The 72,089-nt window shown below is 36.6% G+C and overlaps 2 protein-coding genes and 1 long non-coding RNA gene across 6 annotated transcripts in view; 2 read left to right on the top strand and 1 right to left on the bottom strand.

Moving 5' to 3' along the window:
- Positions 1-14,643: 14,643 nt before the first annotated feature.
- LOC121981378 lies at positions 14,644-19,167 on the bottom strand. Its single transcript, XR_006111808.1, has 3 exons — positions 19,041-19,167; positions 18,843-18,974; positions 14,644-14,798 (listed from the first exon to the last, which is right to left on the bottom strand). It is a non-coding gene; the product is annotated as an uncharacterized LOC121981378 (long non-coding RNA).
- A 374-nt stretch (positions 19,168-19,541) lies between these two features.
- Positions 19,542-40,594, top strand: LOC121970158 (probable serine/threonine-protein kinase PBL11). Of its 4 annotated transcripts, XM_042520681.1 has the most exons (9): positions 19,542-19,836; positions 33,978-34,456; positions 34,808-35,215; positions 35,569-35,656; positions 38,053-38,336; positions 39,002-39,131; positions 39,331-39,464; positions 39,547-39,670; positions 39,857-40,594. In XM_042520681.1, exons 2-9 carry the CDS (start codon positions 34,451-34,453, stop codon positions 40,435-40,437), a joined length of 1,755 nt encoding a protein of 584 aa, XP_042376615.1. In that variant the 5' UTR covers positions 19,542-19,836; positions 33,978-34,450; the 3' UTR covers positions 40,438-40,594. The 4 variants fall into 4 exon arrangements, with proteins under 4 accessions (XP_042376615.1, XP_042376623.1, XP_042376632.1 ...); XM_042520689.1 differs by lacking the exon at positions 33,978-34,456 and having other exon boundaries at positions 19,543-19,836; XM_042520698.1 differs by lacking the exon at positions 19,542-19,836 and having other exon boundaries at positions 34,455-34,590.
- Positions 40,595-66,783: 26,189 nt separating this feature from the next.
- Positions 66,784-72,089, top strand: part of LOC121970150 (probable serine/threonine-protein kinase PBL18) — a 10,780-nt gene continuing 5,474 nt past the window's right edge. The window contains exons 1-4 of the mRNA XM_042520662.1: positions 66,784-67,080; positions 67,232-67,317; positions 68,881-69,288; positions 69,644-69,731. Of these exons, the coding sequence (XP_042376596.1) occupies positions 68,884-69,288; positions 69,644-69,731 (493 nt within the window). The 5' untranslated portion in view covers positions 66,784-67,080; positions 67,232-67,317; positions 68,881-68,883. The remainder of the gene's footprint in view (positions 67,081-67,231; positions 67,318-68,880; positions 69,289-69,643; positions 69,732-72,089) is intronic.

Here is a 72,089-nt window from a genome sequence, read left to right as displayed (position 1 = left end):
AACTGATTTAGAAGGTACTAAGTTCAGAATGTACACTGCTGTTTCCAGAGCGTATCCCCAAAACAAATTTGGTAATTCCGAGTAACTCATCATCGATCTAACCATCTCCATAAGAGTCCTATTCATTCGTTCGCCACACCATTCTGTTGGGGTGTGCAGACAGTTGGGATTGAATCCCGACCTCTGATAAGTAATTCCTAAACTCTCCTAAGAGGTATTCGCCACCACGATCAGACCATAGTGTCTTGATACTTTTACCTAGTCGTTTCTCCACATCAGCCTTGTATTCTTTGAACTTATCAAAGCACTCGGACTTGCGGCGCATTAGGTAAATATATCCGTATCTTGAATAATCATCTATGAAAGAGACAAAATATTCAAAACCACCTCTTGCCTGGACAGACATAGGACCACACAAATCAGAATGAACCAATTCTAACACTTCTTTGGCTCTATACCCCTTGGCCTTGAAAGGCCTCTTGGTCATTTTACCTTCCAAGCAAGATTCACAAGTTGGAAAATTTTCCAACTCTAATGAACTCAAAAGTCCATCGGTCATAAGCCTCTGAATCCTACTTAAGTTAATATGACCAAGCCTTAGATGCCAAAGATATGCTTGGTTCATTTCCGAAGGTTCTTTTCTCTTATTAGAGTTAGAAAATGAGTTATAAATTTCCATGTTTTGCTTTATGGGAGAAATTGGATTTAAAGTATACAAATTGCCAACTAATGCACCAGAACAGATAATCACTTTATTTCTCTTAATAATTACATCATTACTAAAAGAAACTGAATATCCATCCAAAAACAGTTTAGAAACTGAAATTAAATTTTTTCTAAAACTGGGTACATAAAGATAATTTCTTAAAACCAAATTTCTATTTCTATTAAAAGATAAGTAGACATCTCCCACTGCAACAGCCGCCACCTTAGTAGCATTGCCCATGTAGACAGTAATCTCTCCTTCAGATAGTCGTCGGGTTTCCTGGAACCCCTGCAAGGAATTACAGACATGATCAGTGGCTCCCGTATCTACATACCAGGTGCTGGTAGATAACACCGCTAAACATGTTTCAACAACTAGAGCATGAGATATACCTTTGTTGTTCTGATTCCTACGAGGACAGTCCGCCTTCCAATGCCCTGACTGCTTGCAGATGAAGCACTTGCCCTTCGGCTTCTTCATTCCTGCTTTGAGATTTATTCACTTTCTTTCTGAACCAACTTGTTTCTTCTTCTTCTTTCCTTTCGGTTTAGAAGTAGAACCATTTTCAACATAGTGAATATGAGAATGTTGACAAACCTTCTGCTGCCTGAAGTTCTGTCAGTAGTTTCGCCAATGAATATACCCTTTTGTTTATATTGTAATTCAGGCGGAATTGCTCAAAACTTCTAGGTAGTGTTTGGAGGATCATATCGATCTGGGTTTCCCCATCAATTTCTCCTCCAAGGATCTGTATTTCATTCAGATAAGTCATCATCTTTAGGATATGATCCCTCACAGGAGTACCCTCTTGCATGGTGGCTGTCATTATCTTTCTCATGACTTCTTGCCTAGAAGTCCGGTCCTGATGACCAAAGAGTTCCTTGAGATTGTTCATAATATCATAGGCTGTTGGTAAATCTTGATGCTGATGTTGCAATACATTTGACATTGAAGCCAAAATGTAACACCGCGCCATCTCATCTGCTTTTACTCATTTCCTATGATATTCAATCTCCTCTTGGGTAGATTCCCCAGTGAGTGCATCAGGATAAGGTTCAGTCAGTACAAACTTATAGCTTTCAGCAGTAAGAACAATGTCCAGATTCCTTTTCTAATCTATATAGTTAGGACCAGTAAGTCTATTTTGTTGTAGTATGATGGACAGTGGGTTGAAAGTCATCCTAAGAATCACAAATAACTTTTGGTCAGAACTCTAAATTTAGAATAATATTGATTCCTCAAACAATACTATTTTAAATTAACCAACACCTCAAAACACCGCGAATATTGTATGTCACGATAGTGTGGACGTATACAAATTCAACATTTGTAAAAGGAGGGTTTAACCCATTAATTTTACTATCTTGTCAACCTAACTTTTTGACAAATAAAATTAATAGTTGGTATCCTTTAGTCACACGAATAATAGCAGTGACTCCGATGGGGAGGATACTATTAAACGTGCCTAAGTGTATACCATTACTTAACACTAAGTCCATTAATAAGATTGTGCCCTTCCGATGGGGAAGATCACACGCTCTTAATTAACTTCCTATAGTCATCTAGAATGGAAGTTTGTTCTAATGATCCACAAACAAGCTCATCCAATATGGAGGAAGGCACTCAGAGCCAACGCGCAAGCTTGTTTGCATCACTTATAAACCTGTAATGGAGACAGTGAAATTTATTTAAAATCCCTCTCCCACTTAGTTATTTATAAATGAGGAATTTTAACTATGCTAGCCTACTAGACATGTATACTAACATGCACACACAGCACAATATAAAAGCAATAAATAGAAAATCTAATTTTCAACTATTATGGCTTTTATCTATGGTTGTCCTCCGTGTGTTGTCATCCCAAGCTGCTGCCATATTTGGCCACCACCACCAGGTCTAGCTGTCGCATCCATCTTGCTCCTTGTTCCGCTGCGCCTCTAGTCCTCAGAAGGTTCCACGCTTTGCAAGATTCGATCCGCGACATAAATAGAATTTTACAATTTTGATCCTATATTCCTCGAAGGAATGTACATGTAAACTAGATCGAACATAAAATAAAAATTTACATCCATCGATCCTATATTCCATAAAAGGAATGTACATGTAACTAGATCAAAAATAAAATCCTAATTAAAAACTAAATATAACTCCTGCTGTATTTTATAATACAATCATGCACACACATATAAATTGCCCTTGACATGTCCAAGGGTCCAATCACACACATAAAAAACTATAAGCCATAATAGTTGGATCCTGCATCCACAAAGTTAGCACATCCTACTATTAACCTGCTTAAATTATGTATGACATGTGCATAATTAAACTAATACCAAATACACAGAGGCAAAACCCTAGCTCTGATACCAATTGTTGGTTGCTACTCGAAAAATTTGTACAAAGGTCTGAACCTTTTCCTAGCTACCATGTGTTCTTTTAAATTAAATTTTGGATCGCCTGCGGAACTTAACACGTTTGATCCAAAACTTAATCTATTTGTTCTTTTAGGTTTTGACTTGGATCTCCTGCGGAACTTAACACGTTCGACCCAAGTCACCTTAAGTTATTAATTCCATTAAATATTAATTTCCATAATTGGTTCCCAGTACTGACGTGGCGAGGCACATGGCCTTCTTGGATATGGGAGCAACCACCACCGACTAGACAAAACCTTTTATAGAAAGCTAATATTTAATTTCCTAAAATAACTTTAGGTTAACCGAAAGGAACAATCAAATCACAAGGAAAAGAAAAAACAAAAGAACACAACATCGAAAAACATATTCGAAATCCTAGAATCGTAAGCCTCTTGTATTTGGTATTATTTCCAAAAATAATTAGTATGATGCGGAAAGAAAAATTACTAGTTATACCTTTTAGAAAGACCTCTTGATCTTCTACCATATTCCTCATCTAACCTCGGACGTTGTGTGGGCAACGATCTTCCGAGATGAGAAACCACCAAACACCTTCTTCTCCTCCTAGCTAGGTTCGGCCAAAACAAGAAAGCTTCACCAAGGAAGAAGAAAATCACCAACCAAGCTCCAAGGGATGCAAGCTTTCTCTCCTTCTTCTTCTTCTCCAAGTAGTATCCGGCCACCACAAGAGCTTCAAAGAAGATGAAGAATTCGGCCACCACAAAGAGGAAGAGAGAAAGAAAGGATGGCCGGCCACAACACCAAGGAAAAGAGGAAGAGAACAATAGAAGTTGTCACCCATGAAGGCACCCCTACCCCTTCTTTTATATTCCTTGGCTTTGGCAAATAAGGAAATTTATTTATAATAAAATTTCCTTAACTTTCCTTGACAACAATTAATTAATAAAAATTAAATAAATTTTCCTAATTAATTGTATGTGGCCGGCCACCTCATGTAGAGCAAATAGGATAATTTTAATCAACAATTAAAACTTCCTTATTTGTCTTTGGAAATTTTAAAAAAATAAAATTTCCTTTTAAAATCCCTTCATGGTTGATAAAAAGAAATTTCTATAATTTTAATTTTCAACATGTGAATAATTTTTCAAAGAGAAAATTAAAATATCTTTCCAATCTACAAATAAGGAAAGAGATCTAATCTCTTTCTTTTAATCTTTTGTAGATATTTTAAAGAGAGATATTTTAATTTTAATTCTCTGTAATAAATTATATCTTCCACATAATAAAATTTAAAATTAAAATTCTTTTTAATTTAATGGGGGTCGGCCACCTAAGCTTGGGTTCAAGCTAGGGCCGACCACCCATGAACCAAGGTTTGGCCGGCCCTAGCTTGAACCACAAGCTAGCTTGGCCGACCCCTTCTCATGGGTATGAAGGTGGGTTTAGGTGGGTATAGTACTCTATAAATAAGAGGCTACGATAGGGACCGAGAGGAGGAATTGGTTTTGGTCTCCAGATAAAATTAAGCATCCCGTGTTCGCCCCGAACACACAACTTAATTTTATCAATAATAATTCATTCCACTAGAGAACTATTATTGAACTACCGCACCAATCCCAAATTACATTTTTGGGCTCCTTCTTATTATGAGTGTGTTAGTCTCCCTGTGCTTAAGATGTCAAATGTCCACTAACTAAGTGAGTTACTGACAACTCATTTAATTAATATCTTAATCCAAGAATAATACCACTCAACCTTATCGTCATGTCGGACTAAATCCACCTGCAGGGTTTAACATGACAATCCTTATGAGCTCCTCTTGGGGACATTATCAACCTAGTATCTCTAGGACACAGTTTCCTTCTATAATCAATAACACACACTATAAGTGATATCATTTCCCAACTTATCGGGCTTATTGATTCATCGAACTAAATCTCACTCATTGATAAATTAAAGAAATAAATATCAAATATATGTGCTTGTTACTATATTAGGATTAAGAGCACACACTTCCATAATAACTGAGGTATTTGTTTCTTTATAAAGTCAGTATAAAAGAAACAACCTCAAATAGTCCTACTCAATACACTCTAAGTGTACTAGTGTAATTATATAGTCAAGATAAACTAATTCCTATTTACATTATGACCTTCCAATGGTTTGTTCCTTTCCATTTTGGTCATGAGCTACTGTTTATAATTTATAAGGTACTGATAACATCATCTTCTGTATGTGACACCACATACTATGTTATCTACAATATAAATTAATTGAACAACTACAACAAATGTAGATGATTTAACCAAATGTGATTCTTTATTCAAAATAAATGTTTACAAAAGCTTAGGCTTTCAGTATACACTCTAACATATTCTAAATCCAATAACTCTCACAAAGCAACAAATGAAAATTAATAACACATCCTCTAATTCTAATAAGAGGAAGGAACCTTCAGAAATGCACCAAATATATCTTTGGCATCTAAGGCTTGGACATATTAACTTGAGTAGGATTCAAAGACTAATAGCCGATGGACTCTTAGGTTCATTGGTGGTGGAAAACTTTTCAACCTGCGAATCTTGCTTGAAAGGAAAAAATGACCAATAGACCTTTTAAGGCCAAGGGGTATAGAGCAAAAGATGTGTTGGAATTGGTTCATTCTGATTTATGTGGACCTATGACTATCCAGGCAAGAGGTGATTTCGAATATTTTGTCTCTTTTATAGACGACTATTCGAGATATGGGTACATTTACCTGATGCGCCGCAAGTCTGAGTGCTTTGATAAGTTCAAAGAGTACAAGGCTGATGTGGAGAAATGTCATGGTAAAAGTATCAAGACACTACGGTCTGATTGTGGTGGTGAGTACCTCTCAGGAGAGTTTAGGAATTACTTATTAGAGGTTGGGATTCAATCCCAATTGTCTGCACCTGGTACACCCCAATAGAATGGTATGATAGAATGAAGGAATATGACTCTTATGGAAATGGTTAAATCGATGATGAGTTATTCAGAATTATCAAATTTGTTCTGGAGATATGCTTTAGAAACAGCAATGTACATTCTGAACTTGGTACCTTCTAAATCAGTACCCTCTACTCCCACATAATTGTGGAATGGGCATAAGCCTAGTCTGAGACATGTTCGGATTTGGGGTAGTCTGGCACATGTGCTGAAGGGAGATGCTGATAAGTTGGAATCTCGTACAGAAGTTCACTTGTTTGTAGGTTATCCTAAAGGAACGAAAGATGGTTTGTTTTATAGTCCTAAAGATCAAAAGGTCATTGTTAGCACTAATGTCGGATTTTTAGAAGAGGACTATGTAATAAACCACAAGCCCATGAGTGAAATTGTTCTGGAAGAAATGAAAGAGGACATGTCTACTTTAGTACCAACAGTGCAAGATGAAATATCACAAGAAACTGCAACACGTGTCACAAATGATGCACAACTACAAGCAGTACCTCGTCGTAGTGGGAGGGTTGTAAGACAACCTGAAAGATTCATATTTTTGGGAGTGTCTTCGGACTTGATCCCAGGTAAACATGAACCTGATCCTCGAACATATGACGAAGCACTCCAAGATAAAGATGAAGCATCATGACAAAGAGTAATGAATTCAAAAATAGAATCTATGTATTCTAACAAAGTCTGGGAGCTAGTAGAACCACCAAATAGTGTAAAAGCTATTGGATGTAAATGAGTCTAGAAAAGAAAAAGAGAGACAAATGGGAAGGTGGAAACCTTCAAAGCAAGGCTTGTTGCGAACGGGTATACTCAGAAAAAGGGAATCGATTATGAGGAAACCTTTTCGCCGGTAGTTATGCTTAAGTCTATCTGGATACTTTTATCTATTGCTGCTCATATGAATTATGAGATTTGGCAAATGGATGCCAAGACAGCTTTCCTTAATGGAAGTCTTGAAGAAAATATCCATATGAAGCAACCAGAGGGGTTTATTGCAAAGGGCAAAGAATATCTTGTATGTAAGCTCAATCGGTCTATTTATAGAGTGAAGCAAGCTTCAAGGTCTTGGAACATCCGGTTTAATGAAGTAATCCAGTCTTATGGATTTATTCAGTGTCTGGATGAGTCTTGTGTATACAAGAAGTGTGACGAAAATATGGTGGTATTTCTTGTACTATACGTAGATGACATTTTGTTAATTGACAACAATGTCAAAGTGTTGTCAGAAGTAAGGGTATGGTTATCCAAGCAATTCAATATGAAGAACTTGGGAGAATGCAGACATATTCTTGGGATCAAAGTAATAAGGGATCGCAAGAAAAGAATGTTGTGTTTATCCTAAGCTTCATATATCAATACTGTCCTAGCTCATTTTTGCATGCAAGACTCCAAGAAAGATTTTTTACCTTTTCGGCATGGAGTATTTTTATCTAAAGAGATGTCTCCTAAGACATCAAAAGAGATAGAGGAAATGAAGCCAGTTCCTTATGCTTCAGCTGTAGGAAGCCTAATGTATGTAATGTAATGCACGAGACCGGATATCTGTTTTACCGTGGGCATGGTTAGCAGATATCAAAGTAATCCAGGACAGGGACATTGGACTGCCATAAAACATATATTAAAGTACCTGAGAATGACTAGAGATTATATGCTAGTTTACCAAGTAGATGATTTGCTCTCTGTGGGTTACACGGATTCTGACTTCCAATCAGATAGGGACAATAGTAAGTCTACCTCAGGTTATGTGTTTACTTTAGGAGGAGGAGCCATAGCATGGAGGAGTGTTTAGCAGAAATGCGTTTCAGACTCCACCATGGAAGCTGAGTATGTGACAACCTCTGAGGCAACCAAAGAAGCTGTATGGCTCAGGAATTTCTTGGTTGACTTAGATGTGATTCCTGGTTTGTCGAAAATCATCACAATTTATTGTGATAATAGTGATGCAGTAGCAAACTCGAAGGAACCACGAGCCCATAGCGCAAGTACCACCTGATACGAGACATCGTAAAGCGAGGAGAAGTTGTTGTCACCAAGATTGCATCAGCAGATAACCTAGCAGATCCTTTCACTAAGGCCCTTTCGGTAAAAGCTTTTGATCGGCATATTGAGGGGATAGGAATCAGATGTATGACAACATTTATGGCAGCATAGTCTTTTAGTATAAGTGGGAGATTGTTAGAATGTATATTGAAAGTCTAGTTTTTTGTATAAACATTTATAAGAATCACATTGGTCAAATGTCTATATTTATATTAAGTGTAGTTGTCCATTTAATTTATATTATAGATAACATGGTGTGTGGTGTCACATAGAAGATCATGTTATCAGTTCCTTATAAATTATAAATAGTAGCTCACAACCAAGATGGAATGGGACAAACCATTGGAGTGGTTGTAGTGTAATTTGGTATTAGTTTATCTTGACTATAAAATTACACTAGTACACTATAAGTGTATTGAGCAGGACCATTTGAGGTAGTTTCTTTTTATACTGACTACATAAAAGAACAAAACCTCTGTTATTATGGAAGTGCGCACTCTTAATCATAATATAATAATAAGCACGTATACTTAATATTTATTTCTTTAATTTTTCAAAGGGTAAGATTTAGTTCGTTAAATCAATAGGCCAAATAAGTTGGGAAGTGATATTATTTATATGGTGTGTTTTTTATTATAGAATGAAACCGTGTCCTAGTAATCTAGGTTGGTGATGTCCCCTTGAGGAGCTCATAAGGATTGTCATGTAAACTCTACAGGTGGACTTAGTCCGACATGACAATAAGGTTGAGTGGTACTACTCTTGGAGCTAGATATTAATTAAGTGAATTGTCAGTAACTTATTTAATTAGTGGGCATTCGATATCTTAAATACAGGGAGACTAACACACTCATGATAAGAAAGAGCCCATATTGTAATATGGGATTGGTATAGTAGTGCAATAATAACTCTTTAATGGTATGAGTTATTATTGATGAACTTGAGTTGGGTGTTCGAGGAGAAGACGAGAAGCTCAAGCTCATTGGGAAACCAAAACTAATTCCTCCTCTCGGTCCCTGTTGTAACCTCTTATTTATAAAGTCTTATATCCACTTAAAGCCCAGCTTCTTACCCATCTTGATGTGGTCGGCCAAGCTAAGCTTGAAGCCCGAGCTAGGGCCAGCCAAGCCAAAGATTGGAGCCAAGTTGTGGCCGACCAAGCTTGGAGCCCAAGCTAGGTGGCCGACCACATAAAAATTAAAAGGGTATTTTAGATTTTAAAATCTTTCCTTTTGTGGAAGCCATGATTTTAAAAGAGAGTTTTTAAATTTTAAAATCTTTCCTTTTATAACTTTATACAAAGGATTAAAAGAGAGGTTTGATATCTTTCTTTATTTGTAGTTAAAAGAAAATTTTTAATTTTTGATAAAACTTTTCTTTTTTTATAACCATCCACATGTTTTTAAAAGAGAGATTTTAATTTATAAAATTTTCCTTTTATAACTAACAAGGGATTTAAAAGAGAAATTTTTTATTAAAAATTTCTTACCAGAAACAAATAAGGAAATTTTAATTTTATGTTTAAAACTTTCCTTATTTGGAGCACATGTGTATGGCCGACCATGACAAGCATTAAAAGGAAGTTTTAATTTTTGTTTTAAAACTTTCCTTTTTAGTAATTTGCAAGGAAAATAAGGAAGTTTTAATTATGTTTAAAACTTTTTTTTTGCTAAGACCAAGGATTATAAAAGAGATGGAGGGGGTGCCCTATGAGATAACACATCTTCTATTCTTCTCTTCCAATCCATTGGTGGCCGACCCTCTTCCTTTTCTCTTCTCCTTTTGTTTTCTTCCTTGGAGGCCGGCGACATCAAGTTTGGTGATCTCTTGGTGGCCGGTTGCTTGAAGGAGAAGAAGAAGAGAAGGAAGCTCTCTTGTCTAGCATCCCTTGGAGGTTAGTTGGTGGCCGAAACTTAGAAGCAAAGGAAGAAGCTTGGGTGGATTTCATCTTGGAAGATCGTCGCTCACACGACGTCCAAGAGAAGGAGAGGAATACAGCAAAAGATCAAGAGGTCTATAAGCTATAAAAGGTATAACTAGTTATTTGTTTCCGCATTATAACTAGTTCAACTTTTTGATAGATCTTGAAAAACTAAACACAAGAGGTTATCGGTTTTATGTTATTGTTTTGTTATCGATTTTATTTTTCGATTTCATGTTTCGATATTGTGCTTCTATTGAGGTCTCTGTAGTTAAACCTAGTTTACTGTAAGAAGTTAAATATCCGTTTTCTTTGAAAGACTTTGTCTAAGAAGTGATGGATGATCCCATACCCAAGAAGGCCTAGTGCCTCTTCATGTTTAACCTGGAAGCCAATTTTTGAAATAGATATTTAATTAACTTCTGTAAATGGTTTAACTTACGAAGAACACATCGGTTAAACTTGGAGTAAGAATGTTAAGTTTCGTTTCCAATCCAAGTTTAACTTCTGAAGGGAAATTTGGATTAATAATGTTAAGCATCATTTGCAATCCAAATTTAACTTCAATAGAACACATGTATAGCTAGGATAGTTCTATGCTTGTGCAAATTTTGTACAGGGGAACTAGAACGGTATTCCGAGTAGCAACCAACAGTTACCATATTAGGATCACTAATGTTCTTCTCAAATGATATTTTCCTAACTCTATCACTCCCACCATCCTTATTAAATTTGGCATTTTCTATCTCGAAAAATGATCTACTCAAGGGGTTGAATTATTTGAAACCTCTTAAGTTTCAAAGTATCTTACAAAATGACAGCTAATGGTTCTCGAGTCTAGATGCTTTACCTGTCCATAACTGATATGGAGTTTTTATTACCGCCTTACTAGGAACTCTGTTAAGTAAGTAAACCGCAGTCTTGAGTGTCTCACCCCACAAAGACTCTGGTATAAAAGAAAATACAATCATATTACTCACTATGTCTTTTAAGGTCAAATTTCATCGCTTTGTTACACCATTCTTCCGAGGGGTCCTAGACATGGTGTATTGGCCATGATTCTATTGCTCTCGTGTGAGATAGCTAGAGGGGGGTAAATAACCCTGAAATTAAGAATTGAAGCTTCTTTTGCTTTCGGAACTTAGCGAGGAACACACATTAGTTTAATTAGAAATAAAACACATAAAAAGAAAGTAAGCGACACAAAAGAATTTACTTGGTTACAACTACGGAGGTTGTTAATCTAAGGCGATGAAACCTCACTAAAATTCTCCTTCGATGTAGACAGAGAAGCCTCTTACATGAGTGAAAGCACAAACAAATTAAAATATAATTACGAATGAAGTACGAGTGTGTGTTGTCTAAACTACGAGGACCACTGCTCTATTTATAGCACATTGGTCGAACTAGCCATTTGCTGATGTGGCGGCTTTCGAGCGCCTAGACCTAGTACGGGCACTGGATGTGGTTGCCTAGATTCACTCTACAACGACTCTTCGTCAATGAAGTTATCGCTATCCTGGCGCCTAGATCCTTGCTGACGTGGCTGGCCTCCAGTCTAATTATCGTTGGGATGACTTGAATAGGCGCCCAAGCTTGTTCGAGCGTCCGAACCTGATCTGGGCACCTGGACAAGTCAACTTTGTGTTGACTTATCCGCTACTTCTCCAGTCACTTGAGTGATTCTTCGGCCATCTAGAATTGTGTTAGAATGTATACTAAAAGCCTAGCTTTTGGTATAAACATTTATCTAGAAATAAGAATCACATTGGTCAAATGTCTACATTTATGATAAATGTAGTTGTTCAATTAATATTGTAGATAACATGGTGTGTGGTGTCACACACAGAAGATCATGTTATCAGTACCTTATAAATTATAAATAGTAGCTCACGACCAAGATGGAAAGGAACAAACCATTGGAAGGTCGTAGTGTAATTAGGTATTAGTTTATCTTAACTATATAATTACACTAGTATAATTAGAGTGTATTGAGTAGGACCATTAGAGGTCGTTTCTTTTATACCGACTTTATAAAGGAACAAAGACCTCAGTTATTATGGAAGTGTGTGCTCTTAATCCCAATATAATAACAAGCACATATATTTGATATTTATTTCTTTAATTTATCAATGGGTGAGATTTAGTTCGATAAATCAATAAGCCCGATAAGTTGGGAAATGATATCACTTATAGTGTGTGTTGTTGATTATAGAAGGAAACTGTGTCCTAGTAATCTAGGTTGAGAATGTCCCCAAGAGGAGCTCATAAGGATTGTCATGTTAAACCCTGCAGGTAGACTTAGTCTGACATGACGATGAGGTTGAGTGGTACTACTCTTGGACTAAGATATTAATTAAATGAGTTGTCAGTAACTCACTTAATTAGTGGACATTCGACATCTTAAACACAGGATGACTAACACACTTATAATAAGAAGGAGCCCAAAAATGTAATTTGGGATTGGTGCGGTAGTTCAATAATAATTCTTTAGTGGAATAAATTATTATTGATGAAGTTAAGTTGTGTGTTCGGGGCGAACACGGGATGCTTAATTTCATCGGGAGACCAAAACCAATTCCTCCTCTCGGTCCCTATCGTAGCCTCTTGTATATAGAAATTTATACCCACCACATACCCACCTTCTTACCCATCCTATAGGGGTCGGCCAAGCTAGCTTGGAGACCAAGCTAGGGCCGGCCATGGTTTGGTTCATGGGTGAATTCATGTGGCCGACCCTAGCTTGAACTCAAGCTTAGGTGGTCGGCCCTATTAAAATAAAAAGGAATTTTAATTTTAAATTTTTTTTCTTATGTGGATAACATGATTTAAAAGAGAGTTTAAAAATTTAAATCTTTCCTTTTATAAGATTCTACAAAAGATTAAGAGAAGAGTTAAATCTCTTTCCTTATTTGTAGATTAAAAAGTTGATTTTAATTTTGGTAAAAACTTTCCTATTAATCATGTTTATTATTTAAAAGAAAGTTTAAAAATTAAAAATTCTCTTTTATTAGTTTCTACAAAAGATTAAAAAAAAGCTTTAATATCTTTCCTTATTTGTAGATTAAAAGATATTTTAATTTTTAGAGATAATTTTCTTTTTATCCACATGTTAAAAGAAATATTTTAATTTATAAAATTTCCTTTTTATTAACCAATCATGAAGGGAAAAATTATTGGAGAAATTTTTTATAAATTTCTGGAAGCAAATAAGGAAGTTTTAATTTGTGTTTAAAATTTTATTTGCTTGGAAATTTTATGGTGTGGCCGGCCATTGTAAATTGAAAAGAAAAATTATTTTTAATTAAATAAATTTTCCTTTTCAATGGCAAAAGAATTAAGGAAGTTTTTATTAAATTTTCCTTATTTGCCAAGACCAAGGATTATAAAAGAGGGGGTAGAGAAGGCTTCATGGTGAACAACTCTATTCTATTTTCTCCCTCTTTTTCTTCCTTGGTGTGGCCGGCCATCCTCTCCTCCTCTCTTCTCTTTGATGGCCGAATCTCATCCTTCTTGTGGAGATTCATATGGTGGCCGGATCAAGTTTAGAGAAGAAGAAGAAGAAGGAGAGAAAGAAAGTTTTGTTTCTAGCATCCCTTGGAGCATGGTGGTGGTGGCCGAACCTCTTCATCCTAGGAGAAGTTTTGATGGCCGAAACTCGTAAGGAAGAAGAAGGTGCTTGGTGGTTCTCATCTCGGAAGATCGTTGCCCACACAACGTCCGAGGTTAGAAGAGGAATACGGTAGAAGATCAAGAGGTCTTTCTAAAAGGTATAACTAGTATTTTTCCTTTCCGCATCATACTAGTTATTTTTGGAAATAATACCAAATACAAGAGGCATGAGATTCTAGTATTTCGAATTTGTTTTCGATGTTGTGTTCTTTTATTTTTTTTTCTTTTCCTTGTGATTTGATTGTTCTTTTCGGTTGACCTAAAGTTATTTAAGGAAATTAAATATTAACTTTCCTTAAAAGGCTTTGTCTAGTCGGTGGTGGTTGTTCCCATATCCAAGAAGGCCATGTGCCTCGCCACGTCAGTACTGGAAGCCAATTTTGGAAATTAATATTTGATGAAATTAATAACCTAGGTGATTTGGATCGAACGTGTTAAGTTCCGCAGGAGATCCGAGTCTAAACCTAAAAGAACAAATAGATTAAACTTTGGATCAAACGTGTTAAGTTCCGCGGGCGATCCAAGTTTAATTTAAAAGAACACATGGTGGCTAGGAAAAGGTTCAGACCTTTGTACAAAATTTTTGTACAGTGGAACCATTAGGTTTTCCGAGTAGCAACCAACAAGTTGAGCTCACTCGAACCCAACTTCGGCCTTTTCCTCGAGTAGACTTCCTTCTCGGCTTCTCGTCCCTCAGATGTGTCGAGCACGTTCTTCTTGTAACGCCCGCCCCCTCCTGCTAGGGGTAGAGGTTACTTACAAACATACATGCATATTAATCTATTTCTAAAGCAACGGAAGTATTTATTTATATATTCTTTTATAATTTTTATTTTTACTTTTCTTTTGAAACCAATAAACTAATTATCTAAACCTTTATAATCATATGAGCATGTTAAGCAACATTTTAAACTTAAAAGGACATGATATCAATTTCCAACATAAGCATGAATAGGTATTAAGAAATCATGCAACACATTAACATAAGATAGGCATAGTTCATATCGAGCATAAATTAGCATAAGCAGGTTTTTTCCTTAGCCAAGCCACTACCACACACATCTCTTGCCCCTCCCGCTGCTCCCTTAGTTTATCCATTCTTTACCTTTATCTGCGGTACAAGGAAAGTAGGCTATAAGCACACGGGCTTAGTAAGATCCTTTCCTACTCACAAAAACCATGTATCATAGCATAATAACATAAGCATATAGCATGGAGACATAATCATCAAAACATCATATCATGCAAAAGAGCATCATAATACATCATATCATATCATTCTCTATAAAAGCATCATGTCATATCATATCATATCATAAAAGAGCATCATGTCATATCATATCATATCATATCATATCATAAAAGTTTATGCAAGATGTCTTTCAAAAACATGTGTCATGTCATGTGCAAGATGTCTTTTAAAACAATATCATATAATACTTAAATGTAATCTCAACATGAGGGCCCGGCTATGTACCACATAACATAAATGCGCGCAATCCCTAGGACGGGGTAGCTAATCCCGAACCTACTAGGGATACTAGGTCCCTACTACATCTGTCGACCTAGGGGCGAACTAAGGAGCTCATCCCTTGGACACTAAGGTCCGGTACAAGCCATATAAAAAGTAAAGTAGCATGTCATATTTACTTATCATATCATGAAGAGTGCTCTTAGTCCCAACTAATAGGGAAGCGACTCTTAGGCCTTTACTTGTCATATCATAAGGAGTGCTCTTGGTCCCAACTAATAGGGAAGCATCTCCTAGGCCTTTACTTGTCGTATCATAAAGCATGTATACTTGAGCATATAGCCCATCATAAGAGTCATTATCATGCATGATTCATAGGAATACATAAATGAGCATATGACATATCATAGGGAAAACATAATTCATGCATGGAAAAGGAAATATTTTAACTAGCATCTCCTAATTCATATCATAGCATGTGAGACACATAATAAATCATAATTAGGTTTCTAACCCTAATTCCATGAAGTGGCCGAAACATGCAAGGTATAAATCTAGGTTACAAACAACATGGAAGCATGTGAACCCTAAACCAATTTCATATAATATATCATAAGGAACATGATGAGCATGTTTAGTTTAGGTTCTAAACCTCCTAGGTCCTTTAATCTAGTCATGGCCGAAACTTGCCAAGCATCAATCTAGGTTACAACAACATGAAAGCATGTGAACTATAAACCAATTTCATATCATATATCATAAGGAACATAATGAGCATGTTTAGTTTAGGTTCTAAGCTTCCTAGGTCCTTTAATCTTGTTGTGGCCGAAACTTGCCAAGCATCAATCTAGGTTACAACAACATGAAAGCATGTGAACCCTAAACCAATTTCATATCATATATCATAAGGAACATAATGAGCATGTTTAGTTTAGGTTCTAAGCTTCCTAGGTCCTTTAATCTTGTTGTGGCCGAAACTTGCCAAGCATCAATCTAGATTACAACAACATGAAAGCATGTGAACCCTAAACCAATTTCATATCATATTTCATAAGGAACATAATGAGCATGTTTAGTTTAGGTTCTAGGCTTCCTAGGTCCTTTAATATTGTTGTGGCCGAATGTTTAAGGAGCATGAAACTAAGTTTGAGCAACATACAAGCATAAGAATATCAAGCTAACTTCATATCATATCATAAGGAAAATCATGAGCATGTTAGATTTGATTTCTAAGTTTTCTTGGACCCTTAACCTCATCATGGCCGAACCCTAAGGTGGGATGCATCTAGGTTCCAAACAACAAGCAAGCATGAAAACACTAAGAAAGCTTCATACCATATCATAAGGAAAGTCATGAGCATGATAGGTTAAATTTTAAACTCTCCTAGGCCTTCATTTCTATCATGGTCGAAACCCTAAAACCCCTAAGTGGCATGGATTTAGGTTCCAAGTAACATACAAACATGAAAAACACTAAGAAATCTTCATACCATATCATAGGGAAAGTCATGAGCATGATAGATTAAATTTTAAACTCTCCTAGGCCTTCATTTCTATCATGGCCGAAACCTACTAGGCATAAATCTAGGTTACAAGCAACATAAAAACATTAGAATTCTAAACATAACTCATAACCTAAGTTACATATCACAAGGGACATCGTGAGCATGTTTAGTTAGGTCTTAAGCTTTTCTAGGTCTTCTTTTTATGCCTTGGCCGAAAGTTCAAAGAACATGAATCTAAGTTCTAAGCAACGTACAAGCATAAGAACACTAAACTAATCTCCTATCATAAGGTACATATATCATAAGAAACATAGTGAGCATGTTTAGTTTAGGTCTTAAGCTTTCTTAAGTTTTTCTTTGTAGTTTAGTGGCCGAAAGATTCATGAAGCAACCCTAGGTTTTTAAGAAATCTAAACTCATGGAAAAACACATGAACAACTTGTACCACAGATGAGGGGATACTTACATGCTCTTGCTTGGTTTTTTTCTTAAAGAAGGTACCCTTGTGAAGAGGAAGAAGAAAGCTTCTCCTTCTAGTTTTTTTTTCCCTTTTGCTTCTCTTGTTTGTAAGGAGTAGATCTTGAGGACTCCTTCTTGTGAATTAGTTTTCTTAGGGAGAAAACCTTAGCTTGGATTCGGAAATGGAAGAGGGAAGAGTTCTAGGTCTCGGTGAAGGAGGAAAAAGGAGAATGAAGGAGGAGGAAGAAGTAGCCAACCTTTCTTTCCCTTCTCTTCTTTCATTCCTATTTATTCTCAATGAGAAAAGAAGATGTCCCAATTCATCCTCTTGACTCCTCTATTCTCTCACCCTCTTCATTCCCACGAAAATAGAAAGAAGAAGAAAAAAGCAACTTGCCTTTTGTCTTTTGCTTGTTTCTTCTCTTAACCAAGAGGAAGAGGAGGAAAGCTACTTGACATTCTCTTGCTCCCTTACTTAATCATACTCTTACTTTTAACTATAATTCTTATTCTTTGCTAATCATATATCATTCATGGCTCTAGTGGTTATCATACCCATTTAGCTTTATCTATTGTGAGGGGTTCATGGTTCAAGCCTCAACTCCTCTCTTTTTATTTCTTTTTGGTTCTATTTCTCTTTTCCTTTTATTCTAGAAGAGAAAACCCATATGTATAGCTAAAATATTTTGTGAGTGTTACACTTCTGGTCCACCGGTGTACTCTTCCGCAGTACCTCATCCATCGGATACGCTGAGCCAGTCGACTCGCTTCCCATGCCATCTTTCTCGCTCGCTACATTTTCTGCTCGACTTTCTGTATTCTTAAGTCTCTACACACTTAGACACAATACATCAAATAATGTAAAACTTAATTTAACCCGGTTAATCACATCAAAACTCACCCTATCTCTTCCTTTTTGATGTAAATCAACCGAAGTTAAGTTAGTATTAAACCAAAAGAAAATAATTTGAACAAGTAAATGAAATATGCAATTATAACAAATTTTTTGCAATAAATAAACCTCTCCCTTAACTTAATCCCTATTTCTCCCCTTTTGATCACATCAAAAACAAAATAGGGAACATAAGAACAATAGTTTAGAAAAATATAGGAAATATTTCTAGGGTTACAAAATAGATACTACAAGAAAATTACTTATTCGCAGTGCGCTATTAACAATGCACATTAAAAGCACATCGTTTATAGTATTATTAACGGCGTGCATGTTGATGTGCATTATTAATAGTATAAATTGAAGAAAAAAAATTATGTCTAGGTATTAATGACACACTTTAAAAGAGCGTCATTAATACTATCTAATAACGGTATGCATGTTAACATGCACCGTAAATATTTAATAATAATGACGACATGTAGAAATATGCATGCTACAAATATTTTTATTTATTATCACAGTATATGATACACTACGAATAAAATTATAATAAAATAAGATCTTGATTGATAAATAAATGAATAAATAAATAAATAAATAAGTTACATAGAAAGTGCCAAATAGCAGGTTAAAAAAATTGTAACATTAAAAAATAAAACAAAACAAGTTAAACAAATGCAACATAAAAGAAACATAGCTAAGAAAACACATAAAAAATTCCAAGTTTATTTCTCTTGGTTAAAAAAATATGCAAAAAGAGAAGATTAAATAAAATAAATACGGAGCAGATTAAAAAAATATCAAATAGGTTAAAAACACACCGACCTATATTTCGTGTTTCATTTTCCCTCACCGTACTTACTATACCTCTCCGCAACATAGTTCTTTAGAATCCCTGTATTGGGAAGCCCGCAGAGCTTCAAAAACCCGCGTTATCAAGGTCGTCTTCCCCACGCCCTGCGAATCTAGAAACCGTGAAATCAACAGAAAGTAGAGAAACAACAGATTTGGTAAAACAATTACGGGAGGACCGGTGACAAGGAAGCATTTGCTGGCGGAAGGAGTAGCCGCCATGGATGCTGCTGTCGAAGTGTGGCTTCCTCTGCGCTCCGCTATCGGAAGAGTCCTCTCAACGATTTTCTTATTGGACCGTTATCTCAATCAATTGGGCTTTTCAGGCATCACATCACTTATTCAAGTTATTGGGCCACGTTCAAATTCAGCGTCGATTGGACGGTGTTGGATTATAATTGGAAAAAAATTTAAACACTAAAAAAAATACAGCTGGATAGAGGTGACCGGCGAATTCCATTGTTTACTTAGAATAGAATTTTTTTTTGTTTGAATGGTCAATTTAGTCCAATGATACCTATTTTTAATAACTGCAATCGTTTGGAGATTTTGACTTTCTCACTCTAAATCCTTATGCGCCTATACAAATTTAAAATTGAGTTTGACTGCTGATTATGATCAAGACTCTCTTCGATAATTAAAAATTGAGATTTGGAAGTACGTTTGGCAGTCGCGACTAAATCGTCGCGAGTCAGGAGCCGTGTACTTCTTGGATTTATTTAGTGGACAAGGATTTGTCGGGTGGCAACTGGAAGAACCTCGAAAAAAAATTGCAGATATTGACTTCATCTGGGTCGGCTGGTTCATCCCTATCAAGCTTGATCGGGGAAAGTGAATCCCCTACATTTATCTTTGTTGTTCAGGTTCTCGAATGGTTGAATCAGATAGAAACGGCGATTCTTAATTACTTCTGAACGACTTGTCCACCGGGTTCCCCAAGTTCTGTCAGTCCTGTGCCCTAGTTCAGGTATGAGGACCTACATACTTGTCACTCGTTTTTTTCAGCTTTCCCCCTTCTTCTAATTCATTCTTGCAACTTCCAAACTATCGGTTTATCTATTGACATGCAGATGCTTCATCTAATAAATAAGAAAAATAAGTTTTTTTTTTCAGAAAAAAAAAGCCTTTCCTATAATACTTCGAAACAACAGGAGGTAGATGCGCTTGGTAAAATTCAATTTTACTCTAATTTAGTTTGGCTTTATCTCGAGCATATCAAATCACTTAGTATATTCATCAGGATGTTGTCGGCCCATCTTGGATCATAAGATGATATTGACTTTTAAATCAGTATTAGGGGGTTTTTAACAGGCATTAGTTGAACCCATGGCTGATGTACTATTTGTTGATTTATTTTTGAAAACAGAAAAAGGTGAATCATAGTTCACCCTATTGAGATTTAGTTAGTGAGTAGGAAACAGTATTCAAACAGAGTTAATATAAAATTGCCATGTAATCAATATCCTGCTGATTGGGGGAAATCAAAAGGTCTACAATGCTTCCCAACAAAAAACCAATACAATTTGATATGTTTTGAGGGAATCCTGCAGTCCGACAAACCACAGTTGTAGAAAATGTTGCTAATGAGCTCAGACATCCTCTAGAACTGCCTTCTTTTTTCTAAAGATCATCATTTATTTTAGCCAGATGGAGCTTATCCAAGCTTGTGTGCATGTGTTGAAGGCTCATAACGAAGCATGTTCCAATATACAGAATAAGTCAGCCCAAAAATCAAAATCCAGCTTACTCTGACTGAAAGAGTTGGGAAACATTTGAATGAATCAACCATCCCTGTGTATCAAAGTCACAATGGTAATCAGGTGAGTGAGAGATTCATTAAAGCCAATGTAACATAAGACACACTCCATGCCAAGCTCCACTAAACCTTTTCTCTATAACACTATATTCGACTTTTCATGTGTGAGATCATCTATGTGATGATTCGCACCATTTTGGGTGTATATGACTTCCAGACCGAATGAGTAAAGAAAGTGCTTGTGCTGATAGCCTTTGAAGGACAAGAGGAATAGGTTGATCTAATGAAGAAACAGTGCTATCATCTGTATTGCTAGTGAATAGGGAAGCTGATTATAAGAGACCTTGAAATGAGGGAAAATTCCATTGGGTGGTGGTAGGAGAGGCCAAGTAGGAAACTATTAGAGGAGATGTTCCAAATCTTGACACTCTTGCTAGAACAAGCTAAATACAATTCAAGAAAGGTATAATGCAGCTAGCAGCATTGGAACCTGATATGGTCCCGAGTATAGGATCGAGTCACAGGTCGAGATCCGGATCCGTACTTGGTCATGCAACACGTAAGGGGGGAAGGGAGGAGGAAAAAGACTGGTCCTAGACAGAGTCCAAATCACTCAAGGAGGAAGACTCGTCCTAGACAGAGTCCTAATTGCTCAATTTTTCTCCCGTCCTTTATTAATAATGACACTCCTTATATAAGGAGTCAAACATGACAAGATTAGGAAATACCAATCATAAAGGAAAATAAGGAATCAAAAATAGAAAGCTAATTAGGCCATTATTTGTTTTCTACTATAGCAGTAGTTAAATTAGGCCATTATTTATTTTCTACTAATTAGGAAATAGCTAATTTATTTCTAATAGCTAATTATGTTGTAATTAATTTGCTTCCAACTATAGCAATGTTCAACAAAAGCGTCCACCTCGACGTCCACATCATCACTCCCCTCCTCGATACTGAGCTTGTCCTTAAGCTCGAAAGTGGGGTATAACGCCACTAATAGCATGAAGAGAAATTTTTGAATTCACTTCCCCCTCTTCCTCACCTTCCCTGTCATCATCAAGCACTTCAATCCAAAACAGGCGTTTACACTTGTGACCCGTGGAGTATGAATCATCACAGTTAAAACAAAAGCCCTTGGCTCTCCGTTTTGCCATCTCAGCGCGAGTCAGACGCTTTTAAAATGAAACAGGTGGAGTCTCCTTGCTGATGTCCGGGGTCTTGGTCTTCTCCAAAGGAGGGCCTCCAGTGCTGGTGTTGAGCTTGGTTGTGGTCCCGCCCCAATTCCTGCGCAGCAGCCCCCCACCTTGATGGAAGCACTGCTTCTGTTCTAGTGTCGTGGCCATATTCATTGCAATGCCTAGGTTTTCAGGCTTCTGCAGTTCGGTGTCGATACGAAGATCTTCAACTAGCCCTGAGTGAATAAGTCAACTTGTTGTTGTGGTCGGAGGTCTGAGGTCCGAGCGAGGTGAGATTGAAATTGGCGCTGGTAGTCTTCTACAGAGCCTGTCTGCTTCAGATTTGCTAGCTCTCCCAAAGGGTTGTTGCTTAGAGGCGGGCCAAAGCGGATATGACAGTGGTCTCTGAACTACTTCCAAGTCATCTCTAGCTCTTCTTGCTCTACCTGATCAAATCAAAGTTGGGCTTCCCCTACCAAGTGGAAGGCAGCAAGGCCAACCTTGTCAGCCTCTGTGGTCCTTTGGTTGGTAAAGAATTTTTTGCACCTTTTAACCCAGCTCAGCGGATCCCCTTCTCCAGAATAGGTGGGGAACTCCACCTTTGAGTATCGTGGAGTCATGGTTGTAACGCCCCGCCCCTCCTGCTAAGGCAACGGGGGTTACTTTGCGACACATACATACTTAACACAACGGAAGTCTTACTTAGAGAATTTAAAAACCTTTTTCTTACTTAAAAATCACAATAGACATAAAAGGTCCACATAGTATACTTATCATAAATTTTGGGTCTTAATACCAAACACATACTTAAAGTCATGGAGTCATAAAGTAAAAACATCAACATGGCAAATTTCTTATTAAATGAAAGCAGGTCATTTCTTTTAGCCAGTCCACTACCGCACACATCCTTCAAGCCCTCTTGCTGCTCCCCTAGTACATCCATTCCTTGTCTTTATCTGTGGTACAAGAAAGTAAGCTATGAGCACTCATGGCTTAGTAAGTTCCTTTCCTACTCACAAAAACCGTAAAGCATATATGATCACAAGTCATAAGGTATAAAGACAATTTCAACATATCAAGCAGCATATCATACATAACATAAAGTATCATGGCATAATAAACGTGATCATCAAGTGTATCCTGTCATAGCATAACATCATCATAAAAATCATGGCATAATCATAAAGCATAAGCAAGGTAAAGTCCTAAACATATATCATGCAACATATGCAACATGTCTTTGAAAACTTATACAATACATACTTAAACATAATCTCAACATGATTGGGATCCCGGCTTGTACCACATACATAAATGCGCGCGTCCTATGTAGGTCCAAGGTAGCAAGTCTTGAACCCTACAAGGCATACATACTAGGCTCGTTTCTTAGTCCATCGACCTAGGGGCACTTAGGAGCCCATCCCTAACGAGGCCCGTTTCTTAGTCCATCGACCCCGGGGTGCTTATGGAGCCCACCCTTGGTACAAGCCATACATAAAGTAAAGTAGCATGTCATATATATCGTAGTTCTTATTCTTACATGCATATCATGTTTCTTGACATATCATAAAACATGCATTTTTTTGGGCACACAGCACATACATGAATCATAGCATACATCATGAACTTATCACTTAGCATATCATAAAGCATGCATATTTGGGCACACAACACATGCATGAAACATAAGCTTGCATAATGAACATATCATTTTTATCATATACTAAAGTATGCATGATTGAGCACATAGCACATACATGGATCATAAGCATACATAAAGGAGCATATCACTTATCATAAAAAGACATAACCATTCATGGAATCGTTAAATACCATTTCATAATTCATTCATAGCATGTGAGGTACATCTAGGTCACTAAACTTATATGGCCGAAAGTCATGAATAGAGGCATGATCTCTAAACAACATACAAATATAAAATCTCATGATATCTTCACATACTAGCATATGAAAGGTTATAAGCATGTTAACCTAAATTTTTAAGCCCTCCTAGGTTTCTATTTCTTCATGGCCGAAACCTTACATGTAGAGCAAACAAGTTCTAAGTAACATGCAAACATGTAAACCTTAAACTCATATCATATCATATTTCATAAGGAACCACTTAAGCATATTTAGTTTGGTTTCTAAGTTCCTTAAGCTCCCAAACCTATCATGGCCGAACCCTAACATGTCTCCTTCTAGGTTACAAGTAGCATGGAAGTGTTGAACCTTAAGCCAATATCTTATACATTTTTCATGAGAAACAACATAAGCCTATTAGTTTTAAATTCCAAGCTTCCTAGACCCCTTAACTCAAGGTGGCCGAAACCTACAACTCATGGAATTAGGTTTATAATGGCATAAGAGCATGGTAACCACAACTACATTTCATAGCATATATCACAAGGCATCATAAGCATATATAAGTTGGGTTCTAAGTTTTCTCTAGGCTTTTAAACTTGTAGTGGCCGAAACATATAAATCATAGAACTAGGTTTTTTTTTTTTGTGACATAAGAGCATAGGAATCACAACTACATTTCATGGTACTTATCACAAAAAAGAACATCATGAACATTTGTAAGTTGGTTTCACATTTTTCTCTAGGCCTTTGTACTATTATTGGCCGAACCCTAATAAACATGTACTACATTTCTAGTGGCATAAGAGCATGGAACCATAACTATATATCATAGTACTTACCACAAGAAGCATCATGAACATATATAAGTTAGGTTCTAAGTTTTTTCCTAGTCCTTTAATTCCAATGTGGCCGAAACATGTGAGTTAGGTTTTTACTTTTCATATGGCCTAAAAGCATGGAAAAACCTTACACAATTTTCATGACATCATAACAAGGAGCAGCATGAATAAATTTTAGTTAAAAATCTACACCTACTAGCTTTAAAACTTAGTGTGGCCGAAAGTTACATGTACTCAAAATTCTATGCAACAAACAACCATAAAAACATCCACTAGTTTCATATTATTTTATCAAGAAAGTCATGAGCTTCCTAACCTTAGTTTAAATTTTCCTAGACTTCAAATCCCATCATAACCGAATCCTTATAAGCATGAAGTAGGATTTATAACTAACATACAATCATGGCATAAAACTTCATACCTTGTCTTAAGAAAAATCTTAGCATGCTTAGCCCTAAATTTAAAACTCTCTTAAGCCTTTTCTTCTTACATGGCCGAATAGTCATGGGCATGAAAATGGAGTTTCAATAATATACGAGTAAGAGAAAAAGTTAACAACATCATTATCATAGGTTACATAATTCAAGAATAAGGAACATGCTTAGTTTGAGTCTTAAACTTACCAAATCTTCTTGTTCATGCTTGGCCGAAAGTTTAAAACTTATGGATCTAAGTTTTCATCATTTATTCTAGCATGGAAACCTTAGATTAACCTTTTACATAAAATTCATATCACAAGAAAAATAGTAAGCATATCTAGTTACAATTTTCTTAAACTCCTCTTCTTCTTTTGGCCGAATTTTCTTAAGGCAAGTCCTAGGTTCTTAAGCGATCTAACTCCATGAAAAACCATACAAACTATTGTACCACAGGTGAGGGGAAGCTTACCTAGAAATCACTTGTTAATCTTTAAGAAATGGTACCCTTGGTGAAGAGGAAATAGGGAGCCTCTTCTTCTAGCACTCCTTTCGATTTCTCTTGCTTGGAAAGGCACACCTTGAAGGCTCCTTCTTGTAGTTTAGTTTTCTCTTAGGGAGAAACCTAAACTTGGTTTGTGGAGATGAGGGAGGAGGATGCTAGTCTCGGCAAGGGTGAGGGAGAAGGGAAAAAAAATGAAATCCTTTAGTTCCTTTCCCTTTTATGCTAAGTAGGTGGAAGTTACCAAAATGAACTTTGCTTCCCTTCCTCCTTAATTCATGCATGTATTTTCTTAATGAGAATATGTCTTCATTCCTTTCCCTAAATTCATCTCTTTACTTCCCTCTTAAACCCCACGAAAATAGAGAAGGAAAGGGAGAAAAACAACTTGTCTTTTGCTACTTTTCTTTCTTAACCAAGAGGTAAACAAGGGAAGAAAGCCACTTGATTTTCCCTTTGTTCCTTCACTAAATTTTAACTTTACTTTCAACTACAATTCCCATCATTTCCCTTTTACATATTATTCATTATCCTAGTGGTTAACATACATAAATTTTATTTCTATCCTTGGTGGGAGGTTCAAGGTTCAAACCTTCACCTCTTCTTTTTATTTTTCTTATTTCTTCTTTTCTTTGATTCTTCTTCTTTTATGTTCTAAAGCAAATAACACCCATATACTTATCTTATAATTTCTTTTTAGTGGGTGTTACAGTACCCCATACCTCATAGAAAGTTCGTCCTCGAACTTAAAATCGCTTCGTTAGGTAGTGCCGGACTTCCTGCTGTGTGCATCGGCTACCTTGTTTGCTTTACCAGGGTGATAAAAGATTTCGCAATCATAGTCCTTGACTATCTCGAGCCATCTGCGTTGTCTCATATTTAGGTCTTTCTGCGTGAAGAAATATTTCAGACTCTGGTGGTCTGTATAAATCCTGCACTGAGCCCCATATAGGTAATGCCTCCATGTCTTTAGAGCGAAGACCACCGCTGCTAGTTCTAAATCATGAACGGGGTAGTTCCTTTCATGTTCTTTGAGTTGTCTAGAGGCATAGGCAATGACTTTGTCATCTTGCATGAGTACAGCTCCGAGTCCTAAGAAGGAAGCATCGCTATACATATCAAAGTCCTTGTTGCTTTCCGGTAGAGTAAGAATCGGAGCACTAGTCAGCCTCCGTTTCAGTTCCGTAAAACTTTTCTCGCAGTCGTCCGTCCATTCATACTTTTTATTCTTCTTGGTGAGAACGGTCATCGGGGCTGCTATCTTGGAGAAGTCCTCTACAAACTTCCTGTAGTAGCCTGCCAGTCCAAGAAAACTTCTTACTTCACTGGCGTTCTTTGGCCTATTCCAGTTGCTTACTGCTTCAATCTTATTCGGATCTACCATTACTCCGTCCTTGGAGATAATATGACCCAAGAATGATATTCGATCGAGCCAGAACTCACATTTGGAGAATTTCACATATAGTCATTTTTCTCGAAGGATCTGCAATACCGTATTCAGGTGTTCGGCATGCTCTTCTTGGGTTCTCGAATAGATGAGAATATCGTCAATGAAGACAATCACAAATTTGTCGAGATACGCCATAAATACCCGATTCATCAAGTCCATGAACACAGCAAGAGCATTTGTCACTCCGAAGGGGATAACTACAAACTCATAATGCCCGTATCTTGTTCGAAAGGCTGTCTTTGGTATATCCTCTTGTTTCACTTTCACTTGATGATAGCCGGACCTTAAGTCAATCTTTGAGAAGACAGTTGCTCCCTTCAATTGGTCAAACAGATCATCGATCCGCGGAAGGGGGTATCTGTTCTTGATTGTCGCGTTGTTCAGTGCTCGGTAATCTATACACATTCGCATAGACCCCTCCTTCGTTTTCACAAACAGTACCGGAGCTCCCCATGGAGAGTGGCTAGGACGAATAAATCCTTTGTCGAGTAATTCTCGTAGCTGTTCTTGAAGTTCTTTCAACTCCGTCGGTGCCATTCGGTACGGTGCTTTGGAAATTGGTTTAGTACCCGGGACTAACTCAATCGTAAATTCTATTTCTCTGTCGGGTACTAATCCCGATAGTTCATCAGGAAACACTTCCGGATAGTTGGATACCACTCTGACATCTTCTAGTTTCTGACTTCCGGTTTGTCTTGTGTCAACCACTTGCGCTAGAAATCCATTACAACCTTCGTCTACCATGCTTCGTGTCGTTACCGCTGATAAGGATCTTTCAGTTTCTTTCCCAGATTCCCCAATAAATTCAAACATCGGTTCAGCTTCAGGTCGGAAGACTACCTTCTTATTACGGCACTCGATTGAGGCGTCGTACTTGCTCAAGAAGTCCATGCCCAGTATAATGTCGAAATCCCGCATGTCAAGTACTATCAAATTGCAGTAGAGTTCCCTGTCTGCGATTCGGATAGGTACGACCCGCAGCATTTGATCCGACAGCATAACTTCCCCGAATGGTAGGGTTGTTAAAAATGTACTATTTAGAGTTTGAGGTGGTATGTCTAATTTCTTTGTAAATGGTGTTGAGACGAACGAGTGTGTCGCCCCAGTATCAAATAATACTAAAGCATGCTGATTAAAAATAGGCAGCTGACCTGTAGAGGCGTTCGCCGCGTCTTCACTAGTAATCGCAAAAACCCTGGCATTCGTCGTTGCTGGCGGGGCTTCCAATCTCCCCTGGCTAATCGAAGTCCCTTCTATAGCAGTTTGCATATGGTGTAGTTGTGAAGGGGCACTCCTGTTCTGATTGTTCTGCTGGAATGGTGCCTGCAACGGAGTAGGGCAGTCTCTGGCCAAATGTCCTTCCTGTCCACAACTGTAGCATTTTCGTGTACCTTTGTGACACAATCCGGAATGCAGCTTTCCACAAATAGAACACTGGGGGTATCTCGGTTGCTTATTTACCGACCCACCTTTTGCATTGTCCCACTGCTTTCTTTTTCCGGTAGAAGTTCCTTTCCAGCCTGTTTTGGTATTCTGAGGTTTCTGTCCCTCGGCTCGTGTCTGTCCTTTATTCTCCTTCATTGCTTTCTGATAATGCTCCGTAATCAGTGCACTGCTGACTAATTCCTCTGTGGTCTGCGGCCTATTAACTCCGCCGGCCACGTTCAGTGCTATCTCGGGTCGAAGCATCTTCAGCATCAGTCTGACCCTTTCTCTCTCTGTACGCACTAATTCAGGACAAAGGCGTGCTAGACGGTTGAAGCGCTTTACTGCTTCGTTCACTGATAAGTCACCTTGCCGGAACTTCGGTAAACTCGTCGTAATGCCGGTTCGTCACTTGCGTATGGAAGAATTCTTCGAAGAACTCTGTCTCAAAGTCCGTCCAATTCATCAGATTAATTTGCCTCTTCGCTTTAACTCTTTCCCACCACATTCTCGCATCTCCGGAGAAGCAGAAAGATACACATTTGATCTTCTCTGATTCAGGCCAGTCCAAAAGTTCCACGGTGCTTTCTACTGTCTTGAACCAGGCCTGGGCATCCCACGGCTCACAAGTACCCGAGAACCACTGAATCAAATAGGTCTCCTGTCGAACCACTGGGGCAGGGGCTACCGGTGGTACCGGTGCAACTAATGGCACAACGGGCACTGCATTCTGAACTACTGGTGGGGTGGTAGGGGTTCCTTGTTGACCCATCAAAGTCGTGATCAACTGCTGTTGTTCCGTGATCTGGCGTTGAAGGTCGGTGACTACCTAAGTCAGATCTGGTGGAGTTACTGTCTCCTCTGCTCGGGTAGTACGTCTCCTAGCCATGCTTATCTTCATTAAACAGCAACTAATTATTGTTATCCCTATTCGCCGTCATAAGGTTATTACTATTCCTATCCTACCATCATGCATACCTATCCTAATTCAAAGTATAAGTAAACATGCAGAATATTAGAGCATTAAAAATTAAATTAACTAAATCAAAGAATAAGTAAACATGCAAAATATTAACACATTAACAAAAATTAAATTAACTAAATCAATGAATAAGTAAACAAGCATAATATTAAGACATTAACAAAAATTACATTAAACTAAATCAAAGAATAAGTAAACATGCATAATATTAAAACATATAAAACAAAATTTTACATTAAGCATATAAAATCTTACTTGGAGCGGCAGGATAGAGGCTTGACATGTGTGTAGTGGAAAGGCTAACCTCGCTCTGATGCCAAATTGTAACGCCCCGCCCGTCGTGCTAAGGCGACGGGGGTTACTTTGCGACACATACATACTTAACACAGCGGAAGTCTTACTTAGAGAATTTAAAAACCTTTTTCTTACTTAAAAATCACAATAGACATAAAAGGTCCACATAGTATACTTATCATAAATTTTGGGTCTTAATACCAAACACATACTTAAAGTCATGGAGTCATAAAGTAAAAAACATCAACATGGCAAATTTCTTATTAAATGAAAGCAGTCATTTCTTTTAGCCAGTCCACTACCGCACACATCCTTCAAGCCCTCCTGCTGCTCCCCTAGTACATCCATTCCTTGTCTTTATATGTGGTACAAGAAAGTAAGCTATGAGCACTCATGGCTCAGTAAGTTCCTTTCCTACTCACAAAAATCGTAAAGCATATATGATCACAAGTCATAAGGTATAAAGACAATTTCAACATATCAAGCAGCATATCATGGCATATCATACATAACATAAAGTATCATGGCATAATAAACGTGATCATCAAGTGTATCCTGTCATAGCATAACATCATCATAAAAATCATGGCATAATCATAAAGCATAAGCAAGGTAATGTCCTAAACATATATCATGCAACATATACAACATGTCTTTGAAAACTTATACAATACATACTTAAACATAATCTCAACATGATTGGGATCCCGGCTTGTACCACATACATAAATGCGCGCGTCCTATGTAGGTCCAAGGTAGCAAGTCTTGAACCCTACAAGGCATACATACTAGGCCCGTTTCTTAGTCCATCGACCTAGGGGCACTTAGGAGTCCATCCCTAACGAGGCCCGTTTCTTAGTCCATTGACCCCGGGGCGCTTATGGAGCTCACCCTTGGTACAAGCCATACATAAAGTAAAGTAGCATGTCATACATATCGTAGTTCTTATTCTTACATGCATATCATGTTTCTTGACATATCATAAAACATGCATTTTTTTGGGCACACAGCACATGCATGAATCATAGCATACATCATGAACTTATCACTTGGCATATCATAAAGCATGCATATTTGGGCACACAGCACATGCATGAAACATAAGCTTGCATAATGAACATATCATTTTTATCATATACTAAAGTATGCATGATTGAGCACATAGCACATACATGGATCATAAGCATACATAAAGGAGCATATCACTTATCATAAAAAGACATAACCATTCATGGAATCGTTAAATACCATTTCATAATTCATTCATAGCATGTGAGGTACATCTAGGTCACTAAACTTATATGGCCGAAAGTCATGAATAGAGGCATGATCTCTAAACAACATACAAATATAAAAATCTCATGATATCTTCACATATTAGCATATGAAAGGTCATAAGCATGTTAACCTAAATTTTTAAGCCCTCCTAGGTTTCTATTTCTTCATGGCCGAAACCTTACATGTAGAGCAAACAAGTTCTAAGTAACATGCAAACATGTAAACCTTAAACTCATATCATATCATATTTCATAAGGAACCACTTAAGCATATTTAGTTTGGTTTCTAAGTTCCTTAAGCTCCCAAACCTATCATGGCCGAACCCTAACATGTCTCCTTCTAGGTTACAAGTAGCATGGAAGTGTTGAACCTTAAGCCAATATCTTATACATTTTTCATGAGAAACAACATAAGCCTATTAGTTTTAAATTCCAAGCTTCCTAGACCCCTTAACTCAAGGTGGCCGAAACCTACAACTCATGGAATTAGGTTTATAATGGCATAAGAGCATGGTAACCACAACTACATTTCATAGCATATATCACAAGGCATCATAAGCATATATAAGTTGGGTTCTAAGTTTTCTCTAGGCTTTTAAACTTGTAGTGGCCGAAACATATAAATCATAGAACTAGGTTTTTTTTTTTTTTGTGACATAAGAGCATAGGAATCACAACTACATTTCATGGTACTTATCACAAAAAAGAACATCATGAACATTTGTAAGTTGGTTTCACATTTTTCTCTAGGCCTTTGTACTATTATTGGCCGAACCCTAATAAACATGTACTACATTTCTAGTGGCATAAGAGCATGGAACCATAACTATATATCATAGTACTTACCACAAGAAGCATCATGAACATATATAAGTTAGGTTTTAAGTTTTCCTAGTCCTTTAATTCCAATGTGGCCGAAACATGTGAGTTAGGTTTTTACTTTTCATATGGCCTAAAAGCATGGAAAAACCTTACACAATTTTCATGACATCATAACAAGGAGCAGCATGAATAAATTTTAGTTAAAAATCTACACCTACTAGCTTTAAAACTTAGTGTGGCCGAAAGTTACATGTACTCAAAATTCTATGCAACAAACAACCATAAAACATCCACTAGTTTCATATTATTTTATCAAGAAAATCATGAGCTTCCTAGCCTTAGTTTAAATTTTCCTAGACTTCAAATCCCATCATAACCGAATCCTTATAAGCATGAAGTAGGATTTATAACTAACATACAATCATGGCATAAAACTTCATACCTTGTCTTAAGAAAAATCTTAGCATGCTTAGCCCTAAATTTAAAACTCTCTTAAACCTTTTCTTCTTACATGGCCGAATAGTCATGGGCATGAAAATGGAGTTTCAATAATATACGAGTAAGAGAAAAAGTTAACAACATCATTATCATAGGTTACATAATTCAAGAATAAGGAACATGCTTAGTTTGAGTCTTAAACTTACCAAATCTTCTTGTTCATGCTTGGCCGAAAGTTTAAAACTTATGGATCTAAGTTTTCATCATTTATTCTAGCATGGAAACCTTAGATTAACCTTTTACATAAAATTCATATCACAAGAAAAATAGTAAGCATATCTAGTTACAATTTTCTTAAACTCCTCTTCTTCTTTTGGCCGAATTTTCTTAAGGCAAGTCCTAGGTTCTTAAGCGATCTAACTCCATGAAAAACCATACAAACTATTGTACCACAGGTGAGGGGAAGCTTACCTAGAAATCACTTGTTAATCTTTAAGAAATGGTACCCTTGGTGAAGAGGAAGTAGGGAGCCTCTTCTTCTAGCACTCCTTTCGATTTCTCTTGCTTGGAAAGGCACACCTTAAAGGATCCTTCTTGTAGTTTAGTTTTCTCTTAGGGAGAAACCTAAACTTGGCTTGTGGAGATGAGGGAGGAGGATGCTAGTCTCGGCAAGGGTGAGGGAGAAGGGAAAAAAAATGAAATCCTTTAGTTCCTTTCCCTTTTATGCTAAGTAGGTGGAAGTTACCAAAATGAACTTTGCTTCCCTTCCTCCTTAATTCATGCATGTATTTTCTTAATGAGAATATGTCTTCATTCCTTTCCCTAAATTCATCTCTTTACTTCCCTCTTAAACCCCACGAAAATAGAGAAGGAAAGGGAGAAAGACAACTTGTCTTTTGCTACTTTTCTTTCTTAACCAAGAGGTAAACAAGGGAAGAAAGCCACTTGATTTTCCCTTTGTTCCTTCACTAAATTTTAACTTTACTTTCAACTACAATTCCCATCATTTCCCTTTTACATATTATTCATTATCCTAGTGGTTAACATACATAAATTTTATTTCTATCCTTGGTGGGAGGTTCAAGGTTCAAACCTTCACCTCTTCTCTTTATTTCTCTTATTTCTTCTTTTCTTTGATTCTTCTTCTTTTATGTTCTAAAGCAAATAACACTCATATATTTATCTTATAATTTCTTTTTGGTGGGTGTTACAATGGTGCCGCTGGTTGGCAGTTCAGGTCTGACCTCTGAGCCTCTAGAAGGGTCATACTCTGCGCTGGTAGGGCTGTCTGTAGTGTGTTAAGGTCGTCGTCTAGCATCTTGAACAGTACGGGAAATCTCGGCAATCTGCTCCTCTAGTCCTTGCTGGCGGGAAATGATTTGCTCCATGAAAACTTGTTGTTGTGACATCAATCTTTCCATGAAGGCCTCGAGTTTGGATGTGATAGGATCCGTGTCACCCATGACCGGCTCTGATACCAAGTTGATATGATCCCGAGTATAGGATCGAGTTACAGGTCGAGATCTGGATCCGTACTTGGTCATGCAACACGTAAGGGGGGAAGGGAGGAGGAAAAAGGCTCGTCCTAAACAGAGTCCAAATCACTCAAGGGGGAGACTCGTCCTAGACAAAGTCCTAATTGCTCAATTTTTCTCCCTTCCTTTATTAATAATGACACTCCTTATATAAAGAGTCAAACATGACAAGATTAGGAAAGACCAACCATAAAGGAAAACAAGGAATCAAAAATAGAAAAGCTAATTTGGCCATTATTTGTTTCCTACTATAGCAATAGTTAAATTAGGCTATTATTTATTTTCTACTAATTAGGCAATAGCTAATTTATTTCTAATTGCTAATTAGGTAGTAATTAATTCGCTTCCAACTATAGCGATGTTCAACAAAGGCGTCCACCTCGGCGTCCACATCAGAACCATCTACCATGTCAGGATGCAAAACTATGTTCATTACTGATTCGATTTGGCCTTAAAGCACAGATGTTATGACCTGAAAGATGCCCCTCCATAAGACAGACCATCGGTAGTAATCTGCACCAGCGTTCAACATGTACAATTAAGTAGAAGATGCTACATCACTGCTTTCCTAAGAAGGGGTGAGAATAGCTTCCACCACCATTTTCAGGAGGATAGATTGGGAAAAATTCAGAATTCCCTAACCTCTCCAAGAATGACGAAGGTATACCTGATCCCAAGAAGCAAGAAATCTGGCTGCCGACAGCTTCACCTGCCCATGCTGCCAGTAGTTCTTACAAAGCTCCAATCCACTCAATCGAGGACCTAGGAAGCAGTAGGGGCACCTAAGCCTTGTAAGTCAGCATGGAGGTGAGTAAACTATCAACAAGCGTCAACCTTCATCCAAGCGATAAGAAAGCCCTTTGCCATGGGGCAGGTTTGCAAGCTATCTAACTGATAATCAGGCCCCAGTAGGCTCTCCCTGGTTTATTCAGACCCAACTGGTAAGTGGTAACCCAAGTCAGGAAGCTGAACAATTTGTTTTGGCCACACACACACACACACGACATGCCTAATTCCTTGGTGCTGCTTTGTTTTATTCAACATGCTTGGAAGCTCAACTTTTCAGAAGACATGCCTAATTCCTTGGTGCTGCTTTGTTTTATTCAACATGCTTGGAAGCTCAACTTTTATAGCTTATGTTTGAGATTTTATGTGCAGGCAATGGCGTTATCGGGGCTTGGGGATGCAGCTAATGTTGCACAGCTGACTGGCTTAGATGCTGTCAGCCTCATCCGCATGATAGCAAAGGCTGCCTCAACCGCCCGCAGCCACAAGAAAAATTGCCAGAAATTTGCACAGAAGCTGAAGTTGATTGGTAACCTATTGGAGCAGATCAGAATAACAGAGCTCAAGAAGCATCCTTCTACTAGAGAACCATTGGAGCTTTTGGAGGATGCACTGAGGAGGTCTTACATTCTTGTGCACAGTTGCCACGACTGCAATTATCTGTATCTGTTGGCCATGGGATGGAAAATTATTAAACAATTCAGGACTGCACAGTCTGAGATTACTGAATACTTGAACCTTATTCCACTCATAACTCTTGTGGATATCCAGAGAAGCCGAGTATGGATTTTCTGCTTTAGTTACTTTCTAAAATTTTCTAAATTTTACTCACCTAAGGTATGGTAAGCACATTTCGTGAAGGTGACAGGAGAAAGTGAATTTGTTTGTATAAAATTGATCCTTCTATCTGTAGAGTTTGAATTTTTTTCCAACTTCAAAAAATGGAACATCAATATAAAACAAATGCTTGAAACTTTACTAGATGTATGAACTGTATTGTGAAAAATGCTTGAAACATGTAAGTCTAATGCAATGATTTGTTATTTCATTAAATACCACATAATCTTAAATTGTCAATTTATTCCTTTGTCATTTTCTTGTTTTTCATTAGCTCTCATATTTTAGTTTCTCAGGAACAAACAAAAAGCATCAAGCTGGAACAATGTGTCAATAAATCGGATGAAGTAGACAAGAAGGTGCAAGATGCTTTATTTAATTCAGGTGATTTATGTATGAAGCAACCATACTTAAAAAATTTCTTTTATAATTTGTAGTTGAACAAGCATTTGAAGTATTTCAAGGCAAGCAATGTTATTTATCAATTGCTGTGAGATAGTTGGAAATTCATATTATGTAGGAGTTTTTTCCCTTGGGTTTTTGTAGTGAAAAGTTATTTAACCACCTCAAATATTGGGCCTAAATAAAAAGGCTGCAAGAGACACATAAAATGATGTTCTATGTTGATTTTGAAAAGTATAAAAAATGACATTTAACCTAATTGAGTTTGTACTCTGTAGCTACTTGTGTGGACTAGAAAAAATCACTAGCTAGTAAGTTTTATGTTTCAGTTTAATATAGGGACTAGGGTCATTCTTAAAGAAACATAAACCAAATTACCAATATCAACTAGTATTAGTAAGGTCAATGAGGATGTTTATCAAGCAAATTGGGTATAGTTGAGTAGCTCATTTAGAAATATCCAATTCATTATGAGGGTGGCTGAGCAAGTGGTGGCAGAGCTCCAAAATCCAAATTTGGACTACATATTTGCCAATGTGGACTTCAGCACTATCTTTGTTAACTTTGCATCAATTGCGAAACAAAATCCATTGTAATTGATCCAAATAGGTGGGATAAATACAGTTTGATGATGATGTAGGAACTAGTTTGAGATTTAGAGATCCATGAATGAGAGAAAGTTTCTTAGTTCAAGTTTATTGGTTCAATGAGCTTTGATCTTGCTAGTTTTTTTTCAAACCCATCTTCATTCTCACCTATGACCCTGTGCAACAATTTTCCTCAACACCTACTAAGTCAAAATCAACTACGGCATAAAAGATCCATATACAAGAATGTCAAATTGAATATTTTTAAATTTCCCATAATCATAAACCAATAATATTACAAGCATAATTTAATTTGAGTTTACGTGATAACATTAATTCAATATTAATATATATGATAACAATCTGATATCATGGATAGTATGATTATCTATTATTTGCAATTAATCTATTTGATCAATTTATATTAAAAAAATGCTTATATTAATAATAATTTGGTATTTAATGATACATAATATCATTTTAAAGAATTTATTTTATTATCTTTTCTAATCTCAGACTAAATTACTTGCATTAATCTTTCTCTTTTTAATATGTTTTCTGCCCATTCTGATTTCACTAATCCTATTGATGTGATAGAATCAGTAAAGATATTTTTGCCATTCAATCTCGACAATGATTTTGAAACCATAACCTTCTCAATATTATTATATTGACTGGAGCACCTATATTCAACTTTAGTTCTTATATGTGGGAAGAAAGGTGATATTTTCAGGATCTATATTCATATTATTATTATTTTAATATCTTGGGTGGATAGAATGAATGAAGTGGTGAGGGATCCTTTTGAAGATGTCTAACTCCAAATCTATTTATTTTATCACTAGAACAAAACCCATGTATAGAAGGTGACATCAACTGATGATATTGAATCCGTGTTATTTTCTTTTGGAAATCCTTTTTCTTGAAGTTTTCCCTCTCTCCTATTAGCTACCTCCACTATTCTTGTTTTCATGTCCTCTTTCATGTCTCCTCTTCCTCCTCTAACCTCATCTATATTTTATCCTTGTTAATAATATAATATAAAAGTTTCCCTTTTTTAACAACTTGAACTTTTGGGAATAGTAGTTAGCCAATCAATATTAAGCTGTTATCAGAGTAGAGTAGGAGGTCAAGGTTTAAATCCTATTTGTGTAAAAAAAAAAACTAAGCTGGAGATTTGGGGAATAGTGATTAGCTAATAAACATGTTTTGGAAATAATTACTAGCAAATCAACATTAACAGTCGTGCAGTACTTTTTGTTTGTCTTACTTAGGGTAAGACAGAAACATATGGCCATGTCAATCATGCAACATATTAATGCTCACCAAAAACATCTACCTACACCGCCAAACCTTGGGTTTGGGATTTCAGTTTTTGTTTTATGGAGATCTATGTTTGCACAGATGAATCAAGACTAATATATTAGAAAGATGGTTCTAGCTTTTCGATTAAGGATCCTATTGATAAGGCATATAGAAAACACCACTCATCTCCAACAATTTGATTGTATTGAATCATTGGGTTGTAAGTTAACTCAATTCGTTGGATCAGATATCATTTAAGACTGGATTCTGATATGAATCATCCATTGATTTGTATACATGCTTACAAGAACTTACTTTTAGGTGTGCACTTTCAACCACTTAATTTGCCATCCTGAGCGAGCAAAACAAGCATTGATACCATTTTGTAGCTCGCGGGGAAAATCCTATCCACTATTTATGCCTCAAGTGGTTATTCAAATATGAATTACAATAGTTCTTTGACCTAACATTTCAGTTCCCATGCAGGACTTTTACTTGCAACAACAGATAGACTTGCCATCGGTAATGCATTTCTTCGGAAATTCAAGTTCAAGGAATTGAGGAGTGCCACTATGAATTTCAGTGATGTTAACATTCTTGGATCTGGAGGATATGGGATTGTCTATAAGGGTTTGATTGATGATAGTTCCTTGAAAGGAGAGAGTTGTGGATCTTTATTCCTTAAGAAAAGAGCAAGTAATGCGTCTAAGATTACTGTTGCTGTCAAGAGACGAGTTGATACCTTTAAACATGGATCACGGCAGTTTGAGGTAGTTGCTGATACCTATTTTAGTGAATATATATTTTTTTTTACTTTAAGTGGATTTAGATACTATTTTGATTTAATTTGTTTTATTTAAGACTCTAGCTCTGTAGATCAACATTTGATTCATTGGACTGACTGGTATTGCAAATGCAGCAAATTCTTCTGTTAACTACTTGCTTATATCACAATTGACAAGTAGTTCAAACATGTACCTATTATTCGGATTCACAATTCACAAATGTTCATCTTATAATCTTCATATACTATATTCTACTTTACAAAGTGTTAAGTTATTTATATACTGATGAATTCGTGCATTCCAACAATAGAATTGGAAAATCAAACAGAATAATATCCACAGTTTTATATTCAATGATCCTGCTGAATTAGTGTGTCCCAACAGTAGAGATTGTAAAATCCAACTATATTTCATAGTTTTTTTGGGACAAATTTCCATCTATATTTTATCAAGTTCTGCCACATATTGATTCTTATTTAATTTGATCTTCAACAATGAGTTCTTTACTGTAATCAGTGTCAACTCTAGAAGTTAGATCACTTAATGGAGTATAGCTTTCATACTTCGTATGCTCTGTTGTTACTATCCATTGTTACATTCACTGCCTAAAATTTTTAAACGAGTTCTTTCCCCTCATGTTTCTTTTGCAGGCTGAGTTAAACTATCTAGGGCGCTTGCTACACCCTAATGTTGTCAAACTGTTGGGCTATTGCAAGGAGGAAAATAGTATTGTTTATGAGTTCATTCCTAAAGGGAGCTTAAAAGATCACCTATTTCAGAGTATCTTTTTTGAGATCCTTGATGCATTATATGCTATCTTTAACTAGATGAAGGAAACCAATGTTGTGGCTTAATGCAAATAATTACCTTCTTTCAGTTTTTGATAATTTTTCTGTGCCACGACATTAGAGATGCCAAATTTATATCTCTTGTCCTTGTCAGTTTCAATGACAAGTCACAACCTTTTCTACATGAGCAGGAACACGTTTCCAACCACTTCCTTGGAAGCTGAGAGTAAAGATAGCAGTTGGTGTCGCTCGAGGTCTCGCATACTTACACACAACTCATGTCATTCATAGGGATATAAAGGCTGCCAACATTCTTCTCGACTCTGTATGTATATATTTCTTTCTCGGACTTCTTGGATCCAATTCATTTTGGGTAATGCTTATTTCTGATGCATTTCCCCCCAAAGGACTTCAATCCAAAGCTATCAGATTTCGGGTTGGCTATGTATGGTCCGACTGAGAGGCAATCCTTTCTCTCACAAGATGTATGTGGCACCTACGGATATCTTGCTCCTGAATATCTTGCCGACGGTAATAATCATGATTACTGAAAAAGCCACTCCGCCCCATTGTCTTCCATATTCTCTCATGCCAATAGCATATTATTTATTCCTCCACTCTTGTTTATTGGGCTTTATACCAGTGCTCTGTATCTTCATGCAGAATACAACTTATGACTAATCACATTAGATACTTATCATTCTTATTGTACTTCAGGAAAAATGAACGAGAAGGTTGATGTGTATGGATTTGGAATCCTGTTGCTGGAATTGCTCTCCGGTAAGCAGGCGTATGAAATCCTCACAATCAAAAAGAGCTCCAAAGATGAATGTGAAACAAGTCAACATTTCTCAACACAAGAATGTGGAACAAGCAAAGAGATCACGGAAGATTTAAGCACAACTAAACAACAATGGTCTGAAAGTGTACTCCAAACAGCTTCGCCCAACTATGAAGAAGTTGTTGATTCATGTCTCTTAGATTATAAAACTCTGACTAGATTGATGGAGCCAGAACTCCGTGGACAATACCCATTAAAAGCAGCAGTTCTTGCAGTGCAGCTTGCCAAAAGCTGTGTTACCTGGGATCCTACTAGCCGACCTGCCATGCAACAAGTTATAGAGACGCTTGAGCAGATTCAAACTATCGACAGCCTTCCAGTCAATTTGGGTTCTGAAAAAATTTCTGATCCTTGTTCTTCCTTTTACGATGTTGATTTTTCGGTTTCTAGCACAGTGGTGCATGAGCCAGCTACTTTTGATGCGGATACAGAGTTATCCTTCTCGTCGTTGAAATGACAATGTTCTGTCAAAACTGAGATTTGGTGATCTGAAAAACATTTCGGCACATAGGAGATAAGATCTTAAATATATGCCTGTTTACTGTTACCTTTGTATATATGTAGGCTAATTTATTACATTTGAAGAACTGTTATACAAAGAATTTGTCTGCTGAGCTTTTGACTTGTGATCATAATGAGTAATCGTTGCAGTGGCTTATTTAGGTGTAGTTTGTAGTAATTACAAGATCAGCATGGCGTACCAATTCGGACATTTCTTTTAATACTCCTTATTTGTTCTTTTAACTTAACTCTAGGAATATTTATTTTGGTAGATTATAAATTCATCTTTGGAAAGTAAGTTTTAGTGAGTGAGATATTTTAGTATTTCTTATTTATCATTCACATAACTCATACAAATAAAAATGGAGCATTCATTGTATTCTCCATAAATCAAATTTTCTATGTGCTAAAAAGTTGATATTGATCTCTCTAAATGGTTTAGTATCGTCGGCTTCATGATTAAATATAGATAAATCTTGAAAAATTTGTCTAGTATCAACGGGATATTTCACGCCCGTTGAATCAAACCTTGCTCACACGTAAAAGCTCAATTGAATTCGTGAAAACAGATCTTCCCTTTAATTAATTTTTTCATATAAAAAATTTAAAACTATAAATGTAAGTTGTTGGATTATTCACTCTAACGTCATTTCCATTTTGTGCACCTGAAATTTAATTAGTTAATTATGACCCTTATCGGCCCAAATTAATTAAATTATGGAACTCTGTTAAACTAATTAGAGAAAAGGTGAAAGCTAGTGGCCCTATTCTCTTTGAAAGGAGAAAAATCATGAAATATTTTTTCTAGCACACTAATCCTGTATTCAGGGAAGGTCAAATATACAGCAAGATTTGTTAGCTCACTGACAATTACATATTAGAACAATCATCCATATAAATATCCAATTAATTTTAAAAGTGATTAATTCAATCTTATAAAAATGTTTTATTAATCATCAAAATAAATCAAGAAACGATAATTGAATATGATAAACTTCTCAACTTCATAAATAATTTAAACTTCTCAAATATAATATATCATGGATGAGATTAAAATCCTCGTCTACCCAATCATTTACTATTGCATCATAGTCCTGGAGCAACGTAACTTTATTTATGATATGCCAGTCGATGTGTCCAAATCAATTTCTTATCGGGTTTCTAAGTTCAAAACGCGTCCAAATTAATAATTAAAAAAATCAAATTATTTGGTAAGATAACGTAATTTTTTAATTTAAAAATAAGTTGCTTTTGAAGGATTTAAACGATAAAATTAATTAATTTCATTAATTTATCAAAACGCTCTATAAAATTGCTTGATGGATTGAAATTATCTTTATTAAATTCTTTTTTCTCTCTTTTCATTCAAACAACATGTACCAATTAAATTAAATAAGCATTTGTCCCCCCCAAAAGGATCAAACATTTGTTTAATTTGTAGATAAATGTATTTCAAAATTTTGAAAACTATAAATTGTTCGATTTTATTCTATCAATTAAATTATTTGTTGAAATATCGAATTAAATTGGTAGTCTTGTATTACAAAAAACAAAACAAAAATGGATCAAACTATATATCACAAAATAATTTGAAGAAATGATATCAATGATTCTAATTCATGTAAACTAAATTTGATATTTGTGGCAAAACTAACGGTAATTGGATCCCAACTTCCCCTTACCTAGCTTGGCAAGGTAAAACTTAAGCATCGACACAACCCAATATAATGCTTAGACATGTTACCCTCGACATAAAAATAAAAATGATAAATTTAGTTATTTTTATTGACTAGTTCTGAGATGATCGATTTGGCCATGAGAGTAAATTAGAAAGTGTTCATGGCGGATAGTGGAGAAGCCCAATATTCTTTACTTGCGCGTCTCATTTAGAGGAAAAATTCCTATAAATATACTATAATTGGGATTGAATTATAGATATTTAGGAGACAATTTAAATATCTTATCATAATATCATAATCACGAGACTACCCTACTTCAACATAGTTCATTTGGAAGTTGTCCATTTACAAATAAAACTTAGGTGAAAAAGATCTTTATCATCAGTTTTCTTTTTCTTTTTTTTCTTCGATGAATCGTTTTGATCAAAAATATTTCTTTAATTGTCGTAAAGTTCTATTTAATTTTCTTAGCAATGGTTTTAAATCTCAATAGTTGATAGATAACGTATGATCATTACGCTAGGGGGTGAATAGCGCTCACGATTTTTTTATATTTTTTAAGAAAATAATCTATCATAATAAATATGCAGTGGAAATAGAAAGTAAAAGCAAATAAAACTCTAACAAAATCAAGTTTTACTTAGTTCAGAGCCTATGATGACTTTTATTTCAAGACCCGCACGTGAGAGTATTTTCGTTGGACAATCACTAATCAATTGGAAAGTTACAGATGCAATTTGAATATGAGTATAGTGTTTGGGTAACTTGAACAATAAAAAATACCGACTACTTAGAAGATGACATCTTGAGCGTAGTCATCGTCGAAACAATGTTTGGGCTTCGTAGAGTCGTCAATTGAGCAGCGCGCAGGAGATAAACTTATTCGGATTGATGTGTTTGAGTTGCTCGTCAAAGCCTCCTTTTATAGCCGTGTCCGGGCTCCTGGATCCCCTCCTGGGCGCCTGGAGTGTGCTGACATAGCGAGCTCTCGTTGAAACTTCATTCTTGAAGTTTATCCATGTTCGGGCGTTTGGATCACCTCCAGGTGCCCGGACCTTCTTCGGGCACTTGGACCATTGACATGGATTGGCCAGTCAACGCGCTTCAACTTATCTTACGGATGACTTTTGCTAGTCTGGATGCCTGGAGCAACTCCGGGTGCTTGGACTGTTCGAGTGCCTGCCTGATGCTCCCTCGAAGGCCTTGACCCAGATGCCTAGAGCACGTGCGGGTACCTGGACCTGGTCCAGCGCCTGGACGAGCCTTTTTCAACATCTTCTTTCCTGCATGAGTGTTAGCATAAAAGTAAATATGGAAATAAAAATAGCAACTTATTTTATAGTATTCGGATTGTATGATCTTGACTTTAAGTTTTACTGAAATTTTAGGTCGGACTGATGCCTACTGTTCCCTCTATCGGGAATGCATTCTCACCTACTCATCTCAGGAGAGTTTACCTTTTATCAGACCGGTCCTCCAGACCGTCTGTACTTTTGCTTAGTATCCGAGACCTCAAGACTTTCGGCTGGACGTTCGAATTCCGACCCGTCCAATCTTCCGCCTAGTGTTTGCAACCCTTAGGACTTCCACCTAGTGCCCACTACCCTAGGATTTTATCCGACGTCCTTAATTTGTCAAGACTTTGCTTAATTCCCAGGACCCAGACTTCATTACCTTATCATAAGTAAGACTTTTCACTTACCTAATATCCACTAAGATTTCTTTATCTAGCTTTAACTAAAATTTTCATCTTATCTAAGATCATTTATTACTTTTCTTATATACTCAGTTAAATTTAATTTTACTAAATATCAAAACACAAAAGACTGATTAGGTGCTTTGAGCACCAACAGATAACAATCTACATCTCCATTAAGATTACTAAATTAAGCTTGATACATAATAAATGAAATTTAAAAAAGTCATCAAATATGTACCAACTAAAATTGTTAGTCGAGCTGCTCATTAAGCGAATGCCGCACAACTTGAATCAGGCGCCATCAATCATATGGTTCGTGCATCCGACAGCTGATGAGTAATGACATCGAGGTTCTTCACACAAATTCATATGAAAGAACATAATTTAACCATTGGAAATTACTTGTTGGACACAAATAATATGTTATCGGAGATATATAATATATTAGTCAAATTTAAATATTCGAATTAAATTCAAATGATCTGAGCTGATAATCTTAAGCTCCCAGCAGAGGCTGATTTTTACCAAATAATGAAGGTAGTCTGCACAATGTTGACAGATCAGGATGATCGGCCGAGCAGCACGAGCGGGCACAGTAGATCAGAAAGGTCGATCGAGCGGGCAGACAGACTGACCGAACGGACAGACAGGCCTGATGAGAGGCAGGCCACGCGATCTGGTGTCGAGCGGACAGACAGGTCTGGCGAAAGACAGACCAGCCGAGTAGACAAGTCTGGACAGGCAGGTCGGGCGAGGCAGACCGCCCGAGCAGACAAGTCGGGCTGTCCAGTCTCTGACTAGCCGACCGGACGAGCTGACAAACCGGGCGAAGATCTCAAGCGGACAAAGAAGTCTGTCGGTCGGACAAAGAGACCGACCGGGCGAGCTGACCGGGGCCTGCGAGTCGCAGTTTCCATGAAACAGATTCGCCCACCTCCGGCTATGCTTCGAGGCTTACAAGGGTCGTCTATTTCCCACGATACAACGACCGACCGTGAATCCGACCAAGCACTGGTGGTCACAACGAGCTGAGTGGTACGCGAATGCTACCACCGGCACTCCGCCGAGCAGGAGCTGCACGACAGAGGAGGAGGAAAAATGGAGAGCCTTTGCTTTGCTTGCTGTGTCTTCTCTGCCTATGATCGGAGCCTCCTTATATAGGAGCTCGGATCAATGACCATAGTTAATGATCTTAATGGTTATTATTAGTCGAGCAGTGAACCGGCCACCATTTCACTCATTATTACTCGGCCAATTTTATTCTGCATTAATCTCGAATTTAATGCATCTGTTTCACAGCAACAAAAGATCTACGTGGAAAAATGTTGGTTGTTCCACTTGGGCAAATTTTGCCCTGACCGGTCCGGCATTCGTGTGTGCAGGTCACACTCGTACACGAGTCAACTTGATTCAGTACAATCCGGACCCTGGATTTGCACCCCCCCTATGCACCCACACGTGAGAAAGAGTCTCTCCCCATGCATTTGTTCACATCCTCAATGTATGTGAATTAATATAAACTAACAAAAACGCCTTGAAACTTCCAATGTGAGACAAAGTCTCATTCACAATGGAGCCCCTTTCCTCTTCCATTTCTTCTCCATTCACTTATTCAACAATCCCCCACATGAATGGAGATAGCGTAAGTGATAGCATTCAGTAGTTGAGTCAAATATAGGATAGGTAGGTTTTACCTTTTGAACCTTCCCTTGTGAAGATTTAGTTGCTTACTGGCTGATAGTAGACACGATGTCCTTGAACTATACTGTCGTCTGTGTAAGCAGTGACAAATCTCACCCAAGACTCTCCCTAATATAACTCAGTTCTTATGAGTGTGTTCGTTCTTGGCCATAAACACGCTTGATTCTGTGAAAAACTCTAAGAATTGTGTCTCCAATTCTCTTCGAAGTGGCCCCACTTCTTTCTCATATAGGTGATTCCTCAAGAGTTGTCATCTACTCTTCTTGATCATTAAAAACCGATCAGCTTACCCTCGTCTAGTCACTGTTTCATTGGGTTATCCCCCACAGTGTGTCTAATCAGTGCAGATTAGTTGTCCCTTTGAACCTAGTTCTTGGGATCTCCAGTCAGCATAGGTTGGGTGTCCTTTGCACTGATCGCTGACAACGACATCAAGCTCATTCCCTGTGATGAGCTTGCAACTAACTCTCAATTTAACCCTTTGATTAACGGATCGGCTAGGTTATTCTTTGACTTCATATAGTCAACAGTGATAACTCTCGTAGAGAGTAGTTGTCTAATGGTATTATGTCTACGACGTATATATCTAGACTTACCATTATACAGATGGCTCTGTGCCCGACCAATTGTTGATTGACTATCGCAATGTATGCAAATTGCCGGCATAGGTTTCGGTCATCTATGAATATCTTCTAAGAATTGTCATAGTCATTCAACCTCTTCACCACATTTGTCAAGAGCTACAAACTCAGATTTCATTGTGGATCTAGTTATTACGGTTTGCTTAGAAGATTTCCAGGAAATGACTGCACTTGCTAGAGTGAATATGTATCCACTAGTAGACTTAGAGTCTTTTATATCAGATATCCAACTTGCATCGCTGTATCCTTCAATCATAGCAAGATATCTTGTATAGTGCAGTCCATATTCACGAGTATACCTCAAGTACCTCGTGTTGGTTGCTACTCGGAAAACCTAGAGGTTCCACTGTACAAAAATTTTGTACAAAGGTCTGAACCTTTTCCTAGCTACCATGTGTTCTTTTAAATTAAATTTTGGATCGCCTGCGGAACTTAACACGTTTGATCCAAAACTTAATCTATTTGTTCTTTTAGGTTTTGACTTGGATCTCCTGCGGAACTTAACACGTTCGACCCAAATCACCTTAAGTTATTAATTCCATTAAATATTAATTTCCATAATTGATTCCCAGTACTGACGTGGCGAGGCACATGGCCTTCTTGGATATGGGAGCAACCACCACCGACTAGACAAAACCTTTTATAGAAATCTAATATTTAATTTCCTAAAATAACTTTAGGTTAACCGAAAAGAACAATCAAATCACAAGGAAAAATAAAACAAAAGAACACAACTTCGAAAAACATATTCAAAATACTAGAATCGTAAGCCTCTTGTATTTGGTATTATTTCCAAAAATAACTAGTATGATGCGGAAAGAAAAAATACTAGTTATACCTTTTAGAAAGACCTCTTGATCTTCTACCGTATTCCTCTTCTAACCTCGGACGTTGTGTGGGCAACGATCTTCCGAGATGAGAATCCACCAAAGCACCTTCTTCTCCTTTCTTCAAGTTTCGGCCAAGCACAAAGCTTCCAAAAGATGAAGATCTTTTTCCACCAACCAAACTCCAAGGGATACAAGCTTTCTCTCCTTCTTCTTCTTCTCCAAGTAGTATCCGGCCACCACAAGAGCTCCAAGCAAATAGAGAAGGTTCGGCCACCACCAAGAGAAAGAGAGGTTGGCCGGCCACAACACCAAGGAAAGAAGGGAGAGAAATAATAGAGGTTATTCACCATGAAGCATTCTCTATCCCCTCTTTTATAATCCTTGGTCTTGGCAAATAAGGAAATTTAATTAAAAACTTCCTTAATTCTTTTGCCATGAAAAGGAAAATTTTATTTAATTAAAAACAATTTTCCTTTCCTCAATTTACATGGCCGGCCACACCAAAGCTACAAACAAGGAGAGTTTTAATTAATTAAAACTTCCTAATTTGTCTCCAGAAATTTATAAAATTTCTCCAATAATTTAATCCCTTCATGATTGGTTTATAAAAAGGAAATTTAATAAATTAAAATCTTTCTTTTAAACATGTGGATAAAAAGAAAGTTATCTCTAAAAATTAAAATCTCTTTTAATCTACAAATAAGGAAAGATATCAAATATTTTCTCAATCTTTTGTAGAAACTAATAAAAGAGAATTATTAATTTTTAAACTTTCTTTTAAATCATGAACATGGTTAAAAAGGAAAGTTTTCTTAAAATTTAAAATCCTCCTTTAATCAACAAATAAGGAAAGATTTCAAATTTTAAACTCTCTTTTAAACATGTAGATGATTTACAAATAAGGAAAGTTTTTACCAAAAATTAAAACCATCCTTTTAAACTACAAATAAGGAAAGAGATTAATCTCTTCTCTTAATCTTTTGTAGAAAACTATAAAAGGAAATTTTTAATTTTTAAACTCTCTTTTAAAATCATGATATCCACATAAGAAATAATTTTAATAAAAATCCTTTTTAATATTCTAGTGGTCGGCCACCTAAGCTTGGGACCCAAGCTTTGGCCGGCCACCTACATGGCTCATCCACTTGGTCTTGGCCGGCCCTAGCTTAGGTTCCAAGCTAGCTTGGCCGGCCCCATTGGATGGGTAAGAAGGTGGGTATAAATCTCTATATACTAGAGGCTACGATAGGGACCGAGAGGAGGAACTGATTTTGGTCTCCCGATGAAATTAAGCATCCCGTGTTCGCCCCGAACACACAACTAAATTTCAACAATAATAATTCATTCCACTAAAGAACTATTATTGAACTACCGCACCAATCCCAAATTACATTTTGGGCTCCTTCTTATTATGAGTGTGTTAGTCTCCCTGTGTTTAAGATAACAAATGTCCACTAATTAAGTAAGTTACTGACAACTCACTTAATTAATATCTAGCTCCAAGAGTAGTACCACTCAACTTCATCGTCATGTCGGACTAAGTCCACCTGCAGGGTTTAACATGACAATCCTTATGAGCTCCTCTTGGGGACATTCTCAACCTAGATTACTAGGACACCCTTCTATAGTCAACAACACACACTATAAGTGATATCATTTCCCAACTTATCGTGCTTATTGATTCATCGAACAAAATCTCACCCATTGATAAATTAAAGAAATAAATATCAAATATATGTGCTTGTTATTATATTAGGATTAAGAGCACACACTTCCATAATAACTGAGGTCTTTGTTTCTTTATAAAGTCAGTATAAAAGAAACGACCTCTAATGGTCCTACTCAATACACTCTAAGTGTACTAGTGTAATTATATAGTTAAGATAAACTAATACCTAATTACACTACGACCTTCCAATGGTTTGTTCCTTTCCATTATGGTCGTGAGCTACTGTTTATAATTTATAAGGTACTGATAACATGATCCTCTGTGTGTGACACCACACACCATGTTATCTACAATATAAATTAATTGAACAACTACATTTATCATAAATGTAGATATTTGACCAATGTGATTCTTATTTCTAGATAAATGTTTATACCAAAAGCTAGGCTTTTAGTATACACTCTAACACCTCGGTACTCTTGTTATCCCTTTACAGTGCTCAATACCAGGATTACTCGTGTATCTACTCAGTTTGCTTACTGCGTAGGCCAAGTCTGGTCGTGTACAACTCATCAAGTACATTAGACTTCCAATTACTCGAGAGTACTCTATTTGAGAGATACTTTTACCTCGATTTTTCGATAGATGTTGACTTGTATCTATCGACGTTCATGCCAACGCAGTATCACCCTTGGTGAATTTCTCAAGAATTTTTTCCACATAATGGGACTGACTAAGAACAAGTCCTTCTGTTGTTCTAAGAATTTGGATTCCTAGAATCACATCAGCTAGGCCTATGTCTTTCATATCAAATCTTGAACTCAACATACCTTTTGTAGATTTTATTATCTTATCATTACTTCCAATGATAAGTATATCATCTACATAGAGGCACAAGATAACATAGTCACTCTCTGTGACTCTCATGTAGACACATTTATCACATTTATTGATCTTGAATCCACATTCCTTCATGGCATTATCAAATTTCTCATGTCACTGCTTTGATGCTTGTTTTAAGCCATATACTGACTTCACCAATCTACAGACCTTGTTTTTCTGTCCTGGCACAGAAAACCCTTCATGTTGGTCCATGTAGATTTCCTCTTCTAAATATCCATTCAGAAAGGTTGTCTTTACATCCATTTGATGTATTTCGAGATTCCATAGAGCGGCAATAGCAACAATACTCTAATGAAAGTTATTCTCGACACCGGAGAGTATGTATCAAAGTAATCAAGGCCTTCTCGTTGTCGGTATCCTTTGATTACCAATCTGGCCTTGTATTTATCGATTGTGCCATCTGATTTCATTTTCTTCTTGAAGATCCACTTGCAACCTAGTGGTTTACTTCCTGGAGGAAGATCCACGAGTTCCCAAGTGTGATTTTGCAAGATAGATTCTATCTTAGATGCAATTGTCTCTCTCCAGTGAGGTCTATCAAACGAGTTTACTGCTTCTGAGTAACTCCGGGGCTCACTTTCCAACATGAAAGTGATAAAATCTGATCCGTAGGATTTTTCTACCCTAGCTCTTTGTTGGTTGCTACTCGGAAAACCTAGAGGTTCCACTGTACAAAAATTTTGTACAAAGGTCTGAACCTTTTCCTAGCTACCATGTGTTCTTTTAAATTAAATTTTGGATCGCCTGCGGAACTTAACACGTTTGATCCAAAACTTAATCTATTTGTTCTTTTAGGTTTTGACTTGGATCTCCTGCGGAACTTAACACGTTCGACCCAAATCACCTTAAGTTATTAATTCCATTAAATATTAATTTCCATAATTGGTTCCCAGTACTGACGTGGCGAGGCACATGGCCTTCTTGGATATGGGAGCAACCACCACCGACTAGACAAAACCTTTTATGGAAAGCTAATATTTAATTTCCTAAAATAACTTTAGGTTAACCGAAAAGAACAATCAAATCACAAGGAAAAGAAAAACAAAATAACACTATATCGAAAACAAATTCGAAACTCTAGAATCGTATGCCTCTTGTATTTAGTATTATTTCCAAAAATAACTAGTATGATGCGGAAAGAAAAAAATACTAGTTATACCTTTTAGAAAAATCTCTTGATCTTCTACCGTATTCCTCTTCTAACCTCGGACGTTGTGTGGGCAACGATCTTCCGAGATGAGAAACCACCAAAGCACCTTCTCCTTTCTTCAAATTTCGGCCAAGCACAAAGCTTCCAAAAGATGAAGATCTTTTCCACCAACCAAGCTCCAAGAGATGTAGGCTTTCTCTCCTTCTTCCTCAAGCTAGATCCGGCCACCAATTAAAACTCCATAAGCATGAAGAGGTTCGGCCACAAAGAGAAGAAGAAGAGAAGAAGGAAGGGCCGGCCACACCACCAAGGAAAAGAGGGAGAAAAATAGAATAGATTCGTTAGCCTTGAAGCATCCTCTACCCCCTCTTTTATAATTCTTGATCTTGGCAAATAAGGAAATTTTAATAAAAACTTCCTTAATTCTTTTGCCATTGAAAAGGAAAATTTATTTAATTAAAAATAATTTTCTTTCTCAATTTTATAATGGCCGGCCACACCAAGAAATCTCCAAGCAAATAAAATTTTAAACACCAATTAAAACTTCCTTATTTGCTTCCGGAAATTTATAAAAATTTCTCAATAATTTTTATCCCTTCATAATTGGTTTATAAAAAGGAAATTTAATAAATTAAAATCTTTCTTTTAAACATGTGGATAAAAAGAAAGTTATCTCTATAAATTAAAATCTCTTTTAATCTACAAATAAGGAAAGATATTAAATCTTTTCTTAATCTTTTGTAGAAACTTATAAAAGAGAATATTTAATTTTAAACTCTCTTTTAAATCATGAACATGATTAAAAAGGAAAGTTTTCTTAAAATTTAAAATCCACCTTTTAATTAACAAATAAGGAAAGATTTCAAATTTTAAACTCTCTTTTAAACATGTAGATGATTTACAAATAAGGAAAGTTTTTACCAAAAATTAAAACCATCCTTTTAATCTACAAATAAGGAAAGAGATTAATCTCTTCTCTTAATCTTGTGTAGAAAGCTATAAAAGAAATTTTTAATTTTTTTAAAACTCTCTTTTAAAACCATGATATCCACATAAGAAATAATTTTAATAAAAAATCCTTTTTAATATTCTAGTGACCGGCCACCTAAGCTTGGGACCCAAGCTTTGGCCGGCCACCTACATGACTCATCCACTTGATCTTGGCCGGCCCTAGCTTGGGTTCCAAGCTAGCTTGGCCGACCCCATTGGATGGGTAAGAAGGTGGGTATGCGGTGGGTATAAATCTCTATATACTAGAGGCTACGATAGGGACCGAGAGGAGGAATTGGTTTTGGTCTCCCGATGAAATTAAGCATCCCGTGTTCGCCCCGAACACACAACTTAATTTCATCAATAATAATTCATTCCACTAAAGAACTATTATTGAACTACCGCACCAATCCCAAATTACATTTTGGGCTCCTTCTTATTATGAGTGTGTTAGTCTCCCTGTGTTTAAGATAACAAATGTCCACTAATTAAGTAAGTTACTGACAACTCACTTAATTAATATCTAGCTCCAAGAGTAGTACCACTCAACTTCATCGTCATGTCGGACTAAGTCCACCTGCAGGTTTAACATGACAATCCTTATGAGCTCCTCTTGGGGACATTTTCAACCTAGATTACTAGGACACAGTTTCCTTCTATAATCAATAACACACACTATAAGTGATATCATTTCCCAACTTATCGGGCTTATTGATTCATCGAACTAAATCTCACCCATTGATAAATTAAAGAAATAAATATCAAATATATGTGCTTGTTATTATATTAGGATTAAGAGCACACACTTCCATAATAACTGAGGTCTTTGTCCCTTTATAAAGTCAGTATAAAAGAAACGACCTCTAATGGTCCTACTCAATACACTCTTAGTGTACTAGTGTAATTATATAGTTAAGATAAACTAACACCTAATTACACTACGACTTTCCAATGGTTTGTTCCTTTCCATCATGGTCGTGAGCTACTGTTTATAATTTATAAGGTACTGATAACATGATCTTCTGTGTGTGACACCACACACCATATTATCTACAATATAAATTAATTGAACAACTACATTTATTACAAATGTAGACATTTGACCAATGTGATTCTTATTTCTAGATAAATGTTTATACCAAAAGCTAGGCTTTTAGTATACACTCTAACAATCTCCCACTTATACTAAAAGACTAAGCTTCCATATTTGCTGCCATACATCTGATTCCCATGCCTTTCAAAAAACTCTTGCCTTAAGGACCTTAGGTTATCATCTGATGCAATCTAGGCGGTAACAACTTCTGCTCGTTATACAATTTCTCGTATTGGGTAGTACTTACGCTCTATTGTGTTTACTTGCCTTATAGACTCATGGTTTCTTCGAGTTTGTTACTGCACCATTATTATTACAATAAATTATAATAATCTTTGGACAAACTAGAAATCATATCTAAGTCTATCTTGAGGTAATTAAGTCATTCAGCTTTTATGGCTACCTCAGAGGCTTGCCATATACTCAGCTTCTATGGTGGAGTCCAGAAAAACACCTATGCTTATCACTCTTCCATAGTTATGACTTTTCCTTCTAAAGTAAACACAAAACCCCGAGGTCGACTTATTATTGTCCCTATCCGATTGGAAGTCAAAATCCGTGTAACCCACAGGGACCAAATTAACTGCCTTGTAAGCTAGCATATAATCTCTAGCGCCTCTAAGGTACTTTAATATATGCTTTACTGCAGTCCAATGTCCTTGTCTAGGGTTACTTTGATATCTGTTAACTATGCCCTTGGCAAAATAGATTTCTGATCTCGTGCATAGCATACATTAGGTTGTCTAACTGCCGAAGCATAAAGAACTGCCTACATGTCCTCAATCTCCTTTGATGTCATTGGAGACATCTCTTTAGATAAAGACACTCCGTGCTTAAAAGGTAAGAAACCATTCTAGGAGTTTTGCATGCTTAAAACGAGCAAGGATTTTTCCGATGTATCAAGCTTGGGATAAGTAAAATATATTTTTTCTTGTGATCCCTTATTATTTTGATCTCAAAAATATATACATTCTCCCAAGTCCTTTATATCGAATTATTTGGACAGCCATATCCTTACTTCTGACAACATTTTGATATTGTTTCCAACTACCAAAATTGTTATCTACGTATAGTACAAGAAATACCACCACATTTCCATCACACCTTTTGTATACACAAGACTTATCCGTTTACTCAATAAATCCATAGGTCTGGATTACTTTGATAAACTGGATGTTCCAAGACCTTGAAGCTTTGCATCAGTCCATAGACTGATTGAGCTTACACACAAGATGCTCTTAGCCCTTTGCAATGAACCCTTCTGGTTGATGAACCCTTCTGGTTGCTTTATATGGATGCTTTCTTCAAGACTTCCATTAAGGAATGTTGTCTTGACATCCACTTACCAAATAGATAAAAGAATCCAGATAGACTTAAGCATGGCTACCAGTGAAAAAGTTTCCTTTTTCATCTTGCCTTGCTTTGAAAGTTTCTACCTTCCTGTCTATCCCTCTTTTCCTATTATAGACCTTTTTATACCCAAAGGCTTTTACACCATTTGGTGGTTCTACAAGCTTCCAGATTTTATTAGAATACATATATTCTAATTCTGTTATTCATTATTCTTTGCCAAGATATTGCATCTTTATCTTGGAGTGCTTCGTTATATGTCCGGAGATCAGGTTCATGTCCTCCAGGGATCGAGTCCAAAAACTCTCCCAAAACATGAATCTTTTTAGGTTGCCTAACAACCCTCCCACTACGACAAGGCACTTTTCTGCAATTGTGTATCATTTGTGATACGTGTTGCAGTTTCCTTGTGGTATCTCATCTTGTACAATTGGTACTAGATTAGACATGTCTTTTATTATTTCCTTGAGAATAAATTTTCTTATGGGCACATGGTTTATTACATAGTCCTTTTCTAAAAATCGGTCATTGATGCTAACAATGACCTTCTGATTTTTAAGACTATAAACCTACTTTCATTTCTCTAGGATATCCCACAAACAAGTGAATTCCTATCCAACTTATCATTGTCTCTCTTCAGCATATGTGCTGGACTACCCGAATCCGAATATGCTTTAAGATAGGCTTACGCCTATTCAACAATTCTATATGAGTAGAGAGTTCTGACTTTGGAAGATACTATATTCACTTCCGTTTCCAGAGTATATCCTTAAAATGATTTTGGTAATAACTCATCAATCTACTTATTTCCATAAGAGTCCTATACCTTCCTTTTTCTACACCATTCTGTTGGGGTGTACCAGGTGCAGTTAGTTGGGATTGAATCCCTTCTTCTGATAAGTGACTTCTAAATTCTCCCAAGAGGTAATTGCCACTACGATCTCACCGTAGTATCTTGATACTTTTACTTTAACGTTTCTCCGCATCAGCCTTGTACTCTTTGAACTAATCAAAGCACTTAGTCTTGCGGCACATTAAGTAAATGTATTTGTATCTTGAATAGTTGTCTATAAAATAGATGAAATATTCGATACTACCTCTTGTCTGGATAGTCATAGGATCACACAAATCAAAATGAAACAATTCCAACATATCTTTGGCTCCATACCCCTTAGACTTAAAAGCTTCTTGGTTTTTATTCCTTCCAAGTAAGACTCGTAGGTTGGAAAGATCTCTACTACCAATGAACCCAAAAGTTCATCAGCTACCAATGAATCCTTCTCAAGTTAATATAACCTAGCCTTAGATGCCAAAGATATAATTGGTTCATTTCCGAAGGTTGCTTTCTCTTAAAGTTAGAAGATTTCCATTTATTGCATCGTGGGAGTTATTGGATTATAAATTGTCAACCAACATACCAGAATAGATAACTTTCCTATTTTTCTTGATAACATCTTTGTTATCAAAATAGACACAATATCTATTCTATAATAGTTTAGAAACTGAAATCAGGTTCTTTCTAAACTTAGTATGTAAAGACAATTTCTAATAATCCATATTTTATTCATATTAGAGAATAAACCTCTCCCACTGCAACAGCTGCTACTTTTGCAGTAGTGCCCATGTGGACGGTGTTTTTATTTTCATTTAGTTGTCGGGTTTCCTGGAACCCTGCAATGAATTGCGGACATGATTAATGGCATATGTATCTACACTCCAGGTTCTGGTAGATAACACCACTAAACATGTTTCAACTAATGAATTAAATACACCTATATTGTTCTTAGTTCTAAGAAGACAGTTTACCTTAATGTCCAAGTCCTATTTCCAATCATTACAATTGGGATTACTAAGTCTTTCTTATAGTATGACTACTAGGGGATTGACAAACATTTTAAATCCTAAGAATTATAAAAATACTTGGTCAAGATCAACTCCTTAAAAATCTCCATGAATTTTGTATGCCACGATAGTGTGGACGTATACAAAATCGAAGAGGAGATTTTATTCATTAATTTTATTATCTCGTCAACTTTACTTTATGACGAATAAAATTAATAGTTGATCTGTCTTTGATCAAATATTTGGTCAAAAACTTATGAATTTAAAAAATATTGATTCCTCAAACAATATTATTTAAATTCACCAACACCTCAAACACCGTGAATTTTGCATGCCACGTTAGTGTGGACATATACAAATTCAACATTTGTAAAAGGAGGGTTTTAACCCATTAATTTTATTATCTTGTCAACCTAACTTTTTGACAAATAAAATTAATAGTTGGTATCATTTGGTCACACAAATAATAGCAGTGACTCCGATGGGGAGGATACTATTAGATGTGTCTAAGTGTATACCATTACTTAACACTAAGTCCATTAATAAGATTATGCCCCTTCCGTTGGGGAAGATCACACGCTCTTAATTAACTTCCTATAGTCATCCAAAAATGGAAGTCTGTTCTAGTGATCCACAAACAAGCTCATCCATTATGGAGGAAGGTACTCAGAGCCAACGCGCAAGCTTGTTTGCATCACTTACAAACCAGTAATGGAGACCATGGGATTTACTTAAAAATCCCTCTCCCACTTAGTTATTTATAAATGAGGAATTTTAACTATGCTAGCCTACTAAATATGTAAACTAACATGCACACACAGCACAATATAAAAGCAATAAATAGAAAATCTAATTTTCAACTATTATGACTTTTATCTCTTGTTGTCCTCCGTGTGTTGTCATCCCAAGCTGCTGCCATATTTGGCCACCGGGTCTAGCTGTCGCATCCATCTTGCCCCTAGTTCCGTTACGCCTCTGGTCCTTAGAAGGTTCCACGCTTTGCAAGATTCGATCCGCGACATAAATAGAATTTTACATTTTGATCCTATATTCCTCGAAGGAATGTACATGTAAACTAGATCGAACATAAAATAAAATTTACATCCATCGATCCTATATTCCATAAAAGGAATGTACATGTAACTAGATCAAAAATAAAATCCTAATAAAACTAAATACAGCTCCTGTTGTATTTTATAATACAATCATGCACACACAATAAAATGCCCTTGACATGTCCAAGGGTCCAATCACACACATAATAACTATAAGCCATAATAATTGGATCCTGCATCCACAAAGTTAGCACAACCTACTATTAACCTGCCTAAATTATGTATGACATGTGCATAATTAAACTAATACCAAATACACAGAGGCAAAACCCTAGCTCTGATATCAATTGTTGGTTGCTACTCGAAAAACCTAGAGGTTCCACTGTACAAAAATTTTGTACAAAGGTCTGAACCTTTTCCTAGCTACCATGTGTTCTTTTAAATTAAATTTTGGATCGCCTGCGGAACTTAACACGTTTGATCCAAAACTTAATCTATTTGTTCTTTTAGGTTTTGACTTGGATCTCCTGCGGAACTTAACACGTTCGACCCAAATCACCTTAAGTTATTAATTCCATTAAATATTAATTTCCATAATTGGTTCCCAGTACTGACGTGGCGAGGCACATGGCTTTCTTGGATATGGGAGCAACCACCACCGACTAGACAAAACCTTTTATGGAAAGCTAATATTTAATTTCCTAAAATAACTTTAGGTTAACCGAAAAGAACAATCAAATCACAAGGAAAAGAAAAACAAAAGAACACTATATCGAAAACAAATTCGAAACTCTAGAATCGTATGCCTCTTGTATTTAGTATTATTTCCAAAAATAACTAGTATGATGCGGAAAGAAAAAAATACTAGTTATACCTTTTAGAAAAACCTCTTGATCTTCTACCGTATTCCTCTTCTAACCTCGGACGTTGTGTGGGCAACGATCTTCCGAGATGAGAAACCACCAAAGCACCTTCTCCTTTCTTCAAATTTCGGCCAAGCACAAAGCTTCCAAAAGATGAAGATCTTTTCCACCAACCAAGCTCCAAGAGATGTAGGCTTTCTCTCCTTCTTCCTCAAGCTAGATCCGGCCACCAATTAAAACTCCATAAGCATGAAGAGGTTCGGCCACAAAGAGAAGAAGAAGAGAAGAAGGAAGGGCCGGCCACACCACCAAGGAAAAGAGGGAGAAAAATAGAATAGATTCGTTAGCCTTGAAGCATCCTCTACCCCCTCTTTTATAATCCTTGATCTTGGCAAATAAGGAAATTTTAATAAAAACTTCCTTAATTCTTTTGCCATTGAAAAGGAAAATTTATTTAATTAAAAATAATTTTCTTTCTCAATTTTATAATGGTCGGCCACACCAAGAAATCTCCAAGCAGATAAAATTTTAAACACCAATTAAAACTTCCTTATTTGCTTCCGGAAATTTATAAAAATTTCTCAATAATTTTTATCCCTTCATAATTGGTTTATAAAAAGGAAATTTAATAAATTAAAATCTTTCTTTTAAACATGTGGATAAAAAGAAAGTTATCTCTATAAATTAAAATCTCTTTTAATCTACAAATAAGGAAAGATATCAAATCTTTTCTTAATCTTTTGTAGAAACTTATAAAAGAGAATATTTAATTTTAAACTCTCTTTTAAATCATGAACATGATTAAAAAGGAAAGTTTTCTTAAAATTTAAAATCCACCTTTTAATCAACAAATAAGGAAAGATTTCAAATTTTAAACTCTCTTTTAAACATGTAGATGATTTACAAATAAGGAAAGTTTTTATCAAAAATTAAAACCATCCTTTTAATATACAAATAAGGAAAGAGATTAATCTCTTCTCTTAATCTTTTGTAGAAAGCTATAAAAGGAAATTTTTAATTTTTAAACTCTCTTTTAAAATCATGATATCCACATAAGAAATAATTTTAATAAAAATCCTTTTAATATTCTAGTGGCCGGCCACCTAAGCTTGGGACCCAAGCTTTGGCCGGCCACCTACATGACTCATCCACTTGATCTTGGCCGGCCCTAGCTTGGGTTCCAAGCTAGCTTGGCCGACCCCATTGGATGGGTAAGAAGGTGGGTATGCGGTGGGTATAAATCTCTATATACTAGAGGCTACGATAGGGACCGAGAGGAGGAATTGGTTTTGGTCTCCCGATGAAATTAAGCATCCCGTGTTCGCCCCGAACACACAACTTAATTTCATCAATAATAATTCATTCCACTAAAGAACTATTATTGAACTACCGCACCAATCCCAAATTATATTTTGGGCTCCTTCTTATTATGAGTGTGTTAGTCTCCTTGTGTTTAAGATAACAAATGTCCACTAATTAAGTAAGTTACTGACAACTCACTTAATTAATATCTAGCTCCAAGAGTAGTACCACTCAACTTCATCGTCATGTCGGACTAAGTCCACCTGCAAGGTTTAACATGACAATCCTTATGAGCTCCTCTTGGGGACATTTTCAACCTAGATTACTAGGACACAGTTTCCTTCTATAATCAATAACACACACTATAAGTGATATCATTTCCCAACTTATCGGGCTTATTGATTCATCGAACTAAATCTCACCCATTGATAAATTAAAGAAATAAATATCAAATATATGTGCTTGTTATTATATTAGGATTAAGAGCACACACTTCCATAATAACTGAGGTCTTTGTCCCTTTATAAAGTCAGTATAAAAGAAACGACCTCTAATGGTCCTACTCAATACACTCTTAGTGTACTAGTGTAATTATATAGTTAAGATAAACTAACACCTAATTACACTACGACTTTCCAATGGTTTGTTCCTTTCCATCATGGTCGTGAGCTACTGTTTATAATTTATAAGGTACTGATAACATGATCTTCTGTGTGTGACACCACACACCATATTATCTACAATATAAATTAATTGAACAACTACATTTATTACAAATGTAGACATTTGACCAATGTGATTCTTATTTCTAGATAAATGTTTATACCAAAAGCTAGGCTTTTAGTATACACTCTAACACTCTTTTACTCCGTCTAAGCTCAATCTCAACTGGTTCATCATCATCATCTTCTTTTTCGCCTTGTGTTTCATTTGCCCGTTTTGAGGAGCTAGCATCCTCTCAGGTCTTATATGGAAACATATGTTCGAAGAACGAGGCATTTCTCGATTTGATTATCGAGTTCTTTTGTATCTCCGGTATGTGTGACTCATACATACAAAATCGATAAGCATTGCTATTATGTGCATATCCAATAAATATGTAATCAACAGTCTTTGATCCTATCTTATCCTATTTAACCCTTTTCGGATCAAACACCAACACTTTGGCAAGACACCCCCACATTCGTAAATATTTGTTGGACGGTTGTCTTCCATTCCACGACTCATAAGGGCTCTTATCTATTTTCTTTCGGAGCACCTTATTTAAAAGATAATTAGCTGTTAACACAGCTTCCCCCCACATGGACTCTGGCAATCCAGAGCCAATAGAAGAGCATTCATCATCTCTGTTAGAGTTCGATTCTTTCGCTTAGCAACTCCATTTTGCTAAGGAGTATAAGGAGCTGTTGTTTCGTGTCTGATCCCATGTTCAACACACAACTCAGCAAACGGTGATACATATTCACCGCCTCGGTCACTTCAAACTACCTTAATCTTTCTATTAAACTGGTTTTCAACCTCATTCTTATAGAGAGCAAATTTCTCTATAGCTTCATCCTTACTTTTGAGAAGATACACATAACAGTATTTTGTGTTATCATCTACAAAAGTGATGAAGTATTTATTACCATCACGTGTTGGCGTACCTTTTAGGTCGCACACATCAGTGTGGATTAGGTCAAGTGGTTCGTTACTTCTTTTAATATGTTGAAAGGATGACCTTGTCATTTTCACTTCAACACAAATCTCACACTTGTGTTTTGGGTCAAGGTGGAATGTAGGTATGCTTTGCATGTTTATTAATCTACGCAACACATCGTAGTTAACATGTCCTAGTCTACCATGCCACAAACTTGAAGACTCAAGCATATAAGTGGAAGAGCTTTCAATTTTATTTATCTTAGGCATAATCACCATTATATTGAGCTTAAATAGCCCATCAGATACATAGTCCCTTCCTACAAACACTCCATTCTTGGACAATACAACTATGTCCGACTCAAAGACAATGTGAAAGTCATGCTTACTTAACAGTGATCCGGATACTAGATTTTTTCGAATCTCCGGAACATACAACACATTATTTAGAGTGAGATCCTTGCCCGAGATCATCTTCGGCACTACCTTTCCTTGACCCATGATGTCCGAGGTTGCTAAGTTCCCCATGAATAGTTTGTCTCCAGTGACTTCTTCGAAGTTGTGGAGCAGGTCCTTGTTGCAGCACACATGTCTGGTGGCTCCAGTATCGATCCACCATTGCCGCGGGTTTAAACCGATCAGGTTCAACTCAGAGACCACAACACAAAGGTCATCCATTTCTGGTCTCTCGTTTAGGTTGGCCTCTTGCTTCTTCTTCGGCTTTCTGCACTCCGAAGATTTGTGACCCTCTTTATCACAGTTGAAGCACTTCCCAGAGAACTTCTTTTTGCTGATGCCTCCTCCAGGTCCCATCTTGGAAGATTTGGGGTTCTTCCGTTTCAAGCTTTGACCATACTCGACGACATTGGCTTTCACAGTAGCCTGAGAGAATAGTTTTCTCTTCGAACTCTTGTTGTCTTCTTCGATGCGAAGTCGAACAATAAGTTCTTTCACATTCATCTCCTTCCTCTTGTGCTTCAGGTAGTTCTTGAAGTCCTTCCAGCCGGGAGGCAGCTTTTCAATGATAGTAGCCACTTGGAAGGTTTCACTCAGAACCATCCCTTCTGAGTGGATCTCATGCAAGATCACCTGAAGCTTCTGGACTTGACTGATCACCGTCTTGGAGTCAACCATCTTGTAGTCCAGGATTCAGCCCACAATGAACTTCTTTGCCCCTGCATCCTCCGTCTTGTATTTCTTGTCCAGGGACTCCCACAGTTCCTTAGCCGTTCTCTTCATACTATATACAACGTACAACGAGTCGGTAAGGCAGTTGAGGATATAGTTTCGACAAAGAAACTCAGAATGAGTCCATGCCTTCACTGTACTGATGGTTTACGCATCAGCATCCTCATCACGCTTGGGAGGGTCCTCAGTCAAGAACCGAGCCAAATTGAGCATGGTCAGGTAGAAGAGCATCTTCTACTGCCACCTCTTGAAGTTCAGTCCACTGAACTTCTCTGGCTTTTCCCCATGACTGATTGACATAGTTCTAATCGGGGCGGAGGGGGCCTGCACGTGTTGAGTATGTTGCACCTCAACATTTTGTTCCGTGGCCATCTCAACAGAAGCGAATCTGTTTCAAGATTGTTGGACACAAACAATCTGTTGTCGGAGATATACAGGGTATTAGCCGAATTTAAATACTCAAATTAAATTTAACTTACAGCTGAGATGACCTGACCTGATAATCTCAGGCTGCCAGCAGTGGCTGGTTTTTGTCAAGTGATGAAGGCAGTCTGCACAGTGTTGACAAATTGGGTTGATCGGCCGAGCATCACGAGTGGGAGTAGCATATCAGAAAGGTCGACCGAGCGGGCAGCCGGGCAAAGATCTCGAGCAGGCAGAGAAGTCTGTCGGTCGGACAAAGGGACCGACTGGGCGATCCGATTGTGTTTCAAGGCTTACAAGAGTCGTCTGTTTCCCAGGATACAATGACCGATCGTGAATCTGATCAAGCACTGGTGGCCACGGCGAGCTAAGTGGTACCCGAATGCTACCATCGGCACTCCGTCGAGCAGGAACTGCATGACAGAGGAGGAAAAATGGAGAGCCTTTGCTTGCTGTGTCTTCCTGCCTATGACAGGAATCTGTTTCAAGACTGTTGGACACAAACAATCTGTTGTCGGATATATACAGGGTATTAGCCGAATTTAAATACTCGAATTAAATTCAACTTACAACTGAGATGACTTGAGCTGATAATCTCAGGCTGCCAGCAAGGGCTGGTTTTTGTCAAGTGATGAAGGCAGTCTGCACAGTGTTGACAAATTGGGTTGATCGGTCGAGCATCACGAGCGGGCGCAGCAGATCAGAAAGGCCGACCGAGCGGGCAGTCGTGCAAAGATCTCGAGCAGGCAAAGAAGTCTGTCGGTCTGACAAAGAGACCGACAGGGCGATCCGACTGTGCTTCAAGGCTTACAAGGGTCGTCTGTTTCCTAGGATACAATGACCAATCATGAATCCGATCAAGCACTGGTGGCCACGGCGAGCTAAGTGGTACCCGAATGCTACCATCGGCACTCCGTCGAGCAGGAACTGCACGACAGAGGAGGAGGAAAAATGGAGAGCCTTTGCTTGCTGTGTCTTCTTTGACTATGATCGGAGCCTCCTTGGGCAAATTTTGCCCCGACCGGTCCAGCATTCATGTGCGCAAGTCGCGCTCGCACACGCGTCAACTTGGTTCAATGCAATCCGGGCCTTGAATTTGCACCCTCCTTGCGCACCCACGCGTGAGAGAGAGTCTCTCCCCATGCATTTGTTCACATCCTCAATGTATGTAAATCAATATAAACCAACAAAAATGCCTTGAAACTTCCAATGTGGGACTAAAGTCCCATTCACAATGGAGTTTGTTTCCTCTTTCATTTCTTCTCCATTCACTTATTCAACATCACTTACTTAAATATGGAGAAAATTACATTTTTAGTCCTGTAACTTACGTTTTTTTCAATTTTAATCCTATTATGTGTCAGTTTACATTTTTAATCCTGTAACTTGTAATATTTTCTAATTTCAGTCATTTTTCTTCTAAAATTGAAAATTTTCAACGGAAAATGATGAGTTGTAAATTGAATTTGGGGATTTTGATTTTTTTTAACCCATGTGCTTTTTATATTCCAACCACAAACTAGACATTTTTCGTTGAAAAATTTCAATTTTAGAGGAAAAATGACTGAAATTGGAAAATATTACAAGTTACAGGACTAAGAACGTAAATTAACTCATAACAGGACTAAAATTGAAAAAGATGCAAGTTACAGGACTGAAAATATAATTTTCTCCTTAAATATAATACTGTAGATAGGAATGGAGCTAAGGATATTAGTTTAGTACAGATAAATTATAACTGCTGGTGATGGACACATTGCATTGGCCGCCTCCCTTTGTCCAATTCCGATAATACACCTGATAGTAGGTTGAAACTCTCCGCTCCACAAGTCACACTAGGACCTACTCAAGGCATAGACTATTAAGACCTATGCCTAGGACCCTTATTATATTGGGGTCCATTAAATTATATATATATATAATATTAATTTAGATATTAAATATTTAAAATTATAACTAAAATAAATAGATTTATTTCATCGATAATTTTAATTTTTTACTAGTTAAATTATATTTGATCAATAATTTTTAATTTTTAAATTTAACCAATAATTTTTTATTTTTTTATAGATTAAAGTTAAATTTGATCGTTTTTATTTTTTCACTCGTATTAGATTTGATTGATAATTTTAAATTTTTAATATTAAAATTAGATTTGGTTGGTAATTTTTTTTATTTTTAATTAAAATTTGACTCGTAAATTTTAATTTTTCACTGATAAAAATTTAATTTAATAATTAAAATTAAGTCTCGTTAATAAATTAAAAATGTTATACTCAAAAGCATATTTAACGTTATACTATTACTCTTAAAATTTTTTTTTTCGTTCTCTCTGCTCTTTTATTATCATTTTTTTATCATTATTTTTAATTTTTAGATTTAACCAATAACTTTTTATTTTTTATAGATTAAAGTTAAATTTGATCGTTTAAAATTAAGTCTCTTAATAAATTTAAAATGTTATACTCAAAAGTATATTTAACGTTGTACTATTATTTCTCTCTAAATTTTATTTTTCTTTCTCTCTATTTTTTTATTATCATTTTTTTACCATTATTATGTTTCATTATTATCATTTTTTTTTACCATTATTATTATGTCCTTACTCTTCGACGAGTTATTATACACACTTTTTTTTAAAATAATTTGTCGTCAATATTTACTAGCTAAATATTTTTGACTAAATAAATTTAATTGATGATTTATCCAAGTTAAAATTGATAAAAGACAGCTTAGTTCACAAAAGTCCTATCAATGTGGGATTTTAATGAAAGATATATTGTACATAGTATCTATATCTACTAGACTATTGCTCAAACCTATTACATCTAGGTTACACAATAATATTTTTTATCATTGCGTCATGACTTATTTTCATCGAAGTTAAAATTAATTGATATTTTTTTAAAAAAATAACAATTAAAATGTATATAATAGTATTATAATAATTTATTAATTTATTAATAATTTATTATATAAATAATCATGAGCAATGTATATAATTATCTTTTTAAATTTTACTAATAAAATTAAATATCTCTAATAATATTTTTAATATTTATTTTTTAAAAATATTTAAACCTTTAATTTTTTTTTCAACTTAGGATTTCCAGAATAATTTAGACGGCCCTGAGTCACAGCGTCATTATCTGATGGGGGCAACGATGAAGTTCATGAATCAAACATTTATAATCAGTTATTAAGTCTAATTCAAAATAGATTTTATAAGAATAAAAAGATTATCGTGACCATCTATTTTAGGAAATTAAAATTATCGTTGATTAAGCTTTCTTTGTTATTGCATGGGGCAGAGGAAGTAGACGCGTAGCTTCCTACGGAGTACGAACTGTGAAAGCCACAACAAGGACGGGGTGTGTGCATAAATGAAGTTTAATTAGAAATACTTTTTTTTTTTTATTAGCTAGGTATTAAATTTTTTTTTTTAGGGCAGCGTGCTGGCTCCTAACCATAGGTGCCTTGATTTGGTCCTTTTAGATAGATGTAGTGATTAGTGCATGAAAAATTGTCATCATGAGATTTGAGGTTAGGGATGACAATTTTAACTAAATCTGATGGAAGATTCGATATCGACCCGAATGGAGGAGGGTATGGAGGGATTATCAATATCCGATACCCGATCCGAATACTCGATTAAATAATATATATGTACATATATTAAAGAAAAATTTCTTTTTTCAAAATCAATTTACTATTTTTTTTTGTTAATATTAGGAAGAGATTATATAAATGTTTAATCTATTTTTTTAATTATATATATATATTTTAGTAGATTGTTAATTTTAATATATTTTTGTTGAATGATAATAGTTGGATAGAAAGAAAAAAAATTATAACTATAGAATATATCCAATCATTTAATGGGTATGGGTATACCCATCGGAGATCCTATTCCTGATGAGTATGGGACGGAGGATATAGAATCCCACCCGAACTCGACCCATTGTCATCCCTATTTGAGGTTCGAATCTCGATAAAATTGAGGTAAATATTTCTCTTGTATGTTCGTCACTATTCTAAAAATTAGTAATCTTCCGTGATTTATCCGGAACATTGAGGATGAACGTATTTATTTTTTTTGTCACCCTGATTTGATATGAAAGACTCTTTATCTAAATTTTGCTCCTTAATACTATGGATAAAGAAATAAAATGACTATTGATGACACTCTTAAAACATATAGAAATTTGTTGGTTTGTTGTTCTTATTTAAAGTGGTAGATGGGGACAAAGATAGCAGTCGGTATTGCATTTTACATCATCAAACGCTGGGATACAAAGACTGCCAACATTTACCTTTTGAGGCTTTCTTGGATCCAGATTCACTTGGCCAGTCCACATGTTTCGGAATTTGAAGCACTGTCCCTTCTTAGAACTTGACGACGACGACGACCGGAATTATAGTGACGGTAGGAGCGATTTTGGAAGTGCGTCAGGTAGTCGCGACTGGGGCATCCTAAATCGTTCTTGAGAATGCAGATTTTGACTTCAACTAAGTCGGCTTGTTCAGCCCTAGACTTTCAAAGATGATGTCAGTCCCTGTGGAAACTGGACTTGATAGGGACGGTATTTCTTCAACTAAGTCGTCCATTCCTCTAGTGATGCCAATAGCTTTCATTTGATATACCTGTTTCCATTGGAGGGGAAGATGTAAGTTTTGTAGATCTGACTTTGAATCAGGGAAAGCGAGTCCCCTACGTTTCTCTTTGTTATTCAGGTTCTCGAATGGTTGAATCAGATACAAATGGCCATTCTTAATTACTTCTGAACGATTTGTCCACCGGGTTCCCCAATTTCTGTCAGGTATGAGAAACTACATACTCGTCACTCGTTTTATTCAGCCTCCCCCCTTCTTCTAATTCTCTCTTGCAACTTCCAAACTTTCTGTTTATCTATTGACATGCAGATGCTTCATCTAATAAATAAGAAAACTAAGTGTTTTTTTTTTCAGAAAAAAAAAGTCTTTCCTATAATACTTGGAAACAACAGGAGGTAGATGCTTGGTAAAATTCAATTTTATTTAATAGTTTGCTTGGTCTCGAGCATATCAAATCATATAGTATGTTTATATGTATGTATGTACTCATCAGGATGTTGTCGGCCCATCTTGGATCATAAGATGATGTTGACTTTTAAATCAGTATTAGGGTTTTTTTAACAGGCATCAGGTCAACCCATGGCTGATGCAATATTTGTTGATTTATTTTTGAAAGCAGAAAAGGGAGAATCATAGTTCACCGTATTGAGATTCATTAAAGCCAATATAACATAAGACATACTCCATTCCAAGCTCCACTAAACCTTTCCTCTATTACACTATATTCAACTTTTCATTTGCGAGATCAACTATGTGATGATTTGAACCATTTTCGGTGTATATGACTTCCAGACCAGATGAGTAGAGCAAGTGCTTGTGCTGATAGCCATTGCAGGACAAGAGGAGTAGGTTGATCTAGTGGAGAAAACCCCATCATACTGTGCCATCATCAGTATTGCTAGTGATTAGGGACGCTGATTAGAAGAAACCTTGAAATGAGGGAAAATTCCATTGGGTGCTGGTAGGAGAGGCCAAGTAGGAAACTGTTAGAGGAGATGTTCCAAATCATGACACCCTTGCTAGAACAAGCTACAAGAGAAGTATATGTAGGTAGCAGCACGGGAACCATCTACCACGTCAGGATGCAAAACTATGCTCATTACTGATTTGATTTGGGCACAGATGCTTATGACCTCAAAGATGCCGCCCCTCTATAAGACAGACCATTGGTAGTAATCTGCACCAGCATTCAACATGTACAATTAAGTAGAAGATGCTTCATCACTGCTTTCCTAAGAAGGGGTGAGAATAGGAGCTTCCACCACCATTTTCAGGAGGATAAATTGGGACAAATTCAGAATACCCAAACCTCTCCAAGAACGAGGAAGGTATACCTGATCCCAAGAAGCAAGAAATCTGGCTGCCAACAGCTTCACCTGCCCATGCTGGCAGAAGAAGCTCTTGCAAAGCCCCAATCCACTCGATTGAGGACCTAGGAAGCAGTAGGGACACTAAAGTCTGGTAAGTTAGTATGGAGGTGAGTAAACTATTAACAAGCGTCAACCTTCATCCGAGCGATAAGAAAGCCCTTTGCCATGGGGCAGGTTTGAAAGCCATCTTACCAATAATCAGGCCCCAATAGGCTCTCCCTGGTTTATTCAGACCCAACTGGTAAGTGGTAACCCAAGTCAGAAAGCTGAACAACTTGTTTTGGCTGTGAATTCACTTCTTCAGGTTAACACATGCCTAATTCCTTGGTGCTGCTTTGTTTTATTCAACATATTTGGAAGCTCAACTTTTATAGCTTATCTTTGAGATCTTATGTGCAGGCAATGTTGTTATCGGGGCTTGGGGATGCAGCTAATGTTGCACAGCTGACTGGCTTAGATGCTGTCAGCCTCATTCGCATGATAGTAAAGGCTGCCTCAACTGCGCGCAGCCACAAGAAAAATTGCCAGAAATTTGCACAGAAGCTGAAGTTGATTGGTAACCTATTGGAGCAGATCAGAATAACAGAGCTCAAGAAGCATCCTTCTACTAGAGAACCATTGGAGCTTTTGGAGGATGCACTGAGGAGGTCTTACATTCTTGTACACAGTTGCCACGACTGCAATTATCTGTATCTGTTGGCCATGGGATGGAAAATTATTAAACAATTCAGGATTGCACAGTCTGAGATTACTGAATACTTGAACCTTATTCCACTCATAACTCTTGTGGATATCCAGAGAAGTCGAGTATGGATTTTCTGCTTTAGTTACTTTCTAAAATTTTCTAAATTTTACTCACTTAAGGTATGATAAGCACATTTCGTGAAGGTGACAGGAGAAAGTGAATTTGTTTGTGTAAAATTGATCCTTCTCTACCTGTAGAGTTTGATTTTTTTTCCAACTTCAAAAAATGGAACATCAATATAAAACAAATGCTTAAAACTTTACTAGATGTATGAATTGTATTGTGAAAAATACTTAAAACATGCCAGTCTAATGCAATGATTTGTTATTTCATTAAATACCTCAAAATTTTAAATTGTCAATTTATTACTTTGTCATTTTCTTGTTTTTCATTAGCTCTCATATTTTAGTTTCTCAGGAACAAACAAAAAACATCAAGCTAGAACAATGTGTCAATAAATCGGATGAAGTAGATAAGAAGGTGGAAGATGCTTTATCTAATTCAGGTGATTTTTGTATAAAGTAACCGTACTTGAAAATTTTATTTTATAATATGTGTCAATTGGATTGAATGCTCTCACCATGAGAGTTCTTTTCATTATATAGAAAATATTAGTGATTTACAAGACAGATTTTTAGTCATAAATCCAGGCTGATTTCTAGTAATTTGTCTAAATCAATCTGTACAAATCATGAAGGTATAACTACACTATTAATTATAATATATTTATAACGATTAATTAAGGCTTGACATATGCTGTCATATATGCTTCATCCTTAATGTATGTTGTCATATATGTTATCATCCCCTCGCAAATTGATGTTGGTCGATCAAGAAACATCAATTTGCTCACTAGAAACTGATGACGTTGTCGTGTCAAGGCCTTAGTAAATATATCAGCTATCTAAAGGTTGGTAGAAATATGAGGAGGAGAAATAATATGAGTGTCAAAGGCTTTGCGAATCAAGTGACAATCCACTTCAATATGCTTAGTACTCTTACGATAAACAAGATTACCAGTAATCTGAATGACAGTAGTGCTATCATCATGAAGCGGAGTAGGAGTAGACTGAGCGAAACCTAGCTCAAATATAAGACCACGAAGCCAAACAATCTCAAAACAAGTAGCAGACATAGCACAGTATTCGGACTCCATAGAAGATTTAGAAACACGATATTGGTTCTTCCTCTTCCAAGAAATCAAGAAATTACCAAGAAACATACACCAACCCGTGATCGATTAGCGAGTATCAAGATATCCCGCCCAATCAGCGTCACTATAGGCAACTAGATGAAGAAGCGAACTAGCTAAAAAAAAAATCCACGATAAGGCATCCCACGAAGATATTGAATGATTCGATGAACAACAGCTAAATGTAGATGACGGAGATTTGCCATGAATTGACTAACTTGCTGAACAGCAAAGGAAATGTTTGGTCGAGTAACAATCAAATAGTTCATGTTGTCCACCAATTGTCGAAATATTGTAGGATCAGAAAGAAAATTACTCTCCTCACACCAATACTTTGTGTTTACTTCAAGTGGAGTAACCACAGAAGATGCATCTTGGGGACCAGCTCATTGAAGCAAATCTTGTGTGTACTAATGTTGATGCAAAAAAAATACCAGAAGAATTAGTATGAACTTCCAAACCCAAGAAATAAGTAAGAGGACCAAGATCCTTCATATGAAATGAGGCTTGAAGATATTGTTTCAAACAAGCAATTAAGACATAATCGGTCCCAGTGATAACAATATCATCAACATAAACTAGGAGAATGACAATACCAATAGATGTCTTGCAAAGAAACAAAGATGAATCATATTAGGTTTACTTGAATGAAAATTGGAGCAAAGTAGATCTGAATTTATCCAGCCATGCTTGGGGAGCTTGTTTTAACCCGTATAGAGATTTCTTCAACTTACAAACATCAAAAGAAGAGGAAGAAGACAAACCCGGCGGTGGAACCATGTAAATCTCTTCTTTGAGATCACCATGAGGAAACACATTCTTAACATCCATCTGATGAAGTGACCATCCTTGTGAGACAACAATTGACCATTTGAACTGTTGACAACTTGGTAATCGGAGCAAAAGTCCCGTCATAATTGATGTCATACTCTTGTTTGTTACCTAAGGCAACCAACCGTGCCTTATAGCGATCTAGAGTATCATCTGAATGGAGCTTGAAGAGTAAACCCATTTACAACCAATGACTTTAACAATTAGGGGGCATAGAACAATATCCCATGTGTGATTGTCCACGAGCTTTAAGTTCTTCCATAGCCTTGCGCCAACAATTATGTTTAGCAGTCTCTGAATAACACGAAGGAATAGGAATGGTGGACAAAGTAGTATGAAAAGATGTATGGGAAAAGCCATACCAATTCGGTGAATGGGTGATTCTAGAAGAGCACTGTGGAATGGCATGTGAAAGATGATTGTCTGTGAAAGAAGCAGTTTGAACAGGCGCAAATGTCGAATCAAGCTCATAAAGCTAGAAAGTTGGACATTGTCGTCGTTGATGCACAAAACTAGGCTTCTTACTTGTGAAATGCACACCAAAAATATCTGAGTTCGTAGTTGACATGATATTCGTTACTCATCAAATGCAACTAGAAGTGTCGAAAATCAGCAGGCCCAAGAGTCCAAAAGCTTGAACTGAAATAACACCACTAGGAATTCCAGAAATATTCCCTAAACCATGATCTCAACTTCTCAAGATGACACTCTCAAATTCTGAATTATGGCTCTGATACCATGTCAATTGGATTGAATGCTCTCACCATGAGAGTTCTTCTCATTATATAGAAAATGTTAGTGATTTAGAAGAGAGATTTTTAGCCATAAATCTAGGTTGGT

The sequence above is a fragment of the Zingiber officinale genome, chromosome 1B, assembly GCF_018446385.1.
Source record: "Zingiber officinale cultivar Zhangliang chromosome 1B, Zo_v1.1, whole genome shotgun sequence".
Lineage (NCBI taxonomy): Eukaryota > Viridiplantae > Streptophyta > Magnoliopsida > Zingiberales > Zingiberaceae > Zingiber > Zingiber officinale.
This window is presented reverse-complemented; position numbering and strand designations above follow the sequence as displayed.

What these genes read in the sequence shown, in the direction of transcription:
- LOC121970158 (XM_042520674.1), top strand. Translation starts at nt 34,655, where the DNA reads ATGCCTAATTCCTTGGTGCTGCTTTGTTTTATTCAACATGCTTGGAAG. An exon ending in AAGACATGCCTAATTCCTTG is followed by an intron (nt 34,736 to 34,807) that starts GTGCTGCTTTGT and finishes TTTTATGTGCAG; the next exon opens with GCAATGGCGTTATCGGGGCT. An exon ending in ATGGATCACGGCAGTTTGAG is followed by an intron (nt 38,337 to 39,001) that starts GTAGTTGCTGAT and finishes TTTCTTTTGCAG; the next exon opens with GCTGAGTTAAACTATCTAGG.